This window comes from Neoarius graeffei, chromosome 17 (assembly GCF_027579695.1).
Source record: "Neoarius graeffei isolate fNeoGra1 chromosome 17, fNeoGra1.pri, whole genome shotgun sequence".
In the NCBI taxonomy this organism is placed as follows: Eukaryota; Metazoa; Chordata; class Actinopteri; order Siluriformes; family Ariidae; genus Neoarius; species Neoarius graeffei.
In genome coordinates, this window is record NC_083585.1 from 40,129,138 (window position 1) to 40,201,226 (window position 72,089).

Consider the following 72,089-nt stretch of genomic DNA (forward strand, 5'->3'; position numbering starts at 1 on the left):
CCCAGCTGACTACGGGCGAGAGGCGGGGTACACCCTGGACAAGTCGCCAGGTCATCACAGGGCTGACACATAGACACAGACAACCATTCACACTCACATTCACACCTACGGTCAATTTAGAGTCACCAGTTAACCTAACCTGCATGTCTTTGGACTGTGGGGGAAACCGGAGCACCCGGAGGAAACCCACGCAGACACGGGGAGAACATGCAAACTCCGCACAGAAAGGCCCTCGCCGGCCCCGGGGCTCGAACCCAGGACCTTCTTGCTGTGAGGCGACAGCGCTAACCACTACACCACCGTGCCGCCCACCCTTTGAAAATAATGAAATTAAATTTTTCTACTTTTAAATAAAATACTGTAAAGAACAATAAACAGTACTAAATGAAACACACTCAAGATTTGCGATGACAACCCTTTGCCACAACAACTATTTGAAAAATATTAATCTCAGGTACAATGAGTGCAGTTTTATAATGAAATGAGCTGTAGGTTTTACTGAGCATCTTACAGAACCAGCTACAGTTCTTCTGGACACTTTGACTGTCACACTTGCTTCTTAATTTTGCACCAAAACCCAGCAGCCTTCAAAAGTGTCTCTTACATAATATTACATAATATACTGCTTTCTTTACTGACACCAACATTTTTCTGTAACGTTTAATTTTGTGTTGGAAAACTAATGTTTGGAAATCTTAATTTTTGTACTGACTCGATGATGTAGAAGTCTAAAAAAAATACAATAAAATAAATAAAATAATAAAATATATCTGGTGCTCAAGACCCTTTTTTTGGAATCTTATTTTGACACAGGACTTGCAGTGTGGTCACGTGGTCTGTCACGTGATATGTTTCCGCATCAGCTGTTCATTCTGAGGCGCAAGATGGCGATATTCAGTGTTTATGTTGTCAACAAGGCCGGTGGACTTATTTACCAATATGACAATTATGTCCCTCGAACAGAAGTAGAGAAAACGTTCAGCTTTCCTCTTGATATAGTACTGAAGATTCATGATGAGAAGGTGGTGGTTTCATTCGGTCAGAGGGACGGAATTCGAGGTGGGCTGTGAATGAGTAGCTAACAGGCTAAGATTTCTGTTTATGTCTCCATGTTCTCATACTGACCTGTAAATTTCGGTCATGCCACACACAGTGGTGCTTGAAAGTTTGTGAACCCTTTAGAATTTTCTATATTTCTGCATAAATATGACCTAAAACATCATCAGATTTTCACACAAGTCCTAAAAGTAGATAAAGAGAACCCAGTTAAACAAATGAGACAAAAATATTATACTTGCTCATTTATTTATTGAGTAAAATGATCCAATATTACATATCTGTGAGTGGCAAAAGTATGTGAACCTTTGCTTTCAGTATCTGGTGTGACCCCCTTGTGCAGCAATAACTGCAACTAAACGTCCTGCACACCGGCTTGGAGGAATTTTAGCCCGTTCCTCCGTACAGAACAGCTTCAACTCTGGGATGTTGGTGGGTTTCCTCACATGAACTGCTCGCTTCAGGTCCTTCCACAACATTTCGATTGGATTAAGGTCAGGACTTTGACTTGGCCATTCCAAAACATTCACTTTATTCTTCTTTAACCATTCTTTGGTAGAATGACTTGTGTGCTTAGGGTCGTTGTCTTGCTGCATGACCCACCTTCTCTTGAGATTCAGTTCATGGACAGATGTCCTGACATTTTCCTTTAGAATTCGCTGGTATAATTCAGAATTCATTGTTCCATCAATGATGGCAAGCTGTCCTGGCCCAGATGCAGCAAAACAGGCCCAAACCATGATACTACCACCACCATGTTTCATAGATGGGATAAGGTTCTTATGCTGGAATGCAGGGTTTTCCTTTCTCCAAACATAACGCGTCTCATTTAAACCAAAAAGTTCTATTTTGGTCTCATCCGTCCACAAACCATTTTTCCAAAAACCTTCTGGCTTGTCCACATGATCTTTAGCAAACTGCAGATGAGCAGCAATGTTCTTTTTGGAGAGCAGTGGCTTTCTCCTTGCAACCCTGCCATGCACACCATTGTTGTTCAGTGTTCTCCTGATGGTGGACTCATGAACATTAGCCAATGTGAGAGAGGCCTTCAGTTGCTTAGAAGTTACCCTGGGGTCCTTTGTGACCTTGTCAACTATGACACACCTTGCTCTTGGAGTGATATTTGTTGGTCGACCACTCCTGGGGAGGGTAACAATGGTCTTGAATTTCCTCCATTTGTACACAATCTGTCTGACTGTGGATTGGTGGAGTCCAAACTCTTTAGAGATGGTTTTGTAACCTTTTCCAGCCTGATGAGCATCAACAACGCTTTTTCTGAGGTCCTCAGAAATCTCCTTTGTTTGTGCCATGATACACTTCCACAAATATGTGTTGTGAAGATCAGACTTTGATAGATCCCTGTTCTTTAAATAAAACAGGGTGCCCATTCACACCTGATTATCATCTCATTGATTGAAAACACCCGACTCTAATTTCACATTCAAATTAACTGCTAATCCTAGAGGTTCACATACTTTTGCCACTCACAGATATGTAATATTGGATCACTTTCCTCAATAAATAAATGACCAAGTATAATATTTTTGTCTCATTTGTTTAACTGGGTTCTCTTTATCTACTTTTAAGACGTGTGAAAATCTGATGATGCTTTCGGTCATATTTATGCAGAAATATAGAAAATTCTAAAGGGTTCACAAACTTTCAAGCCCCACTGTACAGAGTGCAGGTATGAATGGTAATATTTCTCTTCTTATTGCTCATGCAGTTGGTCACGCTGTGCTTTCTATTAATGGAGTGGATGTTAACGGCAAGTACACAGCAGAAGGAAAGGAAATACTGGAATACCTGAAAGATCCATCCAACTATCCTGTGTCTATCCGGTTTGGCCGAGCGCGACTGACTTCCAATGAGAAACTCATGCTGGCTTCAATGTTTCACTCGTAAGCACGTTTAATTACTTTAGTTTGTAAATCCATTCGAGACATGTGAAAGTGTTGTTACAAAGTTTGTTGTTTACATATTACACTGAACCCAGTGATGCCAGATCTCATGAGAGAAACAAGCACCAAAGTCTATGGATCCAAACCCAAGAGAAGCAACTTGGGATACTGTACCTCCCACAGTGTGAGAGGATGAGGTTACTTGATCAATTTAGATAATCCATCCATCCATCCATCATCTGTAGCCGCTTATCCTGTTCTACATTTGTCAGGACTAGTATAAAGAGAGAGGATACTCTGCATTTTCATAGGTCACTGCTTTGTTTTCATCAGCTCCCATAAATCATATGCATGAATATATACATTGTACTATTACTGGATCCTTGATAAACTTACCAATGGTGGATATAGCAGTTGCCATAAAGCACAAGGCTCCAGGAAAGTCCCAAAATGTTCTCTGACCATGCACCCAAACCCCAGTATTATTGCAAGCCTAGACTGAAGACTCGCCTATTCAGGCTGCACCTCACCCCTGCTTCCCTGCCCACTGTGTAACTGTGTATTGGTCTAGATCGACCCAGGCTGTGTACTGTCTAGCCTGGGGTTAGCTGTTTGAGTTTTATTTTTCTCTATTTAGCTGTACTTGCATGGTTGGTTTGCTGAGTATTGGTACTTTAACAGAATACTGTACACTAGGTATTGTTGTCACTTGTTCAGCTGGCACTAGAACTTTCTTGACTAGAAGTTCAGCACTTCATGTACCTGACTTTTGCAATCGTTGTATGTCACTCTGGATAAGAGCATCTGCTAAATGCCATGTAATGTAATGCTTAATCCCGAAAAAACATAATTCCCCACTTGAGACCAAATCCAGTCTTTTAAGACACTCTCTGACTTTTTTTTTTTGTATTATTTTCTTCATATTTCGCCCACTTAGTCTCTGGCATTGTTAGTGAACTCGCTAAAGAAACTCCATTAATCACATGATTTTGATATGCTTTGATTTTTATGGGAAAGGGAAGGAGCAGAGAGAACAGGGTTCTGGATGGATCCTGCCACATGTATAGTGGAGAGATTCAGGAGATGGGGACAAGCCCAAATAAGAACTACACTTAAGAAACAAGCCCAAAAAACTGCATCCCATGACTACCAATATTTGTAAGCAACTTTACAGAAAAATAAGCCCAAAGTCACTGAGGGCAATGGGGGGGGGCATTAGGCCCTGTGGGGTATTTGGCTGCACTACGTTGAAAATGCATGGACTTTATCATCAACATGTCCAACATTATTGCAGATTACTCGGGAGCCAATCGGAGTGTGAGATAACTGAACCCTGTAAAACAAAATAGAAATTGAAAGTTGGCCTCTTCTGCTGGGGGCTTATTGCCCCACACGTGTGGGGAGTAGGCTCCACTGTTTTTAAAAAAAAAAAATTTGATTTGATGGCGGTTAATTTGTAATTGTGTTTGTTCTATTACACTGTTAATAAAGTTACATTCTTTATACCATATAATTTTTTAAAATTAAAAAGTCTGCGGAGGGCGGCACGGTGGTGTAGTGGTTAGCGCTGTCGCCTCACAGCAAGAAGGACCTGGGTTCGAGCCCCGGGGCCGGCGAGGGCCTTTCTGTGCGGAGTTTGCATGTTCTCCCCGTGTCCGTGTGGGTTTCCTCCGGGTGCTCCGGTTTCCCCTACAGTCCAAAGACATGCAGGTTAGGTTAACTGGTGACTCTAAATTGACCGTAGGTGTGAATGTGAGTGTGAATGGTTGTCTCTGTCTATGTGTCGTCTCTGTCTATGTGTCAGCCCTGTGATGACCTGCCGACTTGTCCAGGGTGTACCCCGCCTTTCGCCCATAGTCAGCTGGGATAGGCTCCAGCTTGCCTGCGACCCTGTAGAAGGATAAAGCGGCTAGAGATAATGAGATGAGATGAGAAAAAGTCTGCGGAGTAATGTGCCCCTTTGCACTATAATAAGCAGTCTTGGCAACTGTGACTGAATCTGTTATTTATTCTTGTAGGTTATTTGCCATTGGTTCACAGCTGTCCCCTGAGGTTGGCAGCTCGGGTATTGAGATGCTGGAGACAGATGTGTTTAAACTTCATTGCTTCCAGACACTCACAGGTAAACATGATGTGCTCAATATATATTTAAAAAAAAAGTTTGGTGCAGGAAGCAGTAAAGTGCTTGAATTGACATTTCTGAAGTTTAAATGATGGAAAACCTAACCGTTCTTGTTGAAGTGATTAAAAATACTTATTTAATAAAGTAAGGAACAACACATGGGAGTGTGCTGTTATGAGAAAATAGTCACAGACCGGGTGGTGTGATTGGGCCAGGCACAAACAAAAGTGGATGGCCGTTACTACCACAAAGTTAATAATTTTGCAATAGCAGCACCTTCTGAAGTGCTTTGTTCCTCTTTGTTCCTCCACAGCAATTTGCCAAACGTTAACATTTTTTAAATTAATAAATGAAATGTATTTTTAACCGTTTGTTTGTTTAACTATGTTTAATGTTGTGGAATGTCTGCAGGTCAAAGTAGTTCCTGTCATCACTTGCATTATAGCAGCTATAAACAGTCATTCCCTGATCATACTTTTTTTTCTTTATTGAATTTAGAAAGGGAGGCACGGTGGTGTAGTGGTTAGCGCTGTCGCCTCACAGCAAGAAGGTCCGGGTTCGAGCCCCGTGGCCGGCGAGGGCCTTTCTGTGCGGAGTTTGCATGTTCTCCCCGTGTCCGCGTGGCAGTGGCGGCGCTGGTTTTTAAAACAGGGGAAGCCCATTTTACGCATTCATCGTAAAACCTGTAGGCCGGATATCAAAGCATAGAAAAGTGTGCCCCATTAGCACAGTGAACTAGACAACCCTACCTAGTGGCAGAAAGTATTTTTGCTTGTACATTTCATGTTATAGTCTGGCTTGCCAGGCTAGTGCCTCATATCCTTAATCAAAAATATCAAACATCCAAAAATCACTGGCTATTCAACGAAGAGCCTTGAACATCATACCCTGATATGCAACACAGAGTCTTTAACACAACACCCAGCTGTGCAACACATCCTTGAACATCTTCTGCAACACAGTCTGGAAATTCATAACCAGGTAGGCTATGCAACACACAGAACCTTGAATATTATACCCAGGTATAACCTATAACACAGAGCCCACCATTCTCTTAACATTACTGAACAATATACACACTTCAGATTCATGAACATGAACACTATTTATACACAAATTCTGCCCTCCGCTCCTTTTCCAGAAAATGGTCTGTGACCCTGTCATACTAGCTGGTTGTGCTTTCCAGAGACTTCACCAATTTCTGTTAGCAGCTAGCACTGCAGATCCCAATAAGGCTCAAGCTAGCCTACAACCAGATTGAACTACAAATGAAATAAACGAGTGAATTCACGAATGATCAAACTGATAGAATGGATGAAAGTTAACGGAGCACAACGAGTAATATTTACACTTATTTACAGAGTAATGTACAGAGACATCAATGAGAAGAACCGTTTATATGAAAAGAAATTCGGACAGCACTTTGGCACACGACTACACTTTCTTGACATCCGCTAGGGACTGACTGATCATACTTCCGTGTTCCTCGCCGAAGTACCGCCCTCCTCATGTCTTTCAAACACTACCTCCAATAGTCCTTTATCAGCCCGGCTTCTTGTCCCTCCCACTGTCTCGTTTAGTCCCAGAGAAGCCCGGCTTCCCTGGAAGTGACGATTTTGTTGATTTTAACCAATAACAACTAGCCGAAATTGGCTGTTCAGAGCCGTCTCGTAGACTGCAACGGATACCCGGCTGCCAGTCAGTGTTGCCAGATACTGCTGACGTTTTCCAACCCAAAATATATTCAAAACCCGCCAAAATGCACTTAAAACCGCCCAATCTGGCAACACTGCTGCCAGTCCATAGAGCCCATTGAAATAAGAAAGGTTACAGCCTGGCAGCAAAGGTGATTCTCGTAGCGAACTGCAAGTTCCGTCAGACATCACTCAAATAAGTTACAGGATAGTTATGAACATAAATACAATCTTGGGCATATATTATGTTATGCAAGTTATTGTTTTAATGAGAACTCCACGTCGTAGACGCCGCAGTTTGGGGAGAGAATTTTAGGGGAAGCTCGGCTTCCCTTGTTGTCTCTGAGAAATCGCCCCTGCTGCGTGGGTTTCCTCCGGGTGCTCCGGTTTCCCCCACACTCCAATGACATGCAGGTTAGGTTAACTGGTGACTCTAAATTGACCGTAGGTGTGAATGTGAGTGTGAATGGTTGTCTGTGTCTATGTGTCAGCCCTGTGATGAGCTGGCGACTTGTCCAGGGTGTACCCCGCCTTTCGCCCGTAGTCAGCTGGGATAGGCTCCAGCTTGCCTGCGACCCTGTAGAACAGGATAAAGCGGCTAGAGATAATGAGATGAGATGAATTTAGAAAGCACTAGAGACTTCTTTTCGAAATTTTAAACATGTCCTTTGAGAAAGCTTCACAGTATCAAAGATTATGCATTGTTTCTTAAATAAAGCATTTTAAAAATATTTATTATTATTATTAGATTATGTAGAGCACCTGCCTGTGGATGAGCTGTTGCTACAGAAATGATAACGTATCAGGAAAAAGTGTAGTAATACAAACCTGCGATTTTGAATTACGACTCAAACTTTTATCAAAGCTGCTGTTATATAAAATGATCATCTCATTCTACTTTCTGACCAAATAAGTTGGAGAATTCAACCATGCTGTGGTATGAAGACATTTTAATACGCTCCACTGCCAGAACACCCATCTCGTTCCTACACTCAACTATTTTATTATTCTTTATTTATTAAGCATGCCATATACTGCAAGACACTTTATAGGTCTAAAGTTATTAGCTGTAGCCCCCAGCTTCTCTGAACCATTCTGCACACACCCCTCCACCCTGTCTGTTAATGGAGACGAACCGTTTAAAGTCCACTACTGACCAGATGTTATCCATCCATCCGTTATCCATAGCCGCTTATTGCTGGGTTTCAGTCACATGACTTTTCTTAGCGGTTTTACCGGAAGTGAAATAGTTGGTGGTCTAAATGGCTGCTGTAGTGCAAACAGCTAGCGATAACTTATCAGCGTATGCTCGTAATCTCAAAGCCACTGCTCACTTTAGATATCTTCAGAAGATTGCTATGTGCAATGGAATCGACCCCTACAAAGAAGGATTTGTCATACGATCTCGAAAACTACCCTTCAGTCGAGTTCCCCGACATCTCGAACTATCTGGTGTAGCAGACGTCCTTCTACACCGCAAAACAGATGAAAGCGTGGAAGAGTATGGAGGCTTACAACTTTTTTTGTACGTGGCTGGGTAAAGGACTTCGGTATCAAGTCGCTGCCGAATAAATCCTGTATTGTTTTTGCCTGTATAAGTACTATATGTGGTTTTTTTGTTTGTTTTTTTAAGCTTTTCGTTCATGTCTTTACAACGAAGCGCTGCAAGTTGAAGTCTAAACAAACAACAGTTTGCTTGATTTTCACTTGTGTTGGCTCTTATCTCTCAGGTAAATCATTCACAAAGATCATCAGAAACCCCTTTAAAGACCTGGATCTTAGTTAAACAAGACAGAGAAGTGATCACGGCGCATTGTAACTGTACGGCTGGGGAAGAATTTTGTCGTGACCTTCATGCATATGGACTTTCTGAGGAGTAAACAAAGAAACAGCTGGGGACTTTAGTGGTTCGTGACCTTAAAAAAAAAAAAAAAGTACTGTAAAATAATGACACACATAACAAGAAAGGTACTTGGAAAACACTAAGGACAGAGCTGAGAGGGATACAAACCTTTCACCAAGTGATCACTGCAAACTCCAGCATGCTTTGACTCGGCTCCCTTTGATTTCAGTGAGAGGTTCAAAAGCTACCTTTCGTGACATCTTTTTGTGAAATCCTGTGTTCGTTCACCCTTTTTTATTAGTTCACGGGGAACCCTGAATAATCTTATCAGTTTCACGGTTTGAGCGATTCAAACAACCTAAAACAACACAAGCGTAAGGCATTTTTCATGCGAGCAATGTACCTTCTCTGTACAAACGCTGTGTCAACTGAGCTTTGGTAGACCACCAGCTAAAGTTTTGAATAACTAATGAGGCGGCTGTGACGTCACGTGAAACGCAGCAATCCTGTGCAGGGTCACGGGCAAGCTGGAGTCTATCCCAGCTGACTATGGGTGAGAGGCGGGGTACACCCTGGACAAGTCGCCACATCATCACGGGGCTGACACAGAGAGACAACCAACCATTCACATTCACACCTACGGTCAATTTAGAGCCACCAATTAGCCTAACCTGCATGTCTTTGGATTGTGGGGGAAACCGGAGCACCCGGAGGAAACCCACACAGACACGAGAAGAACAGGCAAACTCCACACAGAAAGGCCCGTCAGCCACTGGGCTCGAACTCAGAACCTTCTTGCTGTGAAGCGACAGTGCTAACCACTACACCACCGTGCTGCCAACCAGATGATATTTGGATGATAAATCAATCTGAATAAAGTAGTGAGATTGACCTAGTAGTGGCATAGTAATGTGTATGGCATTTGTACAAGTCTATCAGGATCAGGTGTAATAGTGTTACTGGGCTTTTTGAACACTGTGTACTTATTGGCCACTTATTCTCCTTTAGACATGCCTGCATTGTTTTGTTCCCTGTATTTGTTTAATGGACTGCTTTTCAACCCAGTATCAACCAGGGATCCCAGCAGTAATTGAAAAAAATAGAGGAATGTAAGAAACTATCAGCAGGGGTCAAGGGGGCTGCAAGCCCCCTGAAGCTGTTGAGATTTTAACATTTAAAGATGCTATAGAACATATTTTTTACATAGATTTAACATAGAAAAGCAACAGAATTTAACAATAATGTGTATCTATTTGATGCCATATTTTGTAATCAATGACATAAGTGGCAAAAAAAAATTATTTATAAAAATTAGATGAAAATGTAGCTTTGAAGAATATACTTCTTCTAACCCGGACACTGTTCCGCTATCTCTTTTATGGACGATATCTTTTTCCACGACATATTCAGGGCTGTGAAATTGTAAATAAGAAATCTGAGGAAGGCGGCACGGTGGTGTAGTGGTTAGCGCTGTCACCTCACAGCAAGAAGGTCCGGGTTCGAGCCCCGGGGCCGGCGAGGGCCTTTCTGTGTGGAGTTTGCATGTTCTCCCCGTGTCCGCGTGGGTTTCCTCCGGGTGCTCCGGTTTCCCCCACAGTCCAAAGACATGCAGGTTAGGCTAACTGGTGACTGTAAATTGACCGTAGGTGTGAATGTGAGTGTGAATGGTTGTCTGTGTCTATGTGTCAGCCCTGTGATGAGCTGGCGACTTGTCCAGGGTGTACCCCGCCTTTCGCCCGTAGTCAGCTGGGATAGACTCCAGCTTGCCTGCGACCCTGTAGAACAGGATAAAGCGGCTACAGATAATGAGATGAGATGAGAAATCTGAGGAAAAGGGGGTTGTCTGGGGGGCACAGCCCCCCAGCATAAGCCGGACACCAAGCCATTTTAGGTGTTATATGGTGTATTCTGAGCATTTCCTGCAAGTAAAAAATTGATCTCAACAAGTAAATATTTGACTAGTCTTGGTCTTCATTTTGCCATATAAAATACCTATCAACAGTTTTCTCTTTTAAAATGAAAGATTCATGTAAAATACCTTGAAATATCTAATGTCCCTATGTATTTTATCTCTTAATCAAAATAAAAGTAAAAAAAAGTGTAAATAACAATTTAAAGAAATGTTAACAAAGAAAACTTTGATAGGCCTTTCAAAATGACTTTGTTAAAAATCATGCTCAATATTTAAGTGAGAGATACCTGTTGTCTTCCAAATTACACTTAATTCTTGTATTATGTCCTGGCTTTTTCCAAGAATCTGTCACAATGTCTCTTGTCTACAGAGCAAAAGTTTAAAAAAAAAAACCCTAATGTTTATCTAATATATTATTTACATCTTTTCTTTTACTTCTGGCTCCTTCTATTCCTCTTTGCATCACTCCCAGCTATTTCTTTCAATTCATCTTTCAGTAAGGCTATTAGTTATTAGTTCTATAGTATTTGCATTCCTCTATTAAAGCTATTTACAAAATGTTCATAGTCTGTCAAACAGCATCTAATGAAAGTCTTTTAATTTTCTTTTCTTTAACACCATCTCTCAGTTTTGCAAACTTGTTCTTTTTCATCTTTTCCTTCAGTCTGTCTGTGTGCTCTTTTCTAGCCCTCTTTGCATCTCTCTCAAACACCTCCTTAGCTTTCCTTTTTGATGGCATCTTAACTATGTCTGATCTTGCAGCCCAAAATATGTTCAAAACCCACCAAAATGCACTTGAAACCGCCCAATCTGGCAACACTGCTCCTGAGTCGCAGTCAAGACGTGTTCCACGCTCAGCTGGCATAAAACTCCGCGAGTCCGGCTGAGCCGCCGGTCTCGTGCAAGGCGATTAAAACCTATGATTAAAACCGACTAGACCCCCCAATGATTTTTAATGCAAAAAATAGACGTTTTGTGAAGATATTTTTCGCGACAGAATCCGCGGAAATTTCACAGCCCTGCATATTGAATTAAGTTCAACGCATTAGAAACAAAAGCACGAACGGAGTTAAAACACATTTTCTAGCAAATGGGCGCAGCCATATTGTTTTCTCGTTCTATCGCGTACAGTCTCGCGGTATTTACATCAATTTAACTTTCGAGTGTTCCCGAATGTCAACGAGAACAAACGAAGCTGACAAAAACATCGCTAAACAAGCAAACCAAATCAGAACGTATTCTGCTGGTCATTTTACTTAAACATATTTTTAACGGATATACAAGAGATTTAAAAAAAAAAAAACACCACCACTTTGGCTAGAAAAATAGCGTACGTCTGGGATCCCTGATCAACACCTAAGGTGTTTAAAAATCCCAAAAAAACTGGTGATACAGTTGTGACACGGATGTGCTAGAAGTGTAACTACTATGTTGAGATTTATCTACCACCCTAATAAAATCCACGCTGTGGAATTTCCTTTTCTCAGACAGATATGGGAAATGAGTGCTGACAAATTGTCCCTCGCAACAGATCGGCTATAGCGAGTAATTGCTTACCTATTATTAATAATTAAGGTTCAGTCAATCTTTCACAGGGATCAAGTTCATCGTACTAGCAGATCCTCGCCAGTCTGGTGTTGATGCACTCCTGAGAAAGATCTATGAAATCTATTCGGACTTTGCTTTAAAGAATCCTTTCTACTCACTCGAGATGCCCATCAGGTTGGTGCTATAGTGTTACGTATGTAAGTTATACTTAGACATTAACATAATTCACCCAAAAGTAGTATTTATGAATATTGTTCCATTTTATTTCAGATGTGAACTCTTTGACCAAAATCTAAAGAGCGCTCTGGAAGTAGCAGAGAAGGCTGGTACATTTGGGACAGGTTCCTGAGCAGACGTGCTACGTTTGATGTAACGCCGTCTAGGTTCAACAACCAACTGTATATAATATGGATTGTTTCCTGATGTGTGGATTACCCAAACCAGCTTTTAAACAAATGTGGCCTAATCTGCATGGAGCGTAAAACAGTGGATAAACCAGAGCTGTGTTAATGGTTTAAATCAATGGGAGCAGTGAGAGTAAATGGACTATCAAATTTTGTTGGAATGGCAGTACTTATTTATTGTGAAACACAATCTTGTGTTTCTGCCACCATATTGTACTATACATCCAAAACCTTTCTATTCCAAGTCAACCATGATTGCATCAATAAGGGTTCCATTGAAAGATTAGAAATCAGACTTCAAAATCTTAGTTTGTAACATCTTTATTTAATATACAGTAAATGTCAATGTATTCATGAAAAATATTGTTTCCATAACACCACATATAAAGTTACAGTAACAGAGGTAGAACCATGTTGAGTTGCCTCAGTTTCAGTTGTATTTCCTTGAATGCAGAATAAATGACAAATTAGTCATGATCATGCTGGAGATGGTTTTAATGTGGCACTTGGAATGATTACAAGTTTTGAAATTATTACTTCTTTACAACAACATGTACATGTTTGTTCTTCATCAAAATACTGAATTTATAATTAAACCTGATAATATTCACTATGAAAAATGGGCTGAAAGTAGAAAAGGGTGAATTTTGGTGGAGTAACTGCAAATTCTACAGCACACCAATTATGTGTCCTTCATGTTTTTTTCCCCCGTTGCAAGCCCATAATTTGTAACGTTGAAGTTAATTGAATGTCTAAACTCGGACATGGTTTTTAAATGCATTTATTCCACAACGTTTGGTCCTTTCAGGTACCTCAAATTAGAACAAATTTCCCCAAAGCACAGCACCCTTAAAATAATCCTCGTAGTGTTTCAAGGTTACCCGTTAATCATTTGAGATATTTACAATAGTAGCATAAACCAGTGATTATGCTTTAACACTTCATCAGATTTCTTTACATCTACAATAGAATCCTGTCTTAATTTTACAGATACTGGAAACATTCAGGTTTATAGAAATCATAAGTGTTGGATACGTCACTTTGTTGTTGAAAGCACTGACTTCGTAACTTGGACGATCCATTAACGCTGTTGATCAATCAGTCTTCTTCAGAGCCCGTCCCATTTTGGTTTGGATGTTACGGAGGAGGAAAAAACTAACCGTCATGGCGACACAGGTAACCTCTGCTACCCAGAATGCTGTATCCCAGCCATAGTGTTTTGCAATAGTACTGAATGGCAACCCAGAAAGAAACCCTCCAACTGGCAAGAAAAGCAAAACATCAAGATACATCTTGAAATGTTTCTGGCAAAATATGCATGAAGCCTGGCATTCTGTCTAATATACAGTGGGGCAAAAAAGTATTTAGTCAGTCACCAATTGTGCAAGTTCTCCCACTTAAAAAGATGAGAGGCCTGTAATTTTCATCATAGGTATACCTCAACTATGAGAGACAAAATGAGAAAAAAAAATCCAGAAAATCACATTGTCTGTCTGATTTTTAAAGAATTTATTTGCAAATTATGGTGGAAAATAAGTATTTGGTCAATAACAAAAGTTCATCTCAATACTTTGTTATATACCCTTTGTTGGCAATGACAGAGGTCAAACGTTTTCTGTAAGTCTTCACAAGGTTTTCACACACTGTTGCTGGTATTTCGGCCCATTCCTCCATGCAGATCTCCTCTAGAGCAGTGATGTTTTGGGGCTGTCGCTGGGCAACACGGACTTTCAACTCCCTCCAAAGATTTTCTATGGGGTTGAGATCTGGAGACTGGCTAGGCCACTCCAGGACCTTGAAATGCTTCTTACGAAGCCACTCCTTCGTTGCCCGGGCGGTGTGTTTGGGATCATTGTCATGCTGAAAGACCCAGCGTTTCATCTTCAATGCCCTTGCTGATGGAAGGAGGTTTTCACTCAAAATCTCACGATACATGGCCCCATTCATTCTTTCCTTTACACGGATCAGTCGTCCTGGTCCCTTTGCAGAAAAACAGCCCCAAAGCATGATGTTTCCACCCCCATGCTTCACAGTAGGTATGGTGTTCTTTGGATGCAACTCAGCATTCTTTCTCCTCCAAACACGACAAGCTGAGTTTTTACCAAAAAGTTCTATTTTGGTTTCATCTGACCATATGACATTCTCCCAATCCTCTTCTGGATCATCCAAATGCTCTCTAGCAAACTTCAGACGGGCCTGGACATGTACTGGCTTAAGCAGGGGGACACGTCTGGCACTGCAGGATTTGAGTCCCTGGCGGTGTAGCGTGTTACTGATGGTAGCCTTTGTTACTTTGGTCCCAGCTCTCTGCAGGTCATTCACTAGGTCCCCCCGTGTGGTTCTGGGATTTTTGCTCACCGTTCTTGTGATCATTTTGACCCCACGGGGTGAGCTCTTGCGTGGAGCCCCAGATCGAGGGAGATTATCAGTGGTCTTGTATGTCTTCCATTTTCTAATAATTGCTCCCACAGTTGATTTCTTCACACCAAGCTGCTTACCTATTGCAGATTCAGTCTTCCCAGCCTGGTGCAGGTCTACAATTTTGTTTCTGGTGTCCTTTGACAGCTCTTTGGTCTTGGCCATAGTGGAGTTTGGAGTGTGACTGTTTGAGGTTGTGGACAGGTGTCTTTTATACTGATAATGAGTTCAAACAGGTAACGAGTGGAGGACAGAGGAGCCTCTTAAAGAAGTTGTTACAGGTCTGAGAGCCAGAAATCTTGCTTGTTTGTAGGTGACCAAATACTTATTTTACCGAGGAATTTACCAATTAATTCATTAAAAATCCTACAATGTGATTTCCTGATTCTTTCCCCCCATTCGGTCTCTCATAGTTGAAGTGTACCTATGATGAAAATTACAGGCCTCTCTCATCTTTTTCAGTAGGAGAACTTGCACAATTGGTGGCTGACTAAATACTTTTTTGCCCCACTGTAAGACATGTTTTTATTAATGAAAATGGAGTTCAGGCCTGGGACTACAATTTAAATTTTAATGATTTCATTGCAAGACCTTACCATTTGCCATCAAGGCTACAATAGCATGTGACGTTCCACAGTAGTTGGAAGGAGCGCTCTCATTAGCAATGACTCCAAACAGAGCAACTGGTCCATAAGAAGAGAAACCAAAAACAGCACCCAGAGAGAGAATCCAAACCTGTGTGGTGGTTTTAAACAAGTCAAACGTTAATGAAGGGTTTCATGTTAACTGAATATGAAAAGAACTCCCCGTTTCAAATTACAGAAGGTATGACGCAAGTGCTTTTTACCTCACCCGGGATGGAGTCCACCAGGGGGTGAGGTATTGTTTTCGGTGAGGTTTCTTTCTTTGTTTTTTGTTAGCAACATTATGGGAAAACAGCTGGACCAATCTTCATGAAACTTTCAGGATAGATGGGCATTGGTTTCAAACAGAATGTCCAATATTTTGAGGGTCATCCGGTCAAGGTCACAATTGGGTTTTTTTTCCACGATATCTTCCATCATATTTACTTCAAACCAATATCAAAATGCTCATCTTTCAATTCTGCTTCCATCGATATACTACATGATGGGGTATCTCTGTTTTCTTAGCAGTTGGGGGTCAAGGTCATTGCTAAAATTTGCATATTTTTCCATTATAACTCAGATGGTTAGAGAGAGATATGTTTATCATTTTCCATATATAGGAAGCCCTATATGGGCTTTCATTTGGCACCATGACCTTTGACTTTGTTTGTGTGTCGGTTAACAATCTAGCATCTAGACGGTTGCACCGATTGACTTCAAATTTTCAGGGTTGGTGGGCAATGGCCCGTAAATTACCTGATTAAAGTTTGGGGGTAATCGGGTCAAGGTCACGCTTTCTGTCAAAATAACATTTTCCATTATAACTCAAAAACGGTTGCCGATAGACAAATGCTTACTATCATGACCGTTTAGGAACTTCCAGATGACCTTTCATTTGGCACCATGATCTTTGCCCTTGAGTGGCCTTAAAGGTCAAACTCAAGGTCACGGATTTTCAGAGGGCTGTAACTTGCCAAAGGTTGATGGTAGACGGATATTTACTATTATCAACTTATAGGAAGTGTCATATGGGCTTTCATTTGGCACCATGACCTTTGAACTTGAAATGTCAAACTCAAGGTCATAGATTTTCATAGGACTATAACCTGACAGCTGATGATTGAGAAATATTACCAGTATCAACATATCGGTATAAAATAAGTGCTGTCGAACGAGGTTTGTTTTGCCTGGCAACACTTTTTTTTTTTTTAATACTTTTGAGGCATTTGTTTTTGTCTCTTCCCCCCCACGCTTCACATGACCGGTGGGAAATATTATAGCTTACAAGGCATCACAAATGCAGAGTTACATGTTTACTGATATTGAATTTGTCTTCAGAGCATCATGGGCATTGAATGTTGTTTTAAAACAACACCCCACACACCTTTTTTGTTTTAAATAACTGTAAAAGTCCTAAACTTACATTTGAGCTTTCCGGAGTGACAGTGGTTCGGAAAAGGTACATGGAGATGCAAGTTCCTGCCATCATTGAGATCAGGAGACCATGCCGTGGGTTACCATACGCACGCAGTCCTTGCTGGAGATGATTAAAAAATATATATTTACTGTATAGTCAAGATATTTCCCACGATAATTTCTCCGAGCCTGATAATGTGAACTCACCCGTGCCACAGCCCTGTCGGACAGATATCCAGCAGCTAAACTGCCCACCAGACCCCCAATCTCCAAGGTGCTCATGTAAGAACTGCCTGTGGAAAAGTCAGACTTGTGTCACACTTGAAGCTATGGAGTTTTTATCTAAGGATTGTTTTCTCAAGCTAAAATTAGTATACCAAAAATCTTGCTACAGGCAAATGCAGAAGTCAAAAGGTTTCTGAAAAAGGCTTCTGCAACTTCTGAATATTTTAGCAGTGTAAATATCTCAATAACCCAATTCACAGTACCCATCAGTGCTGACTGGCCCTTGTCCTGGATGAGGAAGAGCTGACCCCAGTCTGTGCAAGCAGTCTTGACTCCAAACACTACCAGGTAGCCAAATGATATTAGCCACAGATACGGAGACAGAATGAACTCCTTAAAGGTGCTCTCGTCCCTACTGGAACCTGAAAATAGACAAAATACGATTTACTTTTGGCAGATGGAAACTCATTTACAGTATAATGGGAGCCCAAGCATATTTGTTGAATTGTTGTCAAAATACAATTAGGTAACAGATTATAAACTACAACCATTAGATTTTAATATGATAATCATGAAATAATGGCTTCCTGATGCTTGTTTTATGAAAGCTGGATCAATAGACAGTAAAAGTATTTCTAATCACTATTCCAGAGTTTCTGTGACATACTTTCAGAATCGGACAATCACAAATTAGTAGTGCCATTTATGAAAATACGAATGATACAGATTTTGAGCTAGATTTACAAAACAAAAGATGACAACTCAAGCATTCTTTAAAGGTAGACTGCCTTTCAGAGTTCAAGTTTAGGTCATAAAAAGAATTTTCCCTGACACCCAATTATTTTTGTTTAGTGGACCGAAAGCTATTGAATTTGAATCACAGACTTCCAATTTTATTAGGTTTTTTTTTTTTTTTTTAAATAGAACAACGTGGCCCTAAATTCTCCAGTATTTTTTCCTACTTCACCGTGACACAATTCAAGATATTACGTCATGTATCACATGGTGGGCTTTTCCCATTCACACAAGGCATTGTGGGATACAAATTTGAAACAGGAGAGAAAAATGGAGGACACGAAACGAAACATGAAAGACCGACTACAGTAACGGAAAGCGAGAAGAAAAGACGTTATGTTGTGAAGGAAAGGAAAGGCAGGACCAAACTAATAAATATCGGCGGTCAGCGAGCACCTTGGTGTGATCAGCTGTTCGTTTAGCAATAGAATGATGTAACTGTCAGTGCATGGTCAAGGTAAACCTGTAGATGGCAGTAATGCAACACTGTGGATGCCAGCTGCCGTAAAACCCAAAAGAAGAAGGAAAAGAAGAAGCAGCAGGTTAACCTGTGCATGCACACACGGACTTCCTCTGTCTACTTGACTGAGTGAAGTGAGCGATTTCATGCATATTATTTGCTAGGGCATCCCCTCAAATTAAATAACTTCCCAGCCACAGAAAAGCTTTTTTTTTTTTTTGAAGATATTACAGAAATAAACATGTATCACAATGACCAAATTTCAGAGGGAACTAAATTCAGGGCTGCCAACTTTTCAAAATTCCTTGGAGTGAGTTTTTTTTTGGGGGGTCGACGGCAAAATTTTTCCACACACCACGCAGTAAGTGGGAATTTTGTATTCAGTTTGATATTCACTTGTCCCCCTGCATTCTGGTGTTTTGTTTGTGGGTCGTCCAGCTGGAGATGGACAATGGGGGGGGGGCAGTGTTGAGATTTTGGATTTAGTAGATGTTCCTGCATTCTGGTGGATTTTTTGAGTGGCCTGCTGTGCCATACCTACATTCTTACACACCCTGACTTGCTAGGCCTTCAGCTTGTAGCCAACAAAAGCACCAAGTTTTGGCTTAAAAGCCCCCACACTAGAAAACTACAGATGACTGCCAAGGTTCCTGTAGCCCTATAGACCTGTGTTTCAGATTTAAAGGCAAGTTCATGTTTGAAAATATTTCATCAGCTAAGCCTAAACACCTTCTGAATTGAAACTAAATGTTAAAGTTTTTAATAACTGTTGCAAAAATAAGATTGTCCCTCACTGACTATTCATTATGCATTTAAGGGCTTTCCCCACCACTGGGTTCAGCAGAAGATTGGCATGGGGAAAAATATCAACAGCAAAAGAACAAATAAAATGCTTAAACAGTAAGCAAAATGTGCATGTGCTACAAGAAACATTAAAAATGATTAAGTTTGAACAGTATTGAAACACAAAAAGCTGAACCTTTGCCATAGGTGGGAATGTGCACACAAAGTTGGGCTTAAAAATTTTGGTCATACTTAAATAAGCTATATTAATATTTCTTATTAATTTATTTCTTATCTATGTTTCTTATTAGTAATAGAGCATTCGTCAGGGCCTGTTATCTGACAAATATTCTCTACCTGTCTTGCCCTCTTTGAAACCCTGTCTCCTCAGTATATTGTTCTGTCTTTTTTTTTAATTATTCACAAGTTCAAGTTCTTTGATATTACAGGTGACCATGCTTTATTTACTTTAACTGAGCAATTACATACATCATAAATAATTAAAAATAAATACCCTGTAAATAAACGATAGGTATGGTGGCTAATGGCTCTTCTTGCATTTGTAATATTCTCTCTTACTTGCTTTATTTTACAACATTTCCAGTATGGCTTCAAATAAAGTCATAAAGTATGATAACATACAGTAAACAAACTAAAAATGCACCTTAATAAACGTGTGCTAAGGAGGTGCTCTCCCGTGCTGCTTGTTGGGGAAGATAGAGGCTGTGGCACAGCAGGAGGCCTATAATGATTTAGCAAGCCTAGTACACAGCTCTCGATATGGCATTAAATATTCTCAACACTTATAGGCTAAAACGATTAAGAAACTTTATATAAAAGTTCATAATTACGCCAGTAACACCACACATTGGCGTGCATATGTACAAACCTGTCTGAGACATCCGTCTTCAACTCGGATACCTTCTTCTCTCTCCTCTTCCTCTAAATTGACGGTAGGCAATTATCCAACTTCTGGCGAGTGCAGCATCATTAGATGCGCCACCTACCATAGGGGAGTGTGTACAGAAGGGAACACCTCTCTGCCTGTTTAGCCGTGCGTAAGGCGTAATTGATCGATCGCAAGTGGTTGGCGCGACGCAATGGGTAGCCTAGATCAGATAGATAAACTAGATTTTTTTCTAGCGTGAGAAATCGGAGGTATGGCGTGTGAAGACAATCAAATGCGTGTGTCTCACGCTCATTGCGTGAGAGTTGGCAGCCCAGCTAAATTTCACCGATTTTATGAAATTAAAAGGCCGTCTAGCTTTAAAGCATTAAATGTTAATAGACTCTCCCAATAAGGTCCCTTAGAATTTTATTATGAAAGAGTTTGAAGTAAATGGGTGTTTTGGATTTTTTTCTCCCTCAGGAGTTATTCTCAGAAACTGCCTAAAGACGGAGGAAAACAATGATCTGCTTTGATATGGCTTCTGTGAGTACATTTTTGACTGAGCATTTTTTTTTTTTTACCGCGGCCTCCAATGGCCTAACTCTGATCCATTACACTGATTCCACAACTGTCCATGTTTACCTCATAGGTGGGACACATTGGTACAAAATCTATTACTCAATTGTGCAAGATCAGGCATTTTTCTCATTGGGGAACAAGAAAATAGACAGCCTATAAAATCTTTTCTGCATAAAGCATGCCTCTATATTATTTTCTTGCAAAGTCCTAATCTACAATTTAAAGAGATGAAATATCAGGAGGGCGGCACGGTGGTGTAGTGGTTAGCACTGTCGCCTCACAGCAAGAAGGTCCGGGTTCGAGCCCCGTGGCCGGCGAGGGCCTTTCTGTGTGGAGTTTGCATGTTCTCCCCGTGTCCGCGTGGGTTTCCTCCGGGTGCTCCGGTTTCCCCCACAGTCCAAAGACATGCAGGTTAGGTTAACTGGTGACTCTAAATTGAGCGTAGGTGTGAATGTGAGTGTGAATGGTTGTCTGTGTCTATGTGTCAGCCCTGTGATGACCTGGAGACTTATCCAGGGTGTACCCCGCCTTTCACCCGTAGTCAGCTGGGATAGGCTCCAGCTTGCCTGCGACCCTGTAGAACAGGATAAAGCGGCTACAGATAATGAGATGAGATATATCAGGAAGTGGCATGTTCTGGTGGCAAGCTCTTCGTATCAGTTAATTTCTGCTGACAGTTTGAACATATTAGAAATGCCCCATCTTAGATAAACTGGAACAATGCTTAATGCAAGAAAAGCACATAAACACAGTTTCAAAATTGTTCATGTATGTTATATGAACAGACAATCCTGTTTAAACCTGCTTTGCCTTTCTTTGCACTAGCTTCTATATTGGGCAGTCCAACATCTTTAGGCTCATTATGGATCACCAGTAGGCAGAAGACGGACATGACCACACAAGTCATGCCAGAGATGGATAGAGTAGACCTCCAGCTGTAGGTCTCAGCCAGAAGCATGGCTATGATTGGCCCCATTCCACCAGCTAGGTTCATACTGCAGGACAGCACAGCCCACCACGTCCCAAACTGAGACGGCTCAAACCACTGGAGAGACAAAAACAGAGGTCACACTGGGGAATTTCAGTACTTCCTTTAAAGTCGTACTCAGCAGTGGTTGTCAGTAGCAAGTTGGCTTTTGGTACAGTGAACAAGAAAAGCTTTCAGATCACCACATATTTGCTAAGGCTCAAGATTTTGAGAAAAACATTATACTTAAAACTTTCACATCATAAATAATATCTGAGAAGTGGAGGACATGTTCTATTAATGAACAGATGAAAGTGAGGTCTGACAAGCTGTGTATAATGGGGTGTAACGCCACTATCTGTATTATGTACATATACATACATACATATTATATAGACACGAGTGTTTTACTGGGAAATACGTCACTCGTATTTTTCATACAAACTACATCCAGGACACTGAGTAACATATTTAAATAATATTGGCTGGCGTTGAGTGGTACATCAGACATATTCCATTCAGCTAGCATGATACTGAACTCGTCTATCATGCTAGCTGAATGGAATATATCTGATGTACCATGAAAAAAAAGCCAACCAATATTATTATTATACATACACATTCAGTGGAACAACATTCTAATGCTCTAATGAAATTCTGGTAACCTTTTGGGTGTTCAACGCATCCTTCTCTTTCAAAATTCTCTCAAAATCTTCCGTATTTAATGAAGCGAACCTGGCAGCCATGTTTGTTTACATTCGCATCAGCTCCGACGTATGACGTCATGTTGTCTTGACAACCATGCAATATCATAAACCATATTCAATGCTCATTCTCCATTGGGCAGAGTGACGCAACACGTAGAATAAGCGACATGCTAACAATATTGCATGCTTTCAAACCAAATGAATGAAACCCGCTAGAAGGGAATAGAATACGTTTTTATTCCATCGAAAAGGTGTCCTGTATATGTATAATAATTTCCAATACCTTCACTCATGAGGATATTGATGACGTCACTTCCAATGGCTTCCCACTGACTTGATGCGCATTGTCAAAGTGATGAACCGGTTCAAAATTTAAATTCTTTTGATTAACTTGCGTATTTATTTTTTTGTAGATATGCCCATAGAATATAAAGAACATTACACAGCGGCAGAAAGGTATGACGTTTACCTTCTTGTGTTGAAAATATTTTCACTCGTTGACTTTGCTCACTTGTGAATATGTTCACCACTCGAAGATAAACTTCGTTGTAATATCCTCTCTCTCTCTCTCTCACACACAAAAATCCAAATGAAAAAAATTGGGACGGTATGCTGAAATTTAAATTAAAACTGAAAACAACTTGTAAATAATCTTTGACCTGTATTGCACTCAAAACCACACAGCAATACATTATTTGAAGTTTTACCTCATGAACGCTGTTGTTTTTCCTCCCAAAATAAATACATGACAATTTTGACTGTTGCAAAAGTTTTCTGATTCGTTGCTTTAGTCTCTGGGTTTGATGGACATGTGTAACAGATTTTAGCTGTTGATTCCACTTGACACAGTGACAAGCAATCAGATTTGTTGTTACATACAATATGTATCATGGACACTCACTGGTTGCCATGGCTCCCCTCAGCACATAAATACTGGCTGTGACGTTACCTCAGTACCAGTACATGAGGATTGAGCCCATGGTAGGTTACTCAAAGCACAGCACTGTACTGAAACTGTGAAAATAACGTAAATGCAATAACACAGCTAAAATATTATACTTAAGAAGATGGCGAACACATTGCACTTAACAGAATGAGTCAAATTGGTTGTGTATTGTTGTTACATATTGATACGATAGTTAGCTACCTTAGCTCAAAGGCTAAGCTAATATTTGCTAACTTCTTCCCATGAAGCTGTGCCGAGAGACTGCTGTATATGAACGTGACCAACCAGTGGGTTTCCTTGCTGTCCTACAGGCAATAAAAGTGCATTCAAACACTGAGAAAGTGTCGGCCTTTGTCACAGAAACACAACACAACGCAGACAGCGGTTACACATGCTATCCAAAGCTGGGATGCAGTGCTGCTGCTAGTCAAAATGTCCTTTAAAACAGCATTTCATTATAATGCATTATACATATTTTCTTTTAATAAAAAGAACAATTCATTGAACAAACACAATGAATGTACAAGCAGCGACTCTCTACATAAAAGTATATTTCACAGAATTCTGGGCCAGTTTATATGGAAACATGGTCACTAAGGAAGCTGATGATAGACCCCAAAAAAAAAAAAAACCATAAATAATCCACTCTCCCTTCATATCTGTATCTCATTCAGAATAATATATTTGTATTCACTTACATCTCTGTGTAGAATAACAGATGGGCTACAGTCAGTAATTGTAACTATATGCATGATGTCACGAAGGTATGTGTGGGGTGTGAATAGTTCCAAGGGCCAAGATTAGACAGGGGTCCCAATGGAAATTTATGGAATGAAAACTGTCCTCGGGCGGCACGGTGGTGTAGTGGTTAGCGCTGTCGCCTCACAGCAAGAAGGTCCGGGTTCGAGCCCCATGGCCAGCGAGGGCCTCTCTGTGCGGAGTTTGCATGTTCTCCCCGTGTCCGCGTGGGTTTCCTCCGGGTGCTCCGGTTTCCCCCACAGTCCAAAGACATGCAGGTTAGGTTAACTGGTGGCTCTAAATTGACCGTAGGTGTGAATGTGAATGGTTGTCTGTGTCTATGTGTCAGCCCTGTGATGACCTGGCGACTTGTCCAGGGTGTACCCCGCCTTTCGCCTGTAGTCAGCTGGGATAGGCTCCAGCTTGCCTGTGACCCTGTAGAACAGGATAAAGCAGCTAGAGATAATGAGATGAGAAAACTGTCCTCAAAAACTGTCTCAGTACCTTAATTTGCCAAAGAGTACAAAATTTCTCCTGCCTATGGTAGAGGTACATGATAACATGACTAAGTTGTACCTAATAAATGGTCCGCCAAGTACAGTATATACCATACTATCAGGTATCAAGTACATCATACTTTCTGTTAGTAAATTCAAAGGACATCCTGAAGTAGCCATGGCAATTTATCAGTGATGTCATTTATTTGCTGAAGTCCATACCTTACGGAGCACTTTTCCACACGGCGGCCACCCAAAGCCCTGGCCAAGTCCGTTCAGGAACCAGAGCCCGGAGAACACGGCCACAGTGGAGGACTGTGAGAACAGCATGTTGATGCCACCCACCATGAACAGGCCAATAGAGAAAAGCCATCGTGCACTTATCTGATCGGAGAGCACCCCACTAATGAACTTGCTGATAGCATAGGCCAGGGACTGGCTGCTGGTGATAAGACCTGCAATGTGCAAAGATAAAACAAGAATTCTTTATGCTGGTGTGGAGAGTCATTATATTACCAAATGCGTCTCTGAAAAGCGTGAGACAGGATATGAGAAAAAGATGTCATCTCTCATTTCCAGCTGGCTTAACTGATGTCAACTTCTGTTTTGAGATAATTTGAAGCACTGGACATGCAACATGCACAACCACAACAAAGCCAAAGGTCAGAGATTGGTCGTCATGGTCGAAAATGGAAAGTCAACCTCACGCTCAACTTCCAAGCATACCACATAGTTGTGGATGAAATCAATCAATCAATCTGAAAACTCTAAGGTTTAGTACAAGAGTAACTAGTTCAAGAAAATTGTGTGTTCCTACCCAAGTCATCTTTATCCAACTTGATGTCTTGCATTAGAAAGGGCATTACAAAGGAGAAAGTCTTCCTGTTGAAGTAATACAGTGTATAGCCCACATACATGGCAAAGAAGATAGTAGTCCGGTAGTAGCCATATCCAGACTTCGCCATAGTGCTTTTGAATTATCCAGTAACAATGACAAATGGATCTTCAGGACCGTTTCTAGCCAAACACACACGTTAGTGCTCAGCTCGGTCAGCACAGGGAGATGAACTTTGCATCAGGATCCACTGAGCACCGCCGAACTGCTAGAATGAAAAGAAAACGTTGTAATCAATAAAGAGGTTAATGGTCAACCTGGAGGTATCCTGTCTCACTCAGCAGTGCACTGATTAAATGTATGCTGTAATATTGCCTTAATTAGATCAGAACAAAATGTACCGTTTCCTACACGCTCTTACCTTTTCCTAGCTCTACACCTCCTGCACTGAAATGCTGTCCAACACTGACTGGTGCAGGCCGAAAGTTCAACATGGGATCTTATTAATGATAAGCTTCAGCTCAGGAGCTTAATGATTTACTTTGGGGTCCAGCCTTGCCATGGGATAGGCTTGATCACTGGTGTGTGAAGTCGAGCAGCAAGTCAGGTAACTGGTCGGCTTTAACGTTTGCAGCAAAGCAACTTCTTTTAAAAGGTCACACAACAGTTTGTCTGGGTTGAATATTTTAAGACTGTAGCTAATCTTGTCGGCTCACTTCTTTTGTTTTACTGATGATATTTACATGACTGCATTTATGTACACACTCACATGCAAACACGAACGTTATCCTACCGCGTTTCTATTGCTGTTTCGGTGATAAAATGTTCGCGTTCAGTGCTGCAAAACTGTGGAACTCGCTTCCAAAACGATGCAAATCTCTTGCAGCATTCACAAGCGCTGGTACGGTAGGACTGTTTATCCGTGAAAACTATGCATCAATGTAAAGAATTTGTGCTCAATTTTTCTGACAGATTTTTTTCCTTTCTATTACTATTGTCATTTATTTCTTTTCCGTTAACTGAGTGCCACGGTGTATATGACCTATAAGATAAAGTGCTCTCTCTTAATAAAAATGTCGTCTATCTATTTATCATCTATCTCAGCATTTCTCAACCTTTTTTTCAGTCACGGCAGGGTCATTCCACGCCAAACGTCCGAATGCTCCCGCTCGACCATCTCAGATTTACCTGAAAAAATTCCACGAGGTTCACACACTTCCCAATAGGAAAAGTCCCAAATTTCAGCTCCCAACTCATTATAGTTTTGTCATAAAAAAATATTTAGGCAGCTAACCCCAGACACGTTTTCAGCAGAGTTTTCTAGGGAGCCACTTTCACATTGCTGTATCTAGAAAACTATTTGAGCTAGGTCTTTCAAATTTCCAAGGGCTACTATCTGGCTAAAGTACTTGTAGTATATGGACTTTTACACATGTGCTTTTGGTTTATCATAGCGTTCTGGCGGCTTGAATTTGCTCGAAAATTCAACTCTTCAAATCTGGCAGCATATTTGAAGGACTGTTGAAAGTGTAATATTAAAGATAGAGGCTTGATATTGCACATGCACCTTACCACACATGCTGTGTACTTTGTATTCAAAAACTGTCCCTCTGTGAAGCATAGTCTAGAAGATATTAAGGTTTAAAAATTGGAAAAAATAATTTGGTGCCATTTTTGGCATGGTATAGCAAAAAAATGATAGGTCCCACCAACATAAAATTGGCTGTTTTTGAAAGATTAGATATATGTTTCTAACATATCCAAAAATTGTGATGGTGTTTTGCCTTAATGTTGCAAAATGATTTTTTGAAAATGAGGTGTTTGCACACATACACAGCATTCATGGTCTATGAAGGCACTTCCAGATGCTAAGAGAACGCCTTCAATTCATTACATACAGCTTAAACTCAATAAAATGCTTAATTTGATTCATGATAAACTATATTTGAAGGTCAACGTATATGTAATCATTAGGTATAGAAACAGAAATGTGTCAAATTGAGCATGCACACTGCAGAACATAATGTGGATGCAAGTGTCTCATACCATCCCCACATCAATCAGATTCCAAGGCACTCTAGTAAATGTTCACACCTGTATTTAGAACGAGCCACTTGCAATCAGATTGACTATTTAAATGACTAGAATGAGCAGGCTCACAGTTTTCAAGATGGCATCTTTGGCTCCATGTTTTATTGGAGCTGTGTTGGGATGTACTGAAGACTGCCACAGGTTGGATTACACCAAGAGTTATGCAATGTAAGTCTAACTACTTTAATACTTACTTTACATTAATACTTTTCTTGCAACTTTGCTGATTGACCATCATTTTGACATGTTATGCTTCTATTGTTTCAGACCAAGACAACTGGTATCCATCACTTCTCTGTCAAAAGATGACCAAATGCTCCTGAAGCACAGGTGTAGTCTGCAGGATGATGTACCACCTGATGCAACTATATGTTTGTACCATAAGAAAATAAACCTGGATTGTTACTCTTCTCTACAAAAAAACTGCAGCAACCCATATGGCTTACATGCAAGACCTATGAAAAAAAATCTTCGCATCATCTCTCTGTCCCAAGCAGAGGCCATTGGAAAGACATCTGTAAAGGCTGGAATGAAAGTATGCATGCAGTGCAAGAAGCATATGTATAAAGTGTCAGTCAAAGTTCCATTGCAAGAGCATGTTGATCATGATCATGTTGACTATGTACAACAGGAAGACATGAAAGACCAATTGGATAAGTGCTTCACTGCTATTGGACTTTCCCCATGTAAAATCTCACGAGTCAGTCCCAGGGATAAGGAAGCGTACATTAAGAGAAAGGTTGAAGAAGTTGGCCACAAGACCAAGGAAATGCTACATTGGTGTGCTGCAGTCCCTTCAACGTCATGGGCTGCTCCTATGATGACCACATCATCTGCTGATGTGAGTGATGTTGGCTATCTTGTCACAGCTTTGAAGCAAAAGTTATCAATCACGACTGGAAAGCAGGAGCAGATCAAGTTATTAACTTTGGTGCCACAAAGCTGGAGTATTGCAAAGACCATTGATGAATTTGGTGTTCGTGAGCGTCTAGTCAGACGAGCAAGAGATCTGCGCTTAGAACATGGTATTTTGCCTGTCATCACACCCTCAATAGGAAGACCACTGAGTACAGACACTGTAAACAAAGTTATTGCATTTTTTCACCAGGATGATATTTCTAGACCACTGCCTGGTAAAAAAGATTTTAAGAGAGTGTCAAAGAAGGAGACAAGAGAGTACACAAGCAAAAAAGATCAATTGTAATGAACCTGAATGAAGCCTTCCAGCTATTCAAGCAATCAAACCCTGACCTGAAGATAGGAATCTCCAAATTTTGCTCACTCCGTCCCAAGGAGTGCATAACTGTAGGTGCTAGAGGGACACATTCTGTTTGTTTGTGTGTACCACCAGAATGTGAAGCTAATGCTTTCTGCTTTCCCAACTGAAAACCAAGCAGAGAAAATCACCCACACAGATCTCCTGAACCATCTTGTGTGTTCCACACAGAACATGGAATGCATGTTACACAGGTGTGAAGAGTGCCCAGGATCCACAAATCTAGAACACTTTTTGAATGACAAAGTAAGTGATGATGTAGACAACATTAGCTTCAAGCAGTGGGTGACAACTGACAGAACAACTCTTTTGGACTACACCATCTCAACAGAAGACTACCTGGATTTGCTCATGGAAAAAGTAAACCAGCTGTCGGTTCATCACTTTATTGCAAAGCATCAAAGTCATCGTTTATGCCAACTGAAGGAAGAACTGCACTCAGATGAATGCATCATACTTCTTGACTTTGCTGAGAATTACTCTTTTATTGTTCAAGACGCCGCCCAGGGTTACCACTGGGATAACTCCCAGTGTACCCTGCATCCTTTTGTGATCTACTACACGGAGGATGCCCAGCTTAAATGTTCAAGTATGTGCATAGTGAGTGATTGTCTTAAGCATGATACAGAAGCTGTGTACAGTTTTCTGTGCAGTGTTATACCCGAAGTGAAGAAGTTGCTGCCCACTTTGAAGACCATTCACTATTTCAGTGATGGAGCTGCTGCTCATTATAAAAACCGCAAAAGCTTTATCAATCTGCTTTATCACTCATCAGACTTCGGTGTTTCTGCGGAATGGAACTTCTTTGGAACATCACACGGTAAGTCACCATGTGATGGAATAGGTGGCACAGTAAAGCGAGAGGCTGCAAGAGCGAGTCTGCAGGCCACTGATACAAACCACATCGTAACCCCTGAAGACCTCTTCAAATGGGCGGAAAAAAACATCCTAGGGGTGAAATTTATGTGGATAAGCAAAGAAAGTGTAAAGTCCATGGCTGACAAGCTGGAAAGCAGATTCGCAAAGGCATTCACGGTGCCAGGTACTAGAGATAATCACTGTTTCAAGCCAGTCAATGCCACAACAATTGAGGTCAGCAGAGTGTCTGGAATTGCTGGATTTTTGGTCAACTATGAGATAGAACATATTGAAGAAGAGTTTTCACATGGCCTCCAGATCAGTGACATGACACCTGGCCAATATATAACCTGTGTTTATGACCATCACTGGTGGGTTGGAAGCATCAGAGAGACATCTGAAGATCAGCAAGATGTTCAGATACAATTTATGCATCCACATGGCCCAGCAAAAAGTTTCTTCTGGCCAATGAGAGAAGATTTGTGCTGGGTACCTGTGCAACACATCATCTCTAAAATAGATGCTCCTAGAACTACAACTGGACGTCTATATACAATTCAGGAATGTGACATCGAAGCATCTGAAAGATTCATTAAAGAGTTCAGATAATTTACAATAGCTTTCCCTAAGTTGCCAATGCATACAGTTTTGTTTTTTTTTCTTTTAAATCATGGTACAACAGATATGTAATGGTTTGTGACAAGTTTCAGTTTTCACCAATATTGGAGTTCCAATATTGCAATACCTAAAAATGGCATATAGGCTATCCTTCTAGTGTACTTTACCATGAATCAAATGAAGCATTTTATTAAGTTTAAGCTGTGCAAAATAAATTCATGGCGTGTTCTTAGCATCTGGAAGTGCCTTCATAGGCCATGAATGCTGTGTATATATGCAAACACCTCATTTTCAAAAAATCATTTTGCAACATTAAGGCAAAACACCATCACAATTTTTGGATATGTTAGAAACATACATCTAATCTTTCAAAAACAGCCAATTTTATGTTGGTGGGACCTATCATTTTTTTGCTATACCATGCCAAAAATGGCACCAAATTATTTTTTCCAATTTTTAAACCTTAATATCTTCTAGACCATGCTTCACAGAGGGACAGTTTTTGAATACAAAGTACACAGCATGTGTGGTAAGGTGCATGTGCAATATCAAGCCTCTATCTTTAATATTACACTTAACAGTCCTTCAAATATGCTGCCAGATTTGAAGAGTTGAATTTTTGAGCAAATTCAAGCCGCCAGAACGCTATGATAAACCGAAAGCACATGTGTAAAACTCCATCTACTACGAGTACTTTAGCCAGATATTAGCCCTTGAAAATTTGAAAGACCTAGCTCAAATAGTTTTCTAGATACAGCAATGTGAAAGTGGCTCCCTAGAAAACTCTGCTGAAAACGTGTCTGGGGTTAGCTGCCTAAATATTTTTTTATGACAAAACTATAATGAGTTGGGAGCTGAAATTTGGGACTTTTCCTATTGGGAAGTGTGTGAACCTCGTGGAATTTTTTCAGGTAAATCTGAGATGGTCGAGCGGGAGCATTCGGACGTTTGGCGTGGAATGACCCGGCACCCTTCAGAAGTCTGCAAATTCTCAAGGCACCCCCATATAAAATATACGCAGTCACGCTGACCATACACTGACCCCGGCAGTGACGTTGTGACACGGGAAAGGGGGCCGTGAGACAAATTTTGATGATGCATGAGGCGGCGATGATCTGCATTAGTGTAGCTATCGTTTTTTTGGAATTTTAATTCATTTTATTTATTTCAATGTTAGAATATATAATTTTTTGACGGCATCCCTAACGAAGCCAGACAGCGCCCCAGGGTGCCGCAGCACCCCGGTTGAGAAAGGCTGATCTATCTAACTTTAGTCCTTTTCAAATTTCAAGTTTAATGAAGTAATTGTATTTAGTGACCCACACCAAAAGGATGACTCAATGACACCTTAGGATTGCTTTTCATCCATGAGAGGATAAATACCTGATACTCCCTATTAGTCAGACAGAACTGAAGAAGCCTTTTGGATGAGAGGTGAAACGTCTTCAAGACTCTTCAAGCAAGTCCAGTTGCTCTTTTTTACTATCCACAGTTGCCGGCTAATCAGCGGTGAGCACGTCTAAGCTGTCTAAAACCACAAAGCTCTTTTTTACGATGTGATATTGTTGTCTGTAAGAGTAAAACCAGGCTGAAATTCATACAGCATAAAGCAGGCTTTTGTTTGACCTGCTACCAGCTGCCAAACCACAGAATGAACTGGTCTGGTAGATCTCTTTGCCAGCTGGGAAGTGATGGAAAGGAAACAGTTTCTGAATAACCACAACTAATGCTACATCAAAAAGTAATTTCGAAGACAAGTAGAAAATCTCAAAAGATTTACTGATTAGACGTGGGTTTCCCAAAAGCATCTTAAGCCTCTGTCACAACCAGCCGTACGTGCTCCTACGGCCAGTCTATGTGCAAAAAACGCAAGAAACGCACAGAGGGCGCGCGTGTGACGTGCTGATTTTCGAGCCGTAGACTGGCCGCAGACCGGCCGCACAGGTTCTTTGTCATGTCAAACAAACTCTACGGGCGCTTACGTTTTTTTCAGGTTGCAAGACAAACTTACAGCCAACGTGCGTCTTTCTCCGAGAACAAAAAAAACCACAGCGATTTGGGAACACGCCAAAAATCGCACGGCCAAAAAAATCGTACATCCGGTTGTGACCTAGGCTTTAATGCTAAGAACATCTTAACTAGGAGAGAGAGAGAGAGAGAGTGTGTTAATTGTGCTGCTCGCGCTACCATTTAACAATGATCTTTGTGCTGTGATGCTTTTGGGAAACTCAGGCCTGTTTAGTCAGGTAATAAGAAGGCTGGGAAATGATTTACCAGGTGGCAAAGATACTCTAACAGTTGATCTGCCTGTGTTTTGAATTTTTCAGCAGAGTAATTACTAAAATTAAATATGCAAGTTATTCAGGATGCATTTGTATACTGGGAAAAGAATGCTGGAGATGGAGTTGGCAGGTAGAAGGAAAAGAGGAAGACCAAAGACGAGATTTATGGATGTGGTGAAGGAAGACATGAGCACAGTCGGTGCTACATAAAAAGATGTGGAGGACAGAGAGGGACATTATCTGCTGTGGTGACTCCTAACAGGAACAGCCAGAAGTAGTAGTACTAGTAGTTCAGGTGCATTTTCCCTTTAATGGTAGGCCATGTGAAGCATGACAAATGCATTAGGGAGCATGTGAATGCATAAAATAAGAGAACGTATAAAGATCTTCTTCTTTTGGCTGCTCCCGATTAGGGGTCGCCACAGCAGATCTTTCGTCTCCATTGCTCCCTGTCTTCCGCATCCTTCTCTACCACACCTACCACTTTCATGTCCTCTCTCACCACATCCATGTATCTCCTCTTTGGCCTTCCTCGTTTTCGTGTGCTTGGCAGCTCCATCCTCAACATTCTCCTTCCAACATGCTCTGCATCTCTTCTCAGGATGTGCTCAGTCTCATGTCTCTTAACTTAATTCCCAAGCTCTCCACATGTGCTGTCCCTCTGATGTGCTCGTTCCTTATCCTGTCCAACCTCCCATCGCAAACCTTAACATCCTCAACTTCGCCACCTCCAACTTTGCCTCCTGTCTCTTCGTTAAGGGTACGGTCTCCAATCCATACATCACAGCTGGACTCACTACTGTCTTATACATCTTACCTTTCACTTTTGCTGGGACTTTCCTATCACAAATGACTCCTGAAATCCTTCTCCACCCTGCCTGCACGCTCTTTCTCACCTCACTATCACAGCCCCCATTTTCCTGCACAGTTGACCCCAGGTAGAGAATGTATAAAGATAATCTGCTTAAATACTTATGATTAAACTTCATACTCATAACATCAACCACTAATCTGAAATGTAGGATGTCGGGGGGGAACCTAAGCCACAGAGAGCTCCATTTATTATTATTATTATTATTATTAATAATAATAATAATGTTGTTGTTGGCTCCTACGATCTCAAAAGATCATGGTGATCTGCACCAGGGGTCATCCATCAGTTATCGAGTTGCAGCGCCTAGTATGACTATATAGGCCGATGCTTGAGCCGCACGGTCTGCTACAGTTACTGCAGGCAGGGGCGCAGATACGTTTTTTGAACTGGGGGGGACAAAGCTGCCAGCAAACCAAACCCACCCCCAACATGTGTTGACTTTCTAACTATGCCTGTGTGTTGTGTGAGCGTCAGTCAGTCAACAACTCTTCACAAAGTTTCCTTATAAAACAATATGCTCGCTGAAATTATGGCAGGGAACGCCAGATTAAACATTAAAACTGCCTTCTGAGCACTGTATCTACAGGCTACCACCGAAAGAAGGAGGCTACCTGAAAGGCATCTCTACTCCGTACAATTTTACTTTCACTACGACATTACTTTGAACAGACTATCAAAAAATTGCAAGGTGATATGATAAAGTAAGGCACAGTTTACTTACAGTCGTTGTTTTTTGAAAAAACGATGCAATCATTTTCTGCCTTTTCGGTTTGGCACCCTTCATCATGTCGTGTTGGGGTCCTGAACTAGGAGCTGTCCCCGATATGCCTGTCAAACTTGTTGTGGGTAACCATAGCAACCAAGCTCGAGCTCGCAACCTGTGCAGTCTGCGCAGCTCAACCAACCGAATATCAGTCTTTGTTTTGTTTTATGTGAGTTGTTGCAACTATGTATGTACTGCTGTGCACCTCAATAAACCGAATGGTAATTAGTCTTTTGATTTTTCCGTGAGGTTTGCCTTATGCAAAGAAAGACAGTATAGACGTTTTTTCCTCCCTATAAGTGGGGGGGACCGAACGAGGTGAATTTAAATCTGGGTGGGATGAATCCCACCCGTCCCACCCTCTATCTGCGCCCGTGACTGCAGGTGAAGTTGCTTGGTCGGGTGTCTGTTGGAATTTTACAGTCTGCCTTTCGGCCTACTCTCCAAGCACCCATTGAAGTGGGCGAACTGTGGCGGGCCAACACCTTACTGGCTGGGGGCTGCCCAGCTTGAGGCAGGCAGTAGCTGGCCAGTGGGACGTGATGATCCCTCCCACCGTCAGAAGACAACCCATAGCACCGTGAATTTACGCCAATCCGCTCTAGACTTTGAACTCGTAACTGCTGTCTTCCCGTGTTGTTGCTGCCGCTAGTAGCGGCACTGGAGTGACCTCTCCAGGGCATAGGCCTGGGCGATGATATGGAGATCCTGGGATGCCCAGTCATCAGGATCCCCCTCTTGGCTTTGCTGGCAGTCTCCAAAGGAAAGGACGAGCCAATACGGTTGGCGCCAGCACAGCTTCAGGAGTTGCCGGATGGTGACGCAGTGCGATGACCATCCGCCTTCAGGGCTCCACTCCGAATTTTTCTGTTGGGGTTGTCTCCCTTAGCCTTGTTCACTCCGGTGACAACCACAAGGCAGTGGTGCTATTTGCCCATAGCTGGGGGTTTGGTTTGTGGGCACCAGGGCGTGTTCCACCATAGAGATGGGCCATGCATGCCGCACATCAAGGCGGCCAGACCTCCTCCCCTATAATAATTTTTTTTTTTTTGGGCGGCACGGTGGTGTAGTGGTTAGCGCTGTCGCCTCACAGCAAGAAGGTCCGGGTTCGAGCCCCGTGGCCGGCGAGGGCCTTTCTGTGTGGAGTTTGCATGTTCTCCCCGTGTCCGCGTGGGTTTCCTCTGGGTGCTCCAGTTTCCCCCACAGTCCAAAGACATGCAGGTTAGGTTAACTGGTGACTCTAAATTGACCGTAGGTGTGAATGTGAGTGTGAATGGTTGTCTGTGTCTATGTGTCAGCCCTGTGATGACCTGGCGACTTGTCCAGGGTGTACCCCGCCTTTCGCCCGTAGTCAGCTGGGATAGGCTCCAGCTTGCCTGCGACCCTGTAGAACAGGATAAAGCGGCTAGAGATAATGAGATGAGATAATCTTTGTTATTTACAAGTACATGTGGCAATATAACTATTATTATTATCTTTGTTATTTACAAGTACACGTGGCAATATACAGAGGTCACCAGTGCTGAGATGGAAAAGCTGGTCAACTACAACCAACACAACAAAACACCAAATGCAACCAAAATAAACCACTCCACAAAACTACACCATTTCTGTAATAATTCAGGATTCGTGTACTTCCATGAAGTAAACGTTACCTCAAAGACGACATTCTGAACCCTAAAAGTCCTCAGCGATTCAACAGATACAAAATAAACATAAATAAACTTTTTTAAATATTTAAACTGGATCCTAAACATCAAATGACAGAACAGAGCTTCCTCGAGCCGACGCCACGTCGTCGCGCTCTCATTTCATATTGAGCTGATGCATCATGGGTAATGTAGTTCGGTGCCGGCATGGGCGAACTACAATTCCTGTGACGATTATGCTAAGCTATGGAGCTGTTTTGAATGGTAACAGAGTATTGAAATCTTTCAAAAAAAAAAAAATTATGTAACCTCCTGGGAACCAAGAAAAAAACGTGTCTCTTAATTTCTCTTTTATTGTGATTTCCTTACTAGGAATTTCCCAGCAACCCTCCTAGTCACATGATATATCATTGGAAAGCCCAGGATGTACTCTTCACAACACACCAGGATTCAAGTGACTAAAGCCCTGTCTATACGATCATACATTTGTCCATGGACATCGTCATACAAATGTATGATGATGTTCATGGACAAATGTATAATCGTGTGGACGGTTTTCCCAACAAACTTGAACAACGTCATACTTGTATGACGTTGTATGATGTTCAAATTTTTAGAATCGTGTTTCTACTTTCCAACAAATGTTCACAACATCTTACAACATTTTGGGTCATCCACCAATCAGATTGTTAATTCGGGTCATGTGATCTACACCGCCTGTCATGTGACATACTAAATGTATGATCGTGTGGACAGAAATCCACAACATGATCATACAAACTTGAACATCATCATACATTTGTATGATAATGTTTTGGACAAATGTATGATCGTGTAGATGGGGCTTAACTTGAAAGAGTAAGAAAACAAATAAAACAAATGTCAACTACAGAGGACACACGGTTATGGGTTGGTTCTCAGGAGGATATTGCTACAACAAATTCCACAAATAAATAAATAAATAAATACTATACCCTGCATATCAGGTCCCACAAATGAATGCAAAGTAATTTGTAGTATCTTGGATATAGTATAAAATAAAAGACTTACAAAAACGTCAACTTGTTTATTCAGTAAAATTACTCAAATGTTTTTCACAGAACGGACCCTCATCTCATTATCTGTAGCTGCTTTATCCTTCTACAGGGTCGCAGGCAAGCTGGAGCCTATCCCAGCTGACTACGGGAGAAAGGCGGGGTACACCCTGGACAAGTCGCCAGGTCATCACAGGGCTGACACATAGACACAGACAACCATTCACACTCACATTCACACCTACGGTCAATTTAGAGTCACCAGTTAACCTAACCTGCATGTCTTTGGACTGTGGGGGAAAACGGAGCACCCGGAGGAAACCCACGCGGACACGGGGAGAACATGCAAACTCCACACAGAAAGGGCCTCGCCGGCCACGGGGCTTGAACCCGGACCTTCTTGCTGTGAGGCGACAGCGCTAACCACTACATCACCGTGCCGCCCCTCTATGGGTATACTCATCTCATCTCATTATCTCTAGCCGCTTTATCCTGTTCTACAGGGTCGCAGGCAAGCTGGAGCCTATCCCAGCTGACTACGGGCGAAAGGCGGGGTACACCCTGGACAAGTCGCCAGGTCATCACAGGGCTTATGGGTATACTGAACGTAAATAATGTAACTCTTGGAGGAATTTTGTTTCACAAGCAGGGATTCAAACAAATTAATTATTATGAAGGCTCCAATTATTGGAATAATTCTCCAAGGAAAAAAAGTAGTTATGTAATTGCTAATTGCATTTACCTCAAAACCTGTTGGGGAAAAGAAATGTCTGATGTTAGAGAAGCAGCCTTGGGCCCAAAGGGTTGCCGGTTTGATTCCTGGGACCGGCAGGAAAAATGTAAGGGGAGTTGAGTGAATGAACAGCACTTTCCCTTCCCTCTGTATCATGGCTGAAGTGCCCTTGAGCAAGGCGCCTAACCCCCAAGGTGCTCTGGGTACATGTGTGTATGTGCATGTTCACTGCTTCAGATGGGTTAAACGCAGAGGAGGAATATCACTGTGCTTGTGTACATATGACAAATAAAGGCTTCTTCGTCTTCTTCTTCTTGCTACAGCTGAAATCGAGAAGGCAAGCAAAAATGATTTTGACTCAGATCTTGACCAAAATGTTGTTTTCATCTCATCTCATTATCTCTAGCCGCTTAATCCTTCTACAGGGTCGCAGGCAAGCTGGAGCCTATCCCAGCTGACTACGGGCGAAAGGCGGGGTACACCCTGGACAAGTCGCCAGGTCATCACAGGGCTGACACATAGACACAGACAACCATTCACACTCACATTCACACCTACGCTCAATTTAGAGTCACCAGTTAACCTAACCTGCATGTCTTTGGACTGTGGGGGAAACCGGAGCACCCGGAGGAAACCCACGCGGACACGGGGAGAACATGCAAACTCCACACAGAAAGGCCCTCGCCAGCCCCGGGGCTCGAACCCAGGACCTTCTTGCTGTGAGGCGACAGCGCTAACCACTACACCACCGTGCCGCCAAAATGTTGTTTTTCTGTGAATAATATACTTTGACACCTCTATTTTTACTACGTATCAAGTAAGGTGCCTGTTTAACACTGTGGTAAATGCAGTGAGTCTGTTAAAAGATGTCAAAAACCTTGCATGTAAGTTTCTCTTGCTTCAGTTGGGTTTTTGGAAAGTTTCCCAGCATAGCAAAATGGATGTACGTCAAATCAATTCTGGACAAGACATGAAATTGTACATTTGTTCATTGTAAGCCTGTGTTTGTGAAAAGTTTTGATATTTTTGTGATCTCTGAGATTAAAAAAACCAAAACAAAACTAAAACATTTGGATCAATCAGAGCAGTGTTAATGTGGAGCAGAGAAACATCTTTACAGCACTCTTGTACTAGCCTTAGGTGGCACACTGTTGCCTCACAGCAAGAAGGTCCTGGGTTCGAACCCAGCAGCTGGCAAGGGCCTTTCTGTGTGGAGTTTGCATGTTCTCCCCGTGTCTGCGTGGGTTTCCTCCGGGTGCTCCGGTTTCCTCCACAGTCCAAAGACATGCAGGTTAGGCTAATTGGTGGCTCTAAACTGACCGTAGGTGTGAATGGTTGTTTGTCTCTATGTGTCAGCCCTGCGATGACCTGGCAACTTGTCCAGGGTGTACCCCGCCTCTCGCCCATAGTCAGCTGGGATAGGCTCCAGCTTGCCTGCGACCCTATAGAAGAGTATAAGCGGCTACAGATAATAGATGGATGTACTAGCCTTGCTTGAACAAGCCTCAGCATAATATTGTAACTGTAAAATCTTCATAAACCAAGGATAGCTGAAGTTAATTATGGGCTTGTGAAATGACTAATACACGTCATTTATGTACATAAGCACTGTAGCAACTTATCTTTACCTAAAAGGAACAGCTGCCTTACAGATTTACACACCTGCATCCGAGGAGTAGTTTTGCAACTTTCTGTTATTCACACTATATTTCTGACACAATACAGACCCATTAGTTGAGGACAGAACTGAGGGCAGCGCAGGAAATATAATTTCCACCGATTTTGCTCTTTCATCTTATAATTTGTAATTGATCTATAATTGTGCAATGATTGTGCACACACCACAGTCTACTAGGGACAGCAGCCCCTGTTGTTGCAGGTGGCCTTGGATTAATATAGACATCGCCCGCATTGTGTTACTAGGATCAGTTCTAGTCCTGTACATGTTTTTTGGGGCTGCTGTCTTCTCTGCATTGGAAAGACCATCGGAGCTTGAAGCATACAAGATATGGGATGAGAAACTGGCTGACTTTGCACAGGAGCATAGTGTGAGTCTGGAGGAACTACATGTGCTGTTGATGGACTATGAGGAGGCCAATAATGCTGGGGTTTGGGTGCATGGTCAGAGAACATTTTGGGACTTTCCTGGAGCCTTGTGCTTTGTGGCAACTGCTATATCCACCATTGGTAAGTTTATCAAGTATCCAGTAATAGTACAATGTATACACTACTGTTCAAAAGTTTGGGGTCACTTTGAAATGTCCTTATTTTTGAAAGAAAAGCACTGTTCTTTTCAATGAAGATCACTTTAAACTAATCAGAAATCCACTCTATACATTGCTAATGTGGTAAATGACTATTCTAGCTGCAAATGTCTGGTTTTTGGTGCAATATCTGCATAGGTGTATAGAGGCCCATTTCCAGCAACTCTCACTCCAGTGTTCTAATGGTACAATGTGTTTGCTCATTGCCTCAGAAGGCTAATGGATGATTAGAAAACCCTTGTACAATCATGTTAGCACAGCTGAAAACAGTTGAGCTCTTTAGAGAAGCTATAAAACTGACCTTCCTTTGAGCAGATTGAGTTTCTGGAGCATCACATTTGTGGGGTCGATTAAATGCTCAAAATGGCCAGAAAAATGTCTTGACTATATTTTCTATTCATTTTACAACTTATGGTGGTAAATAAAAGTGTGACTTTTCATGGAAAACACAAAACTGTCTGGGTGACCCCAAACTTTTGAAGGTAGTGTATATTCATGCATATGATTTATGGGAGCCGATGAAAACAAAGCAGTGAAAATGCAGAGTATCCTTTCTCTTTGTATGTACTAGTCCTGACAAATGTCTTTTATCATTGCATCAGTGAGAGTCACATTACTGTAATTAAATAAAAATCTACATTAAAAAATAAAATTGTTATATGAAAAAACTTAGCTCCAGATGGGCTGGAGTGACTATTTCAGAAACTGTTGATCTTCTAGGATTTTCACATACAAAAGTTTACACAGAATGGTACCTGGCACCAACAACCACACCATGGTTAAAGTCACAAAGATCATTTTTTTTTCTCCATTCTAATGTTTTATTGTGAACAATAACTAAAGCTCTTGACCTGTATCTGCATGATTTTATGCACTTTGCTGCTGCTGTGATTGGCTGATTAGATAACTGAATAAATGACCTATTAAAGTGGATGGTGAGTGAATATATTTTTCAACTAAACTGACCATTTTGAGGTGTCACAATTTCTTTAACAATGGGTAATCCATTTAATCACCCTCCTTTATGATACTCAAGTTTGCCTTATTTATACTGGTTCCTTAAGTCAATATCGCTGACATGAGTTGCGAAAGCTGTGATCTTTGGCTACACCGCTTCATATTGATTTTCTTCACCTAATTCCAGCTTTATCTGTCTTTCATCTTGTTGCTAAGGCTGTGAACCAGGGCTATTAGATTTCTTGTTTAAAGAACGTTTATGTGCTGTAGGTATATAATCTTTAGGATTTACTACCGATTTAGAAAGGTCATATGGCGTTCACTGCATTGTCTGCAGGGTACTTTTTAAAACAGCAAATCTCTTCTCATCTCATCTCATTATCTCTAGCCGCTTTATCCTTCTACAGGATCGCAGGCAAGCTGGAGCCTATCCCAGCTGACTATGGGCGAAAGGCGGGGTACACCCTGGACAAGTCGCCAGGTCATCACAGGGCTGACACATAGACACAGACAACCATTCACACTCACACCTACGGTCAATTTAGAGTCACCAGTTAACCTAACCTGCATGTCTTTGGACTGTGGGGGAAACCGGAGCACCCGGAGGAAACCCACGCGGACACGGGGAGAACATGCAAACTCCACACAGAAAGGCCCTCACCGGCCCCGGGGCTCGAACCCAGGACCTTCTTGCTGTGAGGCGACAGTGCTAACCACTACACCACCGTGCCGCCGCCAATCTCTTCTGTGAGGGAAAAACTCTGTTGTATTGTTACAGACAACCCTTACAAGTTTACCCAGAGGGACACACTGAACAACTGTAATTTTTGTGTAACGTTTGTGAAAATAAAGGCGTAGCACAGTGGTGCAGTGTGTAATGTTGCCATATCACAATTCCCTGGTCCTGGATATAAGTAATCCTCAGCTTGGGTTAATGTCTGTGTGGAGTTTCACACGTTCTCCCTGTTTGTGTGGGTTTTCTCCAGGTTTCCCCACTATCCAAAAACATACAGGTAGGTGGACTGGCGGTGTTAGATTGCCCCTAGATGTCATTGTGTGTGTATATGGTGCCCTGCAGTAGAACTGTGTCCCATCCAGGTTGAACGTTCTGGTTCAACATACTGATACTCATCTCATTATCTCGTCTCATTATCTCTAGCCGCTTTATCCTGTTCTACAGGGTCGCAGGCAAGCTGGAGCCTATCCCAGCTGACTACGGGCGAGAGGCGGGGTACACCCTGGACAAGTCGCCAGGTCATCACAGGGCTGACACATAGACACAGACAACCATTCACACTCACATTCACACCTACGGTCAATTTAGAGTCACCAGTTAACCTAACCTGCATGTCTTTGGACTGTGGGGGAAACCGGAGCACCCGGCGGAAACCCACGCGGACACGGGGAGAACATGCAAACTCCACACAGAAAGGCCCTCACCGGCCACGGGGCTCGAACCCGGACCTTCTTGCTGTGAGGCGACAGCGCTAACCACTACACCACCGTGCCGCCCTACATACTGATACTCTCAATAATTATTTATAGGCATATGTTACTACTGTAATGCTTCTTATGCTTGATATTTTGTAGATAAATAACCTCAATAAGGCTGTAGCTCGTATACTGGCCACTGTTGTTGTGTGTGAGTTTGAAATCCGATCAATCCTGTGGGAGGACTAGCCATTTTTGTGAAATTGCATATGACCCCTGTATAGCTGCATCCATGGCAGGTGGCGCCATCTGATGAACAATTCTTGTTGGAATATGTCTTTAGAGTCTTCTGGGTGCGTTTCAGTGAAAACATCCTAGCGGTTTACGAACAGTTGTGTTTGGTGTGACGAATCACCCCAAATTTTCAAACACCCATAAAATGTTAAATATGACAGGTGGCACCATCATCTTGACAACTTTTATGCATAGCACCCTGAGGAACATTCCATCTGAGTTTGATCAGAATCTGATCACTCCTGTAGGAGGAGTAGCGATTTTTGTGAAATTGCACATGACCCCTCTGTAGCCTCATCCATGGTAGGTGGTGCCACTTGGTGAACAATTCTTGCTGGTATATGTCTTTAGAGTCTTCTGGGTGAATTTCAGTTAAAATGTCCCAGCAGTTTACGAAGTGTAGCATTTAATGTGACGAGTCACCCAAAAATTTCAGATGCCCATAAAATCGTAAATATGACAGATGGCACCACCATCTTGACAACTTTTATGCACACCCGCCTGGGGAATATTGTATGTGAGTTTGATTGAAATCCAACCAATCCTATAGGAGAAGTAGCGATTTTTGTAAATTGTGGACAGATGACGACGAAGGATGACGGATGGATGGACGACGGACGGATGACACGTGATCGCATAAGCTCATCTGGCCTGGTCTATGGCCAGATGAACTAAAAAAAAACACAGAAAATTAATCTCTTAATCAAAAAATTTGTTTTATTTCCTCAACCTACTGGTGTGTGTGTGTGTGTGTGTGTGTGTTGTATTTTATAGGATATGGCCTGGCAGCACCAACCACCACTGAAGGAAAGATTTTCCTCATTTTCTTTGGGCTAATAGGATGTGCAGCAGCCATCCTCTTGTTCAACCTCTTTCTGGAACATGTCATCACTCTTATAGCATATGTATTGAGTAGATGCCATGAGCAACAATTGTGGAACAGCAGGCAAAGAGCTGCTACTTCTCATCTCACCACACAACCAGGTGCCACAGCAAGTCAGCAGGAGGACTGGAAGCCCTCTGTTTACCACCTAACGTTAATTTTGGTGGCAGTTTGTTTTCTGGTAGCATGTGCTGCATCAGGACTCTACTCTGTTGTGGAAGGTTGGAGCTACCTAGAGTCGATGTACTTCTGCTTTGTGACCTTCAGCACCATGGGCTTCGGGGACATGGTGAGCGGACAGCGAGAGCGCTATGAAGCAAGCTGGTTTTACCAAATCGCCAACATCTTAGCAATCTTTCTTGGTGTTTGCTGTACTTATTCTCTCTCTAACCTCATTGCTATCATGATCAAAGCAATGCTGAACTGGATCTTGGGAAAGGTGCTGTGTTTGAATTGCTGTTCAGGGACTGCTTTGAAGAAACACCAGACTGTTCGGCTCTGTTGCTCTTGCTTCACGTGTTCTAAAGTTGAAGAATCTTGTCATCGACAGCTTCCAGACACTGCCAGCTGTTTCAGTCAACACCGGAGCTGTCATGTGGTAAAAATTGGCACAGAGAAATGCAGATGTGCTGGTTCTGCATTAAAGACCGTGTGCCAGAGTGAGATGCACGTCACAGAAAAAAATGCTATCTGTGGGCACAAGATGCCAAAGGATACTGTGACAGAAAATTCACTTCATGTGACCAGTAACTGTCAACTTTGTCAACATAATACTCTGCCTGAGGTAAAGGGTGGCATAGCCATGTTAAATAACTATCTGCAAGAGACAAGCCTTAATAACTGATCAGATACTACTCCATGTAAAAGACATTCAACTATGAAAACAAGCAATGAACAGTTTCATGAAGCAAATGGCAAAATCATTAGGGTTCATAGTTTTGACCGAAGAGTACTATTATTTTTGTGTCATCAATGTTTCCAGTCTCTTGGAGATTGGACAGATAAATTGTCTCAGCTGTCTGGTGTGCATTTCTGCATGATCCTCTTTTTAGCCAACAGAAGGACATGATTCTCAGTGACTTGGCTGTAACTTAAAATGTTAAAGCAATTTAAAACAGTCCTTTTCCTTTTTACTGAATGCAAAGGGGGCGGCACGGTGGTGTAGTGGTTAGCGCTGTCGCCTCACAGCAAGAAGGTCCGGGTTCGAGCCCCATGGCCGGCGAGGGCCTTTCTGTGTGGAGTTTGCATGTTCTCCCCGTGTCCGCGTGGGTTTCCTTCGGGTGCTCCAGTTTCCCCCACAGTCCAAAGACATGCAGGTTAGGTTAACTGGTGACTCTAAATTGACCGTAGGTGTGAATGTGTGTGTGAATGGTTGTCTGTGTCTATGTGTCAGCCCTGTGATGACCTGGCGACTTGTCCAGGGTGTACCCTGCCTTTCGCCCGTAGTCAGCTGGGATAGGCTCCAGCTTGCCTGCGACCCTGTAGAACAGGATAAAGCGGCTAGAGATAATGAGAATGAGATGAATGCAAAGGAGTGTAGACACAAAAAATGAAAGATTTTTTTTTTTTTAGAATAACAAAGCTTACAAATGTTCACAGAAAGGATTAATGTCATCTCATCTCATTATCTCTAGCCGCTTTATCCTTCTACAGGGTCGCAGGCAAGCTGGAGCCTATCCCAGCTGACTACGGGCGAAAGGCGGGGCACACCCTGGACAAGTCGCCAGGTCATCACAGGGCTGACACATAGACACAGACAACCATTCACATTCACACCTACGGTCAATTTAGAGTCACCAGTTAACCTAACCTGCATGTCTTTGGACTGTGGGGGAAACCGGAGCACCCGGAGGAAACCCACGCGGACACGGGGAGAACATGCAAACTCCACACAGAAAGGCCCTCGCCGGCCCCGGGGCTCGAACCCAGGACCTTCTTGCTGTGAGGCGACAGCGCTAACCACTACACCACCGTGCCGCCCAGGATTAATGTTCTGTATAAAATATTTTTTACAGAGAAATGACCATCTTTTTGTGAAGACAGAGTGTTTGGGGGTCTTAACTCTTTACCCCTTAAAGCAGTTGCTACAGCCACCCTTGTATATGTATATACTGTTCACCCTTAGAACATATTTACAAGAAAAAAAAGGCTAAAGACAAGGTTTTGTTCATATCAGTTTTCTCCTTCATTATGTTGAAACAATCATGACATACATTTTTGAAAAGAGGGCATGACACAGAATACAAAAATCACTCATAAAGTTATGTTTCAACATTCACCAACTCACAGGTAGTGTCTGAAAGATGAGTAATACCTGTGTGAAAACCAATCTTCACATTTTACATGAATAATTCATGTCAAATGGTGTACAATAAATGATTACTGCAACTTTACAAAGATGCTTTACAGAACGTTGTTCAATTATCTTTTCAAAATTCATACATTTTATCATAAATATTCACCTGGGATACCTGTAAAGGGTAAAATATGTATGTAGAGGCAAGTTCAGAGTCGTCAAATGTCTTCATTATGGTGCATACACGCCGGCGTCATATGTCGTCATTATGGGATATACACGGGGTCATCATTAAGGGGTAAAGAGTTAAGATATTTTACAGTGTTTCTATGTATTTAAATAAAACACTAAAATGCTTTGATATAGTCTTTGGTCTCTGTTTAGTCTCTAATATTCAAGAATGAGATGTCATGTTTTGTTCCTAATCTAATTTGTCAATAATCCAATTTTTTTTTTTTTAGTAAACAATATGTAATTGTGAAAAGATATTTTTATTTATTACTAAGACATTTAAATTGCTTAATAAATAGATGAAAATCAACCTAGAAAATGTTACATCTTCCTCCTGTCTCTCTCTCTCTCTCTCTCTCTCTCTCTCTCTGGATTATTAGGTTTAAGATAAAATGTATATGGCTGATATGTCAAACATATAATCACATCCAAACTATATATGTCTGCTCTATTATGCAAAAAGGCTCACAGCTTCAGACTCTACAGTTCAGTCCCGAGCTTGGGTTACTGTCTATATGGAGTTTCCTTGCATGTTCTCCCAGTGTCTGGGTGGGTTTCCTCTGGGTTCTCAGGTTTCCTCCTGCCTTCTAAAAAAACATACTGGTTAGTAGATTGGTTATGCTAAATTCTCCATAAGTGTGACTGTCTGTCTCTCTGTGTGTGTGTGTGTGTGTGTGTGTGTGTGTACTCCTCTGAGCTAGGCTCCAAATCCACTGCAACCTTGACCAGGATAAATGACCTCATTCACACTGAAAACCATTTATTTATTGCTTCTGCTGTAATTGTGTCATGTGGGAATGCATGCAAAACGGTAAAGTCAAAATATTAATCTTAATCTATCCTCTGGTGACCTTGTAACATTATTGAAAATCTTTTACCACATCTCCAGTGGGAACTGGAACCATTGGCTTAACATGTTGTGGCAGTGCTGGTGGTGACATAAATGATGATGCAGTGATACTGCAATGGAAGTACTGACACCTACATAACCTGAATACTCATACTGCTTCACTCACACTTTTCCACCAAGGTAGTTCCAGGGGTAGTTTGGAGCTGGTGCCTCATCTCAAATCAGTTCTTCATGTTTCAACAGCCAAAGAACTGGTACTTGGCCAGGAATACTGGCTTCAAAGTGGCACCAACTCTTTACTGGGCTAGAACCAAGAACCACTTATGTCAGGGATATTATTGTGACCAAAAAGATCAGCTAATACTTTGATAAAACCAGCTAAAACCATTTAAAAAACAGCTCTAGTGTAGCATCTAGTCTGACTAATCCATAAAAACAGGTGATGTAGTCTGTCGTTGTGCTTGGCACTAGCATGGCAGCACGGGCGATTGCTCTAAGACAACGAGGGAGGCTCAGCCTCCTCTAAAAATGACAAACATCATATCGGATGAATTGCGCTAGGCTTATGTTATAGCCGACCTTATAACATTGCTATTTCAGATCCAGAATCATAGAAATATATGTGCTCAACCCAACTACAGTGCAAAATCATTCCATTATAACTTTCCCCAGTTCGCCTAATGTGTGCGTGAGTTTTTCCCCCTCGTGACAGCGCGATGCAGCCCAGCCTCAGTGGACTTCAATGGCATTTGGGAGCTATGCGCTTTTCAATCTCAAAATGCAAGACGGTTATTGGACAAATATTGCGAAAACGCCCGCCCACAGACTCCCAGCATCACAGTGGGAGGGACATGGCAGTTTCCGCGAGGAGACTGGTGATTGGTGAAAGCGGCCAGATATTTTCTTTGATTGACAGCTTGTTTCAAATATAGACAGGCAGCGGTGAATTTCAGTTCAGTCCCGTGCGGATTCGCAGGTGGTGTGGTGTATTGTAAGAGATCAGCTTACATTTCGATTTCATTCATTACATACGGTTTCTATCAGCTTTTTTAGTTTGTATATATCTCATCTCATCTCATTATCTCTAGCCGCTTTATCCTTCTACAGGGTCGCAGGCAAGCTGGAGCCTATCCCAGCTGACTACGGGCGAAAGGCGGGGTACACCCTGGACAAGTCGCTAGGTCATCACAGGGCTGACACATAGACACAGACAACCATTCACACTCACATTCACACCTACGGTCAATTTAGAGTCACCAGTTAACCTAACCTGCATGTCTTTGGACTGTGGGGGAAACCGGAGCACCCGGAGGAAACCCACGCGGACACGGGGAGAACATGCAAACTCCGCACAGAAAGGCCCTCGCCGGCCCCGGGGCTCGAACCCAGGACCTTCTTGCTGTGAGGCGACAGCGCTAACCACTACACCACCGTGCCGCCCTGTTTGTATATATTTTCATTGTAAATAAAGTGTAAATATAGTGTTGTCAAGTCTGCTATTTTAGTTCCAGAAATTTCGTTTATTTGAGTGACTGAACTTGAACTTGAGGGGGCTAGTCAGCTAGCAAGAAAGCTGCGCACGGATGCCAAGCATTGCTGATTTAATTTTGGCGAAGCCATTTGCCAGTCTTCCTTTCGAGGAAAAAATTTAAATTAAAGAGCAGGGTAGACCAATGCCTCAAATTGACTTGGTGAAAAAGGTAGGGAATAATACTCGTTCCTTTCAGCTCTCCTGGTACGAGAAAGTGAATTGGCTAACAGCAAGTGACCCACATCAACAACAGTAAATAGGCTACTTTAGTAATATGTCATGGATGGACCAAAAATATAGAATCTATTTAAAATGTTTATGCTGAGTATATTATATTAGAATATATATTTTTCTGGATATGAATTAAACACAGCTACAATTTGGAAAACATTTTTAAACAAAAACACAGCCGAGAACATTTCACACTACAGACCTGGATTAAAAGTGAAGGGTTATCAAAATTGTCAATAAAACATTTCTCAGACAAAATAAGTAAAATATAGGGAAAGTGTTATTGAATGAAATGTGTGGCACCCAGCTCTGTGTTTGGCTCCCCAAGGTCAGTGCTTGTGCCTATTCCAGAACACTCTGCTGTTACTGCTGAGGTTCCTGACAAAGAGCTGCTTTCAATAATGATCAATTTTTAAACAACATGCCACAATTTTAAAATATAAAATGTTAAAATATACCCCCCCCCCCCCCCCCAACACCACCATCATGTATATTGGACAGTGGGCTAATGGGCCAAAAGAACCTGTTATTTCACAGTTTGTGACCCTGCCAACAATCAGCCAGATCAGAGGCAAGAGTATGGGCAAAATTGATGTGTTTTTTCTTTTAAAATCTGGAAATATCGTAACCGACCAGCCTCCCCTGTTTGAAAGACTACCAGCCGCCACTGCATGGCAGGTTAATGGTGCTGGTTAGCATGGTGGGCTAAAAGCAGTAGTGTAGTGGGATAATGGTGCTAGCAGGGTGGGCTAGCAGTGCTAGTGGGCCTGGCTAGTGCCACAGGCTAGCAGCTGGGAAAGCACAGACATATACAGTGACATAATGACATGCCCTCTAGCCCGTGGAAAAGCAAACCAGTTCTTAGAAGGTTCACAAGTTGAAGCAGTGCCGAACCAGCACTAGCACCAGCCCAGAACTAGCACCTGGTTCGTGTTAGTGGAAATGGGATAATTGTAAAGTGAGCAACGGCAAACATAAAACAACAAAGAAAGAAAACATTGGCAGATATAGCTGGAAATTGGAATGAATTATATGTCATAGCCAGTCTTGCATGTTTTCCATATATTGTTGAGGTTCACACTTCATTGTTAAATACGGTCAGGTGGGAATACACAACATTTTAATGTTATTGAAGCCTGAGTGGGAAAGAAAATTTGTTATCTATACCATGTTGTTTTTACCTGAAACATTAAAGGGTGGCGGCACGGTGGTGTAGTGGTTAGCGCTGCCGCCTCACAGCAAGAAGGTCTGGGTTCGAGCCCCGTAGCTGGCGAGGGCCTTACTGTGCGGAGTTTGCATGTTCTCCCCGTGTCCGCGTGGGTTTCCTCCGGGTGCTCCGGTTTCCCCCACAGTCCAAAGACATGCAGGTTAGGTTAACTGGTGACTCTAAATTGACCGTAGGTGTGAATGTGAGTGTGAATGGTTGTCTGTGTCTATGTGTCAGCCCTGTGATGACCTGGCGACTTGTCCAGGGTGTACCCTGCCTTTCGCCTGTAGTCAGCTGGGATAGGCTCCAGCTTGCCTGTGATCCTGTAGAACAGGATAAAGCAGCTACAGATAATGAGATGAACTTCAAAGTTGTCTTGTGCAACAAAGATGTTGCATAATATCAGCAACAATAATAGTAAGGTAGCACGATGGTGTAGTGGTTAGCACTGTTGTCTCACAGCAACAGAAGGTTCTGGGTTCAAGCCCAGTGGCTGACAGGGCATTTCTATGTGGAGTTTGCATGTTCTCCCTGTGTCTGCATAGGTTTCCTCCCACAGTCCAAAGATATGCAGGATAGGTTAACTGGTGTCTCTAAATTGACCGTGAGTGTGAATGGTTGTTTGTGTTTCTATATATGTGCCAGCCCTGCGATGAGCTGGCGACTTGTCCAGGGTGTACCCTGCCTCTCGCCCATGGTCAGCTGGGATAGGCTCCAGCTTACCCTGCACGGGATAAGCGGTTACAGATAAAACAAACATTATTATTATTATTATTAACTTCTAAGTTGTCTTGTGAAACAGAGATGTTGCATAATATCAGCAGCAATAATAGTAAGGTGACACGATGGTGTAGTGGTTAGCACTGTTGTCTCACAGCAACAGAAGGTTCTGGGTTCGAGCCCAGTGGCTGACGGGGCCTTTCTGTGTGGAGTTTATATGTTCTCCCTGTGTCCGTGTAGGTTTCCCCCAAAGACATGCGGTTAGGTTAACATGGGGCTGCCATGGCTTGAAGGTGCCCTTGAGTAAGTGCTCCCTGGGTACTGTAGCACAGCTGCTCACTGCTCTGGGTATGTGTGTTCGCTTGTTTTTCACTCAATTGGTTTGTTCATGTTCATTATGGTGGTGTAGTGGTTAGCACGGTCGCCTCACAGTGAGAAGGTCCTGGGTTCGAACCCAGCGGCCGGCGAGGGCCTTTCTGTGCGGAGTTTGTATGTTCTCCCTGTGGGTTTCTTCCGGGTGCTCCGGTTTCCCCCACAGTCCAAAGACATGCAGGTTAGGTTAATATGGGACGGCCTTGGGCTGAGGTGCCCTTGAGCGAGGCATCTAACTCCCAACTGCTCCCCGGGCGCTGTTAGCATGGATGCCTACTGCTGTCAAAATAAGTTAAATCGTGTTGTATTAAAACTCCATCCTCGTACCCACATTACCCCTGCCCACTTTATTCAACTTAATTGGTTACCAATAGAAAAACGTGTTGTCCAACTAAAGCTAAATCATGTTCATCAAATTGTAAATAACACCTCCCCTTCTTATCTCTCTTCATTTTGTACCACTGTCAGCCAAGTCCATAACATCCGAACTCGAGCAAGTGTCGGGTCACTGGCCTTACCCAGATTTAAGACCACACTGGGTAAGAGCACATTCAGGTACACGGGAGCTGCAGACTGGAACAGCCTACCCACAAGTGTTCAAACGCTCACCAATAAACAAACGTTTAAGAAACAAGTCAAAAGGTTTTTATTAGAATCATTAAAAATGGACTCTCCCATGTACTTTTAATATGTTTGTAAATTGTCATTCAATTTCTGTGTAATAATAAGTCTGTGATAGCAATTGTGATATTTTGTGATAGTTATATTTCATCTCATCTCATTATCTCTAGCCGCTTTATCCTGTTCTACAGGATCACAGGCAAGCTGGAGCCTATCCCAGCTGACTACGGGCGAAAGGCGGGGTACACCCTGGACAAGTCGCCAGGTCATCACAGGGCTGACACATAGACACAGACAACCATTCACACTCACATTCACACCTACGGTCAATTTAGAGTCACCAGTTAACCTAACCTGCATGTCTTTGGACTGTGGGGGAAACCGGAGCACCCGGAGGAAACCCACGCGGACACGGGGAGAACATGCAAACTCCGCACAGAAAGGCCCTCGCCGGCCACGGGACTCGAACCCGGACCTTCTTGCTGTGAGGCGACAGCGCTAACCACTACACCACCGTGCCGCCCTAAATTGTAATGGAAAATAAATAAAATTGAGTAGCTTCAGTAAATCATAAGTGGAAGTGTGTCTGTCAAGTCATAATTGAATGGTCAAAATATTATGAATGTTTATTTAAAAAAAAACACATTTGGTGGCCTGTTCATGACCATACATCACCAATAACAGCAGATTAGGGTATTATTGATATACCATGTAAGGTAGTATGTGCTAGAAATGGGTAAACCACTATCTGTGAGTCTTCCAGCAGCCGGCGCGGTGCAGTGGGGGCGGCGTCCCACATTGTCCCTCAAAAACATACCCCTTGTCCCCCCTTGGGCTTATGAGTAGGTGGTCACCCTAGGGGGAAACCCACGCGGACAACATGCAAACTCCGCACAGAAAGGCCCTCGCCAGCCACGGGGCTCGAACCCAGGACCTTCTTGCTGTGAGGCGACAGCACTAACCACTACACCACCGTACCGCCCTGATAGTTATATTTCTTACATTTATTTACTATTAATATTATTAATGTTATTTTTATACACTTTGTTTATTTATACATTTTTTGTAATTCTTGTCCTCTATCATATTGTCACCATTTTGTAATTTTTTATGAGGACCACAATGGAAATAAGTCATTTTATTAGACTTTTTTGTGTCATCCTCGGTTTCTTACATGTCTTTATAATCATTAAATGTGTATTTTATTGTAAATGTACATGTGGAAAACCTAAATCAAATCAAATCAAATCAAATCAAATCACTGCTCTGGGTATGTGTGTGTGTGTGTGTTCACTGCTTCAGATGGGTTAAATGCAGAGGAGGAATTAAGTCTGCGCTTGAGTGTACGTGTGATAAATAAAGTCTTCTTGTACTCTTACGAATTATTATGAACGTCAAAGTTGTCTTGTGCTAATGAATTACGTCATTCGGCGGAGGGATACGGTGTGAAAGAGGACGGATCACCTCCACCTCCTCTCCTGGTTTGCAGTTTGTCGGCGGAGTAACGTTTTTCACCTCAGTTTCCGGTCCAAGATTTCAAGGCGTTAAGGTTACTGAGAGCTTTGATTAAACCTGACCGGATAACGGCTCATATTTCAGTCTGAGAAACCCGGAGTTCAATTCCCTGCAGGTTATTCGTGAAAGAGAATGGTAAGTAAGAGTGTTATGCTGCTTCTCTGCAAGCTGACTGATTAATGAAGGTCTTGCAATAAATCAGGCTCGATAGAAAGCTACCAGAGAACAGCAGCAGCACAGTGACAGAACTAACTGTGTGGGTTTTTTTTTTTTAATGCACTCATTATTATAATTGGTATTAATGTCCTGCGTCCATGCTATGAGCTGGTTAGCTACGCACACAGAATATAAATATGGCTGCTGTAGACTCCCAGAAGAACAGACGACATCTTATTGAGCATTGTTAGTGAACCAACTAGCTGAGGTAAAGACGGACTGTTTTTTGCTCCTCGTACCTGCACTAGAATAATTGTATGATTAGCTGCTAGCTAACGTTTACATGCTGTAAGCAAACTCCTTTCCTTTAGCAGAAATGAGTGGGTGGGTGGGTTAATAATAACAGGTGGTACAAAAATAACTTCCTCAGGTTAGCACGGAGCAAACCTAGCTACAGCATACTCTCCGAATTGTGTACGAGGTTAACATTATTATTATTATTATTAGCATGCTAGCTTTCTAGAAAATTCCACCGTCTGGTTTTGGCTAAGCTAACGCTTGGGTTAATTTGACCGCGCGCTGTTGTGATTTAATAAACATTCCTGGTGTTATAGAGGATATATTATATTATATTATTACTCCACTAAAGTCTTGTAGTTAAAGTCACTACAAATCTAGATATTTGTTTAACGTAAAGCATTCATAATAACATTTAGAAACTGCACACAAGTGTGAATTGAGCTAGCTGGCAGCTCTCCCTCCTCCTCCTCCTCCTTCTTCCCTCTGCATTGAACCAAATCATCTGCAGCACCCTGACACTGGATCTGCAGTAGCTGCTTTGTAGGACTGAAGTCCTCAGCATTGCACTAGTTAACTCATTACAAATGGATGTGCGAGCTGACTTGTTTAGCCATAATGTCCCCCTAAACGATACGAAATGTTCACTATCTGATGGATTCTCGGGTCAGGCCTGTCAATCCTCGCCATTATTGAGATTGACGTTATGCTTTAAAGTGCTCCTGAAATCAAAAGTGGTGTTTCAGGGATGTTTTTGTATCTGATATTTAGTGTCATGGATACCTGTGTGTCTAGGAAATAGAATACATAAATAATTTTATAGCTTGACACTTCCAGGAATTTTTTTTTTTTTTGCTGAGTCATCCTGTACAGTCTTGTCTGTCCAATTAAATGCACTCTAAAATCTATATCTCATGTACCGAGCAGCTCCTTATCTGCAAATATGGTGGGTTTTTTTTTTTTGGGGGGGGGCAATCCCCTTTTCCAAGCCTGTGAGAAACAAGCCATTCGTTTTAACCAGAGTGAAATTTGTAACCGGGTGGTTATGTGACCAGCCCTTTTTGTGTCAGACTGCTCGAGAACATTACATTAATGTTCTGGATAAAAGCATCATTTTTTTTAAATATCCAGAGCAACATTAGGGGTTAGGTGCCTTGTTCAAGGACACTTCAGGCATTCCTGCTGGTCCAGGGAATTGAACTACTAACCTTTTGGTCCCAAAGCTGCTTCTCGAACCATTAGCATTTAGCAGATGCTTTTATCCAGAGCAACATTAGGGGTTAGGTGCCTTGTTCAAGGACACTAAAGGCATTCCTGCTGGTCCAGGGAATTGAACTACTAACCTTTTGGTCCCAAAGCTGCTTCTCTAACCATTAGCATTTAGCAGATGCTTTTATCCAGAGCAACCTTAGGGGTTAGGTGCCTTGTTCAAGGACACTTCAGGCATTCCTGCTGGTCCAGGGAATTGAACTACCAACCTTTTGGTCCCAAAGCTGCTTCTCGAACCATTAGCATTTAGCAGATGCTTTTATCCAGAGCAACCTTAGGGGTTAGGTGCCTTGTTCAAGGACACTTCAGGCATTCCTGCTGGTCCAGGGAATTGAACTACTAACCTTTTGGTCCCAAAGCTGCTTCTCTAACCATTAGCATTTAGCAGATGCTTTTATCCAGAGCAACATTAGGGGTTAGGTGCCTTGTTCAAGGACACTTCAGGCATTCCTGCTGGTCCAGGGAATTGAACTACTAACCTTTTGGTCCCAAAGCTGCTTCTTGAACCATTAGCATTTAGCAGATGCTTTTATCCAGAGCAACCTTAGGGGTTAGGTGCCTTGTTCAAGGACACTTCAGGCATTCCTGCTGGTCCAGGGAATTGAACTACTAACCTTTTGGTCCCAAAGCTGCTTCTTGAACCATTAGCATTTAGCAGATGCTTTTATCCAGAGCAACCTTAGGGGTTAGGTGCCTTGTTCAAGGACACTAAAGGCATTCCTGCTGGTCCAGGGAATTGAACTACCAACCTTTTGGTCCCAAAGCTGCTTCTCTAACCATTAGCATTTAGCAGATGTTTTTATCCAGAGCAACATTAGGGGTTAGGTGCCTTGTTCAAGGACACTAAAGGCATTCCTGCTGGTCCAGGGAATTGAACCACCAACCTTTTGGTCCCAGAGCTGCTTCTCTAACCATTAGCATTTAGCAGATGCTTTTATCCAGAGCAACATTAGGGGTTAGGTGCCTTGTTCAAGGACACTAAAGGCATTCCTGCTGGTCCAGGGAATTGAACTACCAACCTTTTGGTCCCAAAGCTGCTTCTCGAACCATTAGCATTTAGCAGATGCTTTTATCCAGAGCAACATTAGGGGTTAGGTGCCTTGTTCAAGGACACTTCAGGCATTCCTGCTGGTCCAGGGAATTGAACTACCAACCTTTTGGTCCCAAAGCTGCTTCTCGAACCATTAGCATTTAGCAGATGTTTTTATCCAGAGCAACATTAGGGGTTAGGTGCCTTGTTCAAGGACACTTCAGCCATTCCTGCTGGTCCAGGGAATTGAACCACCAACCTTTGGGTCCCAAAGCTACTTCTCTAACCATTAGGCCATGACTTCCCATCAGGGCATGTCCATCAGTAAGAGTGTACGATATCATTTCAGATGTTTGATTCCTTCTGTTGATGTCTCTGTGGCTGTCTGTTATTGATTTTTGACCTTGGCTAAAGCATGCATGATAAACATCCAAAAACCCATGGCATTTCAGTATCTAAGATATCATTGCTATTGGATCGTGAAAGTTATGGTGAGAAATCATAAACTCTTAGCTGTTCTGTGTATTTAGCTAACTCACCAAGTTACAGGCAGCTATGTTTACTTTTAGCAGCAATGTGACACATCTCAAATGGCATACTGTTGTGGAAATCAGTCCAGTAATTAAACATGCTGTTGCTCTGTCTTCTGTTTCAAAAGGAAATACACTATATGGTCAAATGTTTGTGGACACTTGACCATCACACCCAGATATGGACCTTTCACAATCTGTTACCACAAAAGTGGGAGAACACAATTGTCTGGAATGTCTTTGTATACTGTAGCGTTAAGATTTCCCTTCACTGGAATGAAGAGGCCCAAACGTGTTCCTGTGCACAAAGCAAGCCCCATGAAGATGTGGTTTGCCAAGTTTGGAGTAGAAGTCGTCCAGTGTCTTGCACAGTCCTGACCTCAACCCCACTTGAACACCTTTTGAGATGAATTAGAACACTGACTGCAAACTAGGCCTCCTCATCCGACATCAGTGCCTGACCTCACTAATGCTCTTGTCACTGAAGGAACACAAATCCGCACACAGATGCACTCCAAAATCTAGTGGAAAGCCTACCCAGAAGAATGGAGGTTATTTTAAGAGCAAAGAGGGGACCAGACCCTTGTTAATGCCCGTTGTTTTGGAATGGGCACACATATGGGTGCGATGGTAAGATGTCCACATACTTTTAACCATACAGTGTAGCTCTCACATACATGATCAAGTCACAGCTTTCCAATTTTGTCCGATGGTCACATGAAAAACTTGTCAGTTAATGGAGCAAGTGCACATGACACAGCAGATCATAATTTGTATCAGACTGGCTCGAAATAGTGGTTTGGGGGTTGCTCCAATTGAATTTGGATGTGAAAGTGATCAGCTCCTGGGATCAGGATTGGTTGAACTTGTCATGTTACTTCTTACGTACTTCAAATGTCAGTGGTGGCAAAGGGAATTTTGTGGTCTGTGGATGAAACATAATTCCAGCAAATTTGATGAGTTTGTCTGTTTGATCTCTTGTATCCAGAGCGGGTCTGAAAATTCCCATCTGGATGTGCTACAGACTAGATGTTCCTAATAAACGGTTTATAGCTGTACGGGAAGACTATTGGGAGTATTGTTCCATTGTGTAGATCTTCATACTGCAGATGCTCCAAATGCTGGCTCAGTTCATTGCATGCAGATTAAACGCTGTGTTTCGAGGAACACCGTCACCTGATACGACGTTGTGAGACAGGTATGCGGAGTTTTAGCCCATGTTTACATTAGACCGTATCAGCGGATCATCAGATTAACGTTTTTAAAACGATTAGTGTGCACACAGCAACACCAATACACGATTTACGTGCACACAGCAATACCAATACACGGATACGCTCGGCTCCGCAGGCATCCTGCGCTCCAAATCACTCCGCCCTGAACAGCGAGCACCCTCTGGAGGGTGCGCACTCCGGCCTTGCGCAGCTCACAGAGCACGCGAGTGAAGTGAACAAGCTGTGATTCGGGACTGAGCCGCTGTGTGTGAGATCCCAGTGCATATCACTTACCACTTGCAAGTGGAAGGATGGCAAGCCTAAAGACAATCATAACTACACAATGGGCAGTATTTGCATCAGTATTTGCAGTATTTTAATACTTTTATACTCTTTAATGAAAGGTGATACAAGGCGGAAGTCCGCACCGTTTTTCAGCAGTCGCGTCACATGACCAATGCCAGCGAATCAGGAAGGTGGATGTCACAGTGACGTTGTCCAGTGAGACACCAGCTAGAGCTCAGCACAGCGTATCCGCGTATTCTCAATGTTTACACAGCACCGGACCAGACACGATCTGGATTGAATACGTGGATGCTGGCGGATTCCCGTTTCCAGGTGTTTTAATGTAAACGGACAGTGCATCCGCGAAGAAAACGAGACAGATACGGTCTAATGTAAACGTAGCCTTAGTGGCTTTTCAGCTGCCACTGGCTAGTCATGCTTAGCTGGATGCAAAACGAACTGGTCCAGAGCTAATTGAGCTTGTTGATTATTCCATGCTGCAGGGTACATTCGAGTTGAAGACCTGCATCTGCAATACACACACAGTATATTGGGATGCAAGTCTGAGACCTGGAGCACGTCATTTGGTTAAAAATGCTGTTTAAAGTCTTTGATCAACATCTGGCGTGTCTGAGGCAAAAGATAAACGGTTGCAAGCATGCTATCTGCTTACTAACCTTTGCTGTAGCCTGCACATCTGCAGTTAACGTCCATAATATTTATTTATTTATTAAAGCTACATTTGCTTAGATAATGTTCGAAGTGCTTGCTCAGTTGTATACGGATTGTAAATTTGGATTTGTCACGTGTTCCGTCATGTCTGGTTGGTTTTAGCATGGTTTTGTTTCTTGAGAAGAGTGTAGGTACTACCAATTATTTCTGTCGTAGTTACCCTTTATTTTCTCTTCTGTAGAGCATACCAACAAAAACGCATCACTACTTTTGGAACACCATGAAGAGACAATCAGTTGCGTCTCGATGAAAAAATGTGCGATGTTGCTTTGGGCTGAAACATAGAAGTGTGTAACTAAGTAAAGCGCAGAGTGAAGCCACCCAGTTTTAGCAGCTGATTAATGAACTGTCATAGAGAAGAAGTGCTATAATTTTATGTGTGCTACATTGGTGACCCTCTTAGTGGCACTCTCTAATTATACCCAGAGTGTCTATTTCAGGCTGGAGAGGATTTATACGTGTCCTTCATTACACTCTAAGTTGTATGTGTGTGGGAGTTCGGCACAACTGGAGTCTGTTAATGATACTGCATTATCATTTTTGTCATTGCTACAGGCGGATCAGCTGACTGAGGAACAGATTGCAGGTACGCAGACACTCTCTGTTTTGATGCCGACACATAATGTCATTGTTTTGCTTAAAATTCCTCTGTTCTCTCTGAATACACACACCAAACACAGTACACTCCATTGGAAATATTGACTTCCTTCATAAAAATAATTACATAAAATAAACACACAGTAATTCACAATGCACAATAATTATTTTCCATGCAAACAGTATGGGAAATCGTCGTCTTTTTTTTGTAACAAAAAAAAAATTCCCATTTTAAAGATATATTTTCTCTTAAAGAATGTGACATGACTCTCGATAAGGAATAGTTTAATAAATGTTATGTTATTCTTTAAAAACAGCAACAAAAAAAACATTACTTTTGATTTGCTCTCAGTTCCTAGAAACTCTCAGGGTTCTCCACTTTTCAAAAATAAAAGGTGGTGGCGGGGGTTTGGGGGCCACCTAGGCCCCCAGCTGGGTCTGGGGCGGAGCCTCGGTAGGGGGTTGACAGACTTTGGGGTTTTTTGACAGTGAAACTGGCCAATAAATGAATAGGAAATGCTAAATCATTTTACAAAAAATTAACACATTCTTACTGTACATATCTTTGTCAATGTGAGACTCTTTTGACATTTCAGTTGAGACTGATGCGCGTGTTGTGCATCCCTGAATTAAAATTTTTTTTTTCTGTGTGAAAAATGACCTTCCATGCATAAACAAAATACCCAGTTGCAATAAATGCATAAATTAACCCGGAAGTCCTGCAGTAAACAACCACAGTGAAGCGATGGGAAAATGCAGCTCTCGCGTACACAATCAGATACGTAAAATAAAAGACCTGAACTTAACTTGTGTGTGTGTGTGCTGTTATAGGATTACTGTAACTGTGTATGGTCAGAAAAGACAATAGATAAGCGTAACCGTTGCACAATAACGCAACAAGCGTGTGCACCCGAAAAGTAATTTAGCTGCTGGCTAGCTGCAGCTTGTAGCTTCCAGCGTTTACCATGTGTCAGTATAGTGTAATGTGGTGCGGTGTCCTGTAATGCAGGGATAGACCTCAATCTGCAGAGCTCTGTGGCACAATCTGTATGCAGCCGGCCGGATGTTTTTCTATTGCAATCGCGTGGCCACTTCAGGTAGCCCCGTATGCATTCGTTTAATGGTCTTCTGCGTGTTAAATAGTTACAAAATTATAATAAAGTGAATACTTGATGATTTATTTGGTGTATACTGATGAAGTGACTTTTTTTTTTTGGCCAAGGGAAGGGTGGCGGGCCAGAATTATAGCGTGGTGGTGCGCCACTTTATAAGCGCCCGTGGAGAACACTGACTCTGTTATTGCGGGTTTGGATTATTGGGAACACCACACAAAACACTATTATAGGCAAGAGAGGTGACTGATTTCACACACTAAACAGGTTTTATGGTTTCAGGCACGATTTAGTCACAATTCTCTGATGTAAATAGGCTTTAAACGGCATGTAATGAGGAAAAACTAAGCTTTATGCCACTTGTAGTCACCATTTCTTGAAGCATTGTTCTGAAGATCGTTATCATAATTAAAGTGCTGTCTTCTGTGTTTTGTTGGTACTGAGACTAAAGACTTGATTTAATCCACCAGAGTTCAAGGAGGCGTTTTCCCTCTTCGACAAAGATGGCGATGGCACCATCACCACTAAAGAGTTAGGAACTGTGATGCGCTCACTTGGCCAGAACCCCACAGAGGCTGAGCTGCAGGACATGATCAATGAGGTCGATGCTGATGGTGAGAGAGCAGTGCAGCATTTTGTTGTTGATATGCTAACTTCAATAAAGCCAGCAAGCGCTATTGTCTGTCAGCTTTATGTATAAAGTTCTGATTACTTATCTAGGTTTGCTTTAGTGATGATGACAGAGTATGGTATTTCCTTAGGCAACGGAACAATAGACTTTCCAGAGTTTCTGACCATGATGGCCAGGAAGATGAAGGATACAGATAGTGAAGAGGAAATTCGAGAAGCCTTCAGAGTCTTTGACAAGGTGAGTACGCCCCATGAGTTAAAAGCCTGCATGCAGTGCCATTAACCTGTAAATGCTTTATTTGTACTTTTGTTGTACTTTTTATTGTACTCTCAGCATCAAATGAGTTTCTGATGATATTTGAGAGGAATATGACCAAACAAGTTGAAATAAATACACTACCGTTCAAAAGTTTGGGGTCACCCAGACAATTTTGTGTTTTCCATGAAAAGTCTCATCTCATTATCTCTAGCCGCTTTATCCTGTTCTACAGCGTCGCAGGCAAGCTGGAGCCTATCCCAGCTGACTACGGGCGAAAGGCGGGGTACACCCTGGACAAGTCGCCAGGTCATCACAGGGCTGACACATAGACACAGACAACCATTCACACTCACATTCACACCTACGCTCAATTTAGAGTCACCAGTTAACCTAACCTGCATGTCTTTGGACTGTGGAGGAAACCCACGGGGAGAACATGCAAACTCCACACAGAAAGGCCCTCGCCGGCCACGGGGCTCGAACCCGGACCTTCTTGCTGTGAGGTGACAGCGCTAACCACTACACCACCGTGCCGCCCTCCATGAAAAGTCGCACTTTTATTTCCCACCATAAGTTGTAAAATGAATAGAAAATATAGTCAAGACATTTTTCTGGCCATTTTGAGCATTTAATCGACCCCACAAATGTGATGCTCCAGAAACTCAATCTGCTCAAAGGAAGGTCAGTTTTATAGCTTCTCTAAAGAGCTCAACTGTTTTCAGCTGTGCTAACATGATTGTACAAGGGTTTTCTAATCATCCATTAGCCTTCTGAGGCAATGAGCAAACACATTGTACCATTAGAACACTGGAGTGAGAGTTGCTGGAAATGGGCCTCTATACACCTATGCAGATATTGCACCAAAAACCAGACATTTGCAGCTAGAATAGTCATTTACCACATTAGCAATGGATAGAGTGGATTTCTGATTAGTTTAAAGTGATCTTCATTGAAAAGAACAGTGCTTTTCTTTCAAAAATAAGGACATTTCAAAGTGACCCCAAACTTTTGAACGGTAGTGTAAATGTATATTTTTTTGACAAAACAAATGAGTGTTACTTTGATTTTGGTTATGATTACATTTAGTTCTGATTTTCTTCTCCCACCCTAGGACGGAAATGGCTACATCAGTGCAGCTGAACTGCGTCACGTCATGACTAACCTTGGCGAGAAGCTGACAGACGAGGAAGTGGATGAGATGATTCGAGAGGCCGACATTGATGGTGATGGGCAAGTGAATTATGAAGGTAAGCTGTCTGGTACAAAGAGATTCAGTGCTTCATGCAGGACTGCAGTAAGCTTTTTTTTTTTTTTTTTTTGTCCCCCTTCGCTTACAGTGAGCATCATTTTTCTTACAACTGTCATACTAACGTTTACAGCTAAGCGTTTTATTGTCTTTCCAGACATGGGCAGTTATTTCAGTATAAGCCTGAGAATTTTAAGAGCAGCATTTGTGTGGTTATGAATCGCATCACACCGTCTGTTTCACAAAATAACATGCATCAAATCAGCAAATGTAATTTCACACAAGCGACACATGTGAAGTGGTTTAGCAGCAGACTCGCTTCTTTTCATGGGGTGATGAGAATCGCCTGGATCGCTTCTTGTGTACATGTACACATGTTGAGACATACATGTAGTAGGACTTGCAATAAATACAACTGTTCTACAGCCATTTTTCTATTTCGTCTTCTCTCATGATGAACTCGGAAGAGCTCCTGAATACTGAATCTAGATTTGAGCGTTTGGCAGACGTTCTTATGCTTGGTGATCAGATTCATCCATCCAAGATGACGATGCTAAAATTGATGTTGGCAGCCAAAGCGATAACTTGCTTAGGCTTACTGGAAGCATAAGCTTTTTAAGCAGTGGGAGATCAGCCTGTAGCTGGAGTGCCAACACCACAAATATAAAAGTGTCTCAGTGAGAGAAACCCAGGCTATAGTTGCTGGACAGAAGACTTTTCGAACAAAAATGTGGTGCCCTATTGGAGAAATGAATCATTATCATGGATGCTTCCTTTACTAGCTGGGAAGCAATGTGGTTTCACAGGGGCGCAGAAGGCTGTTGAGGGACGTTATGCCTACCTGGTAGTGGTAACCCAAGTTTGGGAAAAGTGTGGCGAGGTGCAGGTGAATCACTTCATCAATGTCAAGTTGTCACATTGCCGATTGTGGTTCTTTGTGATGGCCTTACCCACCACTGCTCACTATCTTCTGTATGCTTTTCCTACTGTATCTCTGATTCTTCCCACATTGCACAAAATTTAGCACCGTAGCAAGTGTGTTTCATGAGCCAAAGATGGCTGCCAAGGTTTTGGTTTCCACTACTGAACCGATGGCTGTGACCTAGCAGTTCAGGAAACGCTCTTGAACCCCAAGAGCTCCGAGTAAATGAATCTTGTATGCTGTTCGGGTTCAGCTGCTCCATGACTTAATTTGATTCCCAAAATTCAATTTGTTTAACACAGATTGAGTTCGTTTTCATTAAAGCCATGTGAAATACTGTTTTGTATAGCTTAAAGGAGAACTGAAGGCAAATTTGATCAAAATTCTATTTCTCTCATTTTATTAAATATAGGAATGCATTTTTGATAACTATTTTGTCGCTGCTATAGCAAGTCATGAGTGTTTGAAATATGCTCTGTAATACATCAGTCCATATGTCAAAGCAACGGCCATAAACGAAATTCGCTGAGACCTGTGCGAGACATCGCAGGACGGAAGTAAAACGTACAGCGGAAATCAAAGTGACCGACATCTGCCAACATTGTCAAAAGACGCGCGCACCCTCTTTCGAATGCTGATTTAATCAAGCCGGAAGTTTTGTTTGTTTTGATAGCAATCAGGAAAGTTTGCAAAAAGTAGGCAGTAATCGTCATTTAAACTCGTTTTTTTGTGCAATATTTTGTTTGGAAAACAGTTTTCAAAATGGCAGCGCTGACACTTGCCGTTTCGAAGTCTCTCACAAGTCTTGTGAAGATCGCGCGGATAAGCGACGCCTGCCGTGGACCAAACGAGCTAAATTTAACATGGCTAAAAACCGAATAGGCCGATAAGTTTAATAATTGCAATTAGTTTCAAATACGAGTCACGATATAAGGTTACTAAAACCAAAAACGTTTTGAATAACACGTTAATTAAGAAATAAAGCAAGTTTAAAAATGACTTCAGTTCTTTTAAATATTGATCTGCAGTATACTGGAAAAAAATCTGATTATCTGCCTGCATGCACTGGTAAAATAAATTTTAAAGATTTACGAGTGCTCAAATCATAACGTTTGGTGGAGAGAAATTATCTGTGAAAATTCTTAACTGACCGCTTCTAATCTGCTGCATGTTTCTGTTTCTTTCAGAGTTTGTGCAGATGATGACTGCAAAGTGAAAGATGTTTTCCATTCTGTCTCTCTTACATTGCTTGTCCTACTAAGTTCACTCTGTCTTTAGAAAATAAACGATCAGAAGTTTACTTCAGTGAAAAATTCAGAATTTTCAAATTTCGCAGACACCAACCGAACTCGAACTAAAGTGTAATTTGTTGAGGAAAAATTGCAGCATAGTCCCAGCAGACGTGAATGGACCAAGCATAACTCCATGAGCCATTTTGGAGCAGACGTCTTTCTAGCTGCCACAATTTGAAGACCGTGGCACTCCAAGTCAAAAACGAAATGACATACATGTGTAGGATGTGGTGAACATTTTTTCTCTTCAAAAATGAATAAAATGACTGAATTAAATGTGGTAATTGTTAAAGGGTCAAAATGCTGCATTCAATTAGAGAACAGTTGCATGTGCCCTTTGTGGTGAAGTCATGCTTTAACTCTAACTCTGCTGCTCTGTTCCAGTCTCAAAATTGAAAGGTAGCACAACTGGATGTTTATACACAGATACTGTATTATACATCATAACCTGTACTCAAACATCTTCAAATTATGTATCACTGAAGTTTGATGGCTACTGAGCTGAATTTTCATGTTGGCCAGCAGCTAGATTTGACAGGTTTGTCTTTATTGTAATGGGCTGGTGTGTGCGCGCGTGTGCTGGCTAAAAACTTGACACAGGCACTGATGTATAAAGTACATGGACTGAAGAACTGAATATGAGTTGACTAATGTAAATGGTGTGACTGAAAATGTGGAGATTAGTCATCAATGCTATTTATCAGTGTTAAGCTTTTTAAATGTATTGTTTCCACTGTGCTTGTCTGGTGAACTTTGCATCGCCTGTTATTGTACTAGCATGATCTGTGTTTGTTTTAATCATGGTTTTGGGATGTGCCATATACTCTTAAGCCACAGTCTTCTCTCAAAACAACTTTTAGTCACTTAGGACACATATATAAAACTGATGAATATGTACACACCCTGTTCTATTTGCATTTTGGTGTTAAAGTATGTTCATTTACAGACGGAGATATTGCCACTCCTTTAACTAGTCGTTTGTCTCTTGCTTTTGTGGGTTCGTCAGAGCTTCTTGTTTAGTCTTTAAATCTCATCCGTGCTTTGCTTGCAGTATGACTGAAAAACAAAACAAAAAAAAACCAACCAGGGTCCATTAGAGCAGGACAAAAGGTGAATAAGTTTCGTTTAAACTAAGTAATGCTGGCTTTTTGGAAGTCATTATTATTCCAGTGATCTTACTGTGGGTGATGCAGAATTATACTGTTCTCAGAGCGGCCCTTTTACTGGTTTTTGGTCAGCTTTACAAATAAGAAGAGGATCAAGGATTCAACATGTGAAATGTGTATGAATAATATGCACAATATATATATAAATGTTTTCCAATAAAATAAATGTATACTTTATGCTTGCATTCATGTTTTCACTGCGTCTTTTCTCTTTCCGGTATCAGCATGCAGTGTCTCTGATAGTCTCTGTTTATAAAATGTAGTGTTTATCGAGCAGTGGTAAACAAACCGCTCAAACTCCAGTCTGAATGACTCTCACACTGTTGTCAGATTTGGCTCCACATACACAAAAGATGTTTTCCTCTGTACGGTTCAGTGCATCTGTTTAGAGAAGGAACTGTAGCTTTCCCTCCTTCCTCCCGTGTCTGAATGCACTTCATGTATTGCATTATGTAGGGTATACAACACTTGTATTCTATCCTAATAAACATGTTTGGCATTTTTGCTCTCTATTGTGGAATAAACCTTAAAAAGGTAAATAACACTCATCCAGTCAGATATAAATACTTGTCTTAATTGATCATATGATATTCACACTTTTTTTTTTTTTTAACAAGTTCATATAGTGCAGCCCTAGTTCATTAACTCACCAGTGTACCCAGCTATTGTGCACTGCGTGTTTTTGAGTTTTTCCTCAGTTCTTCACAATAGTTGACATCACAGAATTGTAATATTGAGCTATTATCTGGGCTTGACTGGAGCACTTGTTTTCATCTCCCACTCTTCACTTCTGGATGGTGGACACAACACCGCACAACCTGACCTCCTCGAACACAATGTTAGGATGACTGTTCATCACAGGGCAAATCCATCTTTACTGTTGCAAACACACAAGCATGTTTTTTTGGAAGGCAGGAGGTAACCCAAGCTCAGGATTGAACCGGGGATCCAGGAGCTGAAATAATTGTGCTAACAGCATTGTTACAAGACTGACAATAGGATCAAAATGCAATAAATTATGTCAGTCTCCTCAAAATAGTGAGTTTATAAAATAAGTAAATTTAAACCGGTTGATTGTGTAAGATTTAAAAAAAAAAGGCTACCATTTTCTATAATAAACTTCATAAGTAGTAGTGGCTCAAAGGCTCTGAGTTAGTGGTTGAAAGATCTCATCTTGTTATCTGTAGCCGCTTTATCCTGTTCTACAGGGTCGCAGGCAAGCTGGAGCCTATCCCAGCTGACTACGGGCGAAAGGCGGGGTACACCCTGGACAAGTCGCCAGATCATCACAGGGCTGACACATAGACACAGACAACCATTCACACTCACATTCACACCTACGGTCAATTTAGAGTCACCGGTTAACCTAACCTGCATGTCTTTGGACTGTGGGGGAAACCGGAGCACCCGGAGGAAACCCACGCGGACACGGGAAGGCCCTCGCCGGCCACGGGGCTCAAACCCGGACCTTCTTGCTGTGAGGCGACAGTGCTAACCACTACACCACCGTGCCGCCCCTGGTTGAAAGATTTTCAGTACAAATTGCAGCAGCTTGTTGGATCCTTTAGCAACCAGGCCCTTGACCGATAACCTTGACTGACTTTATGATAATTTCTTTGGATAAAAGTTGTGCTACAGAATCAAATGTTTAAGCTTAATGAGTCAAGCACTGTCTGAACATGTTACTGTGGCTTAGATGGTCACAAAACTTGGATATTACTCCAGTATTGCTGTGATCTCAGCACATAGTCAGCAATAATGTTTAGACATCTTGCACTAGAGGGCGCTGTTTCATTATATTTATGTACTATGGTCTTTGACAGACTTGTATTGCTCTTTATTAGTGATGAGCTAAAAACAATGCAAAGTGATATACAGGTATAGCTCTAAGTGTATTATTATTATGCACAAATGTAATGGTGAGAGGGTGTGACTGCATTTAGCATAACTCTGCAGATGACAGCTACAGTAATCCAGGTGCAATCTAGATTGTATTTAAAGCAGGCGTGGAAAAAATACTGAGAAATTATATTTACATGAAAGTGTAGATAATGTGTCAAAATCTTACTTGGAACTGTCCGATATGAAATAAAGACGACGTGATGTTTTCATGTAAAAAGTAACTTTTATTTACTTACCTAAAATTGGCAGAAGATAATTTTCATTTTAAAGCAACTCTGCCATTTTGCTTGAAAACCTCATGAAAATCTCTGAAAGTTTACTCATATGCAAGACTAATGCTACTGAAAATGAATTAACCAGAACTATATCATATAAATAACGGATATTTACCATTAGCTAGAATTTGATTTTTTTTAAAGGCTATCTTAGTTAAGTATTAGCATATTGGTGAAACACCTCAATATGCTTTTTCAAATTAGATGCAGTTCAAGCCAAAGGAGACGCCTCAGTCTTTGTTTACCCCAGCATATTGAAACATTTTACTGAGGTATGGCCAAGGGCGTCATCCTCAATTTCCACACTGTAGTTATGTGGCTTGTTGATGTTCAGATGCACATGGATCACTTTAGCATTAACTACATTGTGTAGCAAGAGAAGAGAACTGCAGATGACAAATTCTTTATAGTTTTTTTGTTTGTTTGTTTGTTTGTTTTTAATGATGAGGATGAATAGATGCTAAATGGAGCCTATTCGGTTTATACATACAATGCACGAAACCCCCAAGAATCTGAAGATATCTTTAAATTCTTGCAAGAATCTGGAGCATATGTGGAGGTTTTTTTTTTTTAAATAAAACAATGTCATGATCAGAGAGTACCCAACATGAACCCATCATTATATATGGATATTAGATTAGATAGATTAGATTAGATAAAACTTTATTGATCCCTTTGGGAGGGTTCCCTCAGGAAAATTAAGATTCCAGCAGCATCATTACAGATAAACAGAGAAAATAAATAGAGAAAACTTCTAGATAAATTAAAATAAATTATTTACATAGACAAATATAAAAAGAATAAGATATGGGGAAGGAGGGGGAAAAAGAGAGAAAGGGGGGGCGCGCGGCAGGAGAGATATTGCACTTTATATTGCACATTATATTGCACATTGTCCGGTATTGCTTATTGTCAGGCTAGGCTACTGCTCCTTCCCATCCTCTGTCCTCCTGTTATCCCTCCTCCCCCCCAGAGAAGAGTTGTACAGTCTGATGGCGTGAGGGACAAAGGAGTTTTTGAGTCTGTTCATCCTGCACTTGGGAAGGAGCATTCGGTCACTGAACAGGCTTCTCTGGTTGCTGATGACGGTGGCAGAGAAGAGGTCTATGGACAAACTATTGAACATCATGGACGATGCCAGTCACCCTCTGCACACCGGCATCGTCTGACTGGCATCGTCCATGATGTTCAATAGTTTGTCCATAGACCTCTTCTCTGCCACCGTCACCAGAGAGTCCAGCTTCATGCCGACCACAGAGCCGGCCCGCCTGATCAGTTTGTCCAGCCTGGATGTGTCCTTCTTGGATGTGCTGCCCCCCCCAGCACACCACAGTGTAAAACAGGACACTGGCGACCACAGACTGATAGAACATCCACAGGAGTTTCCTGCAGATGTTAAAGGACCGCAGCCTCCTAAGGAAGTATAGCCTGCTCTGTCTCTTCCTGTATAAGTGTCTGGTGTTGCAAGTCCAGTCCAGCTTGCTGTCCAGCCACAGCCCGAGGTACTTGTAGGAATCCACAGCCTCCACCTCGATTCCCTCGATCAGAACTGGTCGTGACCTTGGTCTGGACCTCCCAAAGTCAATGACCAGCTCCTTGGTCTTCGAGGTGTTGAGCTGCAGATGGTTCCTGTTGCACCACACAGCAAAGTCCCTCACCAGGCTCCTATACTCCTCCTCTCTGTCATCACTGATACACCCAATGATGGCTGTGCCATTGGCAAACTTCTGAATGTGACACAGTTCCGAGTTGTAGCAGAAGTCCGCGGTGTACAGGGTGAAGAGAAGAGGGGCCAGCACCGTGCCCTGGAGTGCTCCGGTGCTGCTAATCACAGTGTCAGACGTGATGTCCTTCAGCCTGATGTACTGCGGCCTGTCAGTGAGGTAGCTGGAGATCCAGGTGACCAGGCAGGGGTCCACTCGCATCCTGTTCAGTTTGTCCTGAAGCAATAGGGGCTGGATGGTGTTAAAGGCACTCGAGAAGTCCAAGAAGAGGATCCTCACTGTGCCATTTCCCTTATCCAGATGCGAGTGGGCTCGGTGTAGCAGGTAGAGGATGGCGTCTTCCACACCGACACCTGCCCGGTACGCAAACTGCAGACAGTCCTGGGCATGTTGTACCTGGGGTCTGAGGAGGCTGAGGAAGAGCCGCTCCAATGTCTTCATCAGATGTGAAGTGAGTGCCGCCGGTTGGAAGTCGTTCAGCTCACTGGGCTGATTCTTTTTGGGAACTGGAACGATACATGATGTCTTCCAGAGGGTTGGCACTCTCCCCAGCTGCAGGCTGAGGTTGAAGATGCATTGGAGTGGTTCACCCAGTTCAGCAGCACAGGTCTTCAGTAGTCGGGGACACACCTTGTCCGGGCCTGCTGCTTTCCTGGGGTGAAGCTTCCTCAGTTGACCTCTGACCTGGTCTGCAGTAATGCATGGATGAGTCTGTGTTGAGGGAAGAAGGAGAGATGGCTGCAGTGAGGGAGAGGGTGGGGGGAACGTGGGCTGGTTGAACTGATTGAAAAAGTCATTCAACTAATTCGCCCTCTCCACTGTCCCCTCAACGACTCTGGTCTTTGTATTGTGGCCTGTGATGGTTTTCATAGTTTTGGGTAAAACCATCTCTGGATTCTGGGGTATTTTGTATAGTGATAGCATACAGTCCTTGGCTGCGTAAGACAAGAAGATGCCTTTGAGATTTGTAGTGAGTACTAAAGGTCTAACTAAAAGAAGAATGCAAGAAGTAAAACATTTTTCTTGGAAGTATAATTAATTAGGGCAGCACGGTGGTGTAGTGGTTAGCGCTGTTGCCTCACAGCAAGAAGATCCGGGTTTGAGCCCCGTGGCCGGTGAGGGCCTTTCTGTGCGGAGTTTGCATGTTCTCCCCGTGTCCGTGTGGGTTTCCTCCGGGTGCTCCGGTTTCCCCCACAGTCCAAAGACATGCAGGTTAGGTTAACTGGTGACTCTAAATTGACCGTAGGTGTGAGTGTGAATGGTTGTCTATGTGTCAGCCCTGTGATGACCTGGCGACTTGTCCAGGGTGTACCCCGCCTTTCGCCCGTAGTCAGCTGGGATAGGCTCCAGCTTGCCTGCGACCCTGTAGAACAGGATAAAGCGGCTACAGATAATGAGATGAGATGAGATAATTAATTAGGAGTACAAGTATTTCAATAACACTTTAGGGGGTAGGTCATTTTGGAGAAACCAGCAAGAGTAAGTTAGATTTTGGAAGTATACATCCATCTATCCATCCATCCATTATTTGTAGCTGCTTATCCTGTTCTACAGGGTTGCAGGCAAGCTGGAGCCTATCCCAGCTGACTATGGGTGAGGGGCAGTGTACACCCTGGACAAGTTGCCAGGTTATCACAGGGAGATTTTGGAAGTATCCAAGTGAAAATTCCCACCCCCTCTCTTCAGCCCTCACTCCAAAGCCAATCCTCCAAAACACATGAACGCGCACTGCCTGACTACTGCTGGAGGACGAGTCCATGAGAGAAAGCGTTGGGGACGGAGCGTATCATGTCGTCATATCCAACTACTTCGTGTCTCATTCACATGTAAGAAAACATCTAACATCTAACATTATTATCTCATCTCATTATCTCTAGCCGCTTTATCCTTCTACAGGGTCGCAGGCAAGCTGGAGCCTATCCCAGCTGACTACGGGCGAAAGGCGGGGTACACCCTGGACAAGTCGCCAGATCATCACAGGGCTGACACATAGACACAGACAACCATTTACACTCACATTCACACCTATGGTCAATTTAGAGTCACCAGTTAACCTAACCTGCATGTCTTTGGACTGTGGGGGAAACCGGAGCACCCGGAGGAAACCCACGCGGACACGGGGAGAACATGCAAACTCCACACAGAAAGGCCCTCGCCGGCCCCGGGGCTCAAACCCAGGACCTTCTTGCTGTGAGGCGACAGTGCTAACCACTACACCACCGTGCCGCCCAACATTATTATTATTATTATTATAAATATAAACAATTAGCATGGCTATTGTTAGTACTCACGGCTATTGACTAGCTTGCTAGCTTTAGCACTATGTCAGATAGGTACGTAGACAGGCAGGTTGGCCATCCAGTCATTTCATTCAGACCAATAGAAATGACTGTACAGGCTTTTTACAGCCCTGCGACAGCCCTGCGACTGTCACATATGCCAATTTTTTTTCTTTTTATTGTCAGTGTTTGATTTATTCACTGTTGTCAGGATGTAAAGAGAATTTCAA

At 42.2% G+C, this 72,089-nt stretch overlaps 3 protein-coding genes across 8 annotated transcripts; 2 read left to right on the forward strand and 1 right to left on the reverse strand.

The window, feature by feature from the left end:
- The first annotated feature begins 871 nt into the window (after positions 1-871).
- Positions 872-12,957, forward strand: trappc4 (trafficking protein particle complex subunit 4). The gene is made up of 5 exons (XM_060944199.1): positions 872-1,059; positions 2,783-2,957; positions 4,976-5,079; positions 12,124-12,250; positions 12,347-12,957. The coding sequence occupies exons 1-5, from the start codon at positions 885-887 to the stop codon at positions 12,423-12,425; spliced, it is 660 nt and encodes a 219-aa protein (XP_060800182.1). The 5' UTR covers positions 872-884; the 3' UTR covers positions 12,426-12,957.
- Positions 12,794-35,922, reverse strand: slc37a4a (solute carrier family 37 member 4a). 6 transcript variants are annotated; one of them, XM_060944194.1, is made up of 9 exons: positions 35,779-35,922; positions 25,344-25,626; positions 24,749-24,981; positions 21,473-21,716; positions 17,429-17,587; positions 17,148-17,233; positions 16,948-17,061; positions 15,495-15,633; positions 12,794-13,741 (listed from the first exon to the last, which is right to left on the reverse strand). In XM_060944194.1, exons 2-9 carry the CDS (start codon positions 25,489-25,491, stop codon positions 13,575-13,577), a joined length of 1,290 nt encoding a protein of 429 aa, XP_060800177.1. In that variant the 5' UTR covers positions 25,492-25,626; positions 35,779-35,922; the 3' UTR covers positions 12,794-13,574. The 6 variants fall into 6 exon arrangements, with proteins under 6 accessions (XP_060800177.1, XP_060800181.1, XP_060800176.1 ...); XM_060944198.1 differs by having other exon boundaries at positions 21,482-21,716; positions 25,344-25,629; XM_060944193.1 differs by having other exon boundaries at positions 25,344-25,629.
- A 16,926-nt stretch (positions 35,923-52,848) lies between these two features.
- Positions 52,849-65,864, forward strand: calm3a (calmodulin 3a (phosphorylase kinase, delta)). The gene is made up of 6 exons (XM_060944200.1): positions 52,849-53,077; positions 59,011-59,041; positions 60,635-60,778; positions 60,926-61,032; positions 62,165-62,300; positions 64,409-65,864. Exons 1-6 carry the CDS (start codon positions 53,075-53,077, stop codon positions 64,435-64,437), a joined length of 450 nt encoding a protein of 149 aa, XP_060800183.1. The 5' UTR covers positions 52,849-53,074; the 3' UTR covers positions 64,438-65,864.
- The last annotated feature ends 6,225 nt before the right edge of the window (positions 65,865-72,089 follow it).

What these genes read in the sequence shown, in the direction of transcription:
- trappc4 (XM_060944199.1), top strand. Translation starts at nt 885, where the DNA reads ATGGCGATATTCAGTGTTTATGTTGTCAACAAGGCCGGTGGACTTATT. An exon ending in TCAGAGGGACGGAATTCGAG is followed by an intron (nt 1,060 to 2,782) that starts GTGGGCTGTGAA and finishes TTGCTCATGCAG; the next exon opens with TTGGTCACGCTGTGCTTTCT. An exon ending in TTGCTTCCAGACACTCACAG is followed by an intron (nt 5,080 to 12,123) that starts GTAAACATGATG and finishes AATCTTTCACAG; the next exon opens with GGATCAAGTTCATCGTACTA.
- slc37a4a (XM_060944194.1), bottom strand. Translation starts at nt 25,491, where the DNA reads ATGGCGAAGTCTGGATATGGCTACTACCGGACTACTATCTTCTTTGCC. An exon ending in GGGCCAGTCAGCACTGATGG is followed by an intron (nt 17,234 to 17,428) that starts GTACTGTGAATT and finishes ACTTTTCCACAG; the next exon opens with GCAGTTCTTACATGAGCACC. An exon ending in TCACTCCGGAAAGCTCAAAT is followed by an intron (nt 15,634 to 16,947) that starts GTAAGTTTAGGA and finishes ACCACCACACAG; the next exon opens with GTTTGGATTCTCTCTCTGGG.
- calm3a (XM_060944200.1), top strand. An exon ending in CAATGAGGTCGATGCTGATG is followed by an intron (nt 60,779 to 60,925) that starts GTGAGAGAGCAG and finishes GTATTTCCTTAG; the next exon opens with GCAACGGAACAATAGACTTT. An exon ending in TGGGCAAGTGAATTATGAAG is followed by an intron (nt 62,301 to 64,408) that starts GTAAGCTGTCTG and finishes TGTTTCTTTCAG; the next exon opens with AGTTTGTGCAGATGATGACT.